Source organism: Quercus lobata, chromosome 5 (assembly GCF_001633185.2).
Source record: "Quercus lobata isolate SW786 chromosome 5, ValleyOak3.0 Primary Assembly, whole genome shotgun sequence".
NCBI lineage: Eukaryota > Viridiplantae > Streptophyta > Magnoliopsida > Fagales > Fagaceae > Quercus > Quercus lobata.
Genome location: NC_044908.1, coordinates 38,854,641 through 38,926,729, shown reverse-complemented (window position 1 = coordinate 38,926,729; position 72,089 = coordinate 38,854,641). Strand labels below are relative to the sequence as shown.

General features: G+C 38.2%; 1 protein-coding gene across 4 annotated transcripts; it reads right to left on the bottom strand.

Annotated features, from left to right (window-relative positions):
* Nucleotides 1–35,584: 35,584 nt before the first annotated feature.
* LOC115992128 (COP1-interacting protein 7) lies at nucleotides 35,585–41,931 on the bottom strand. 4 transcript variants are annotated; one of them, XM_031116199.1, is made up of 10 exons: nucleotides 41,660–41,931; nucleotides 41,364–41,540; nucleotides 40,581–40,714; nucleotides 40,172–40,298; nucleotides 39,995–40,055; nucleotides 39,850–39,902; nucleotides 39,584–39,736; nucleotides 38,600–38,880; nucleotides 36,225–37,900; nucleotides 35,585–36,131 (listed from the first exon to the last, which is right to left on the bottom strand). In XM_031116199.1, the coding sequence occupies exons 1-10, from the start codon at nucleotides 41,716–41,718 to the stop codon at nucleotides 35,913–35,915; spliced, it is 2,940 nt and encodes a 979-aa protein (XP_030972059.1). In that variant the 5' UTR covers nucleotides 41,719–41,931; the 3' UTR covers nucleotides 35,585–35,912. The 4 variants fall into 4 exon arrangements, with proteins under 4 accessions (XP_030972059.1, XP_030972060.1, XP_030972061.1 ...); XM_031116200.1 differs by lacking the exon at nucleotides 40,172–40,298 and having other exon boundaries at nucleotides 39,995–40,047; nucleotides 41,660–41,930; XM_031116201.1 differs by lacking the exons at nucleotides 40,581–40,714; nucleotides 41,364–41,540; nucleotides 41,660–41,931 and having other exon boundaries at nucleotides 39,584–39,752; nucleotides 39,995–40,047; nucleotides 40,172–40,190.
* Nucleotides 41,932–72,089: the final 30,158 nt, after the last annotated feature.

Genomic DNA, 72,089 nt, shown 5'->3' with positions numbered 1-72,089 from the left:
ATATGGAGATTGATGGTGGAGGCATGGATTATATGGATGAAGACCCCTTGGTACTAATGCTAAGGAAAGAAGGAACTCGTTGGGAGCCACCCACCATTGTTAAAGCCACAACCAAGCTGAAGAATTGGGCATGGGAGGGAGCCGCCCACCCCATGGAAGACTCTTCCATGAAGATCAAGATCGTCAAGCCAATCACTCCTATCAAGAAGATCAAGACCATCGAGCCAGTCACTTCTACCAAAAATATTGTTTCTATTCCTATTGAGTCTGTTTCTGCTAATATTATTGTTCCTGTTGAGTCTGTTTGTGATCGTAGTCCTATAGAGTTTGTTTCTATTGAGTTTGTTGAGTCTGTTGAGAACTATTTTCCTTATAATATAATTTCTGATTATGCTTATTTATTGGCTTTGAATGTACAACCTATAAAAGAAGAAACCCAACCTATTAACTTGGGAACTGATGATGAATCCAAAATGATACAAGTAGGCAATACCCTAACCACCTCTGAGAAAGATGCATTAATGGCACTACTGACAGAATTCAAAGAGGTATTTGCGTGGTCATACAAAGACATGCCTGGGATTGATATAGATATAGTACAACATCATATTCTAATAGATCCAATCATGAAACCGGTCAAGTAGAAGTTAAGAAGAATGAAGCTAGAGTGGACTCTCAAGATCAAGGAAGAGGTTGAGAAACAGTACAATGCAGGATTTCTAAGGGTGGTCAACTACCTGAAATGGTTAGCTAATGTGGTTCCTGTACCAAAGAAGGACGTGAAAGTGAGAATGTGTGTAAATTTCCAAAATCTAAATAAGGCTAGCCCAAAAGATGATTTTCCCTTGCCTCACATTGACATCTTGGTTGATAATACAGCAGGACATGCCTTGCTGTCATTCATGGATGGTTTTTCAGGATATAATCCGATAAAGATGGCTCCAGAAGATATGGAGAAAACCTTCTTCATTACACCATGGGAGACTTATTACTACAAGGTCATGCCATTTGGCCTTAAAAATGCTGGTGCTACTTACCAACATGTAGCCACTACTCTATTGCATGATTTGATCTACAAAGAAATAGAAGTCTATGTTTATGACATGATAGTGAAGTACAAAGATTGTGAGGGGCACATACCAGCCTTACAGAAGTTCTTTGAAAAAATCCAATTCTATAAGCTGCAGTTGAATCCCAAGAAATGCACTTTTGGTGTAACATCCGGAAAACCATTGGCATTTATGGTAAGTCAAAGGGGAATTGAAGTCGATCCAGAAAAAATCAAAGCCATTATAGAGATGAAGACTCCTAGGACTAAGAAGGAGAGAAGAGGGTTTCTAGGAAGGATACAATACATCAGCAGATTCATAGCTCAGCTCGCCATGACATGTAAGCCACTTTCTAACTGCTTAAAAAGGAAGTTCCCACGGTATGGAATGAACAATGTCAAGAAGCTTTTGAAAAGATTAAGAATTATCTAATGAAGCCACCAATATTGTTCCATCGGTACCTAAAAAGCCATTATTGTTGTATCTCACAACTACGGATACAACAATAGGGGCTTTGCTTGCTCAATACCTAGAGGAGTCTAAGAAAGAGAATACGATCTACTATATCAGCAAGAAGATGTTGGCCTATGAAGAAAAGCATTCACCGCTTGAGAAGACATGTGTAGAACTTGTGTGGGCGATCCACAAACTCAGACATTACATGCTTGCTTTCAAAGTCTTATTGATTGCAAGAATAGACCCTTTGAAATATCTAATGGAAAAGCCTATGCAAGATGGGAAGATAGCTAAATGGGTTCTGCTTTTATCAGAATTTGATATTAAATATGTGACTTAGAAGTTTGTGAAAGGAAGGGCAATTGCTAATCACTTAGCCCATTGTTCACTAGAAGAAGCTGAAGAAATCCAAGGACACTTTCTAGATGAGGATATCATGGGAATCGAGGTAGAATCATGGAAGATGTATTTTTATGGAGCAACTAATCAAAATGGAAGTGGCATTGGAGTTCTTTTAATTTCTCCAAAAAGCGACACACATCCCATTTTCTAGTAGGCTCAATTTTCTTGCCACTAACAATGCCACTAAATATAAAGGTTGCATTATGGGGTTGCGTGCAACCCTAGGTCTTGGAGTAAAAGAGTTGGAAGCATATGGTGATTCAGCCTTGTTAATTTCTCAAATTTAGGATAGATGGAAGATCAAAGAAGAAAGGCTAATGCCTTATCATGAATGTCTCTAGAAGTGGGCCTCGAAATTCAGTAGGATCCAGTACCAATATGTGCCAAGAATGCAGAATCAAATTGCAGATGTTTTAGCAACAATGGCCTCCATGATGGATGGACCTAAGGAAGATGAAGCTAAACCAATATTGCTAGAACAAAAAGAAGAGCCAGCCTATTGCTTGTCAATAAAAGAAGATGAGGGAAAGAACGGGGAAGGTGAATGATATTTAGACATCCTATAGTACCTCAAGGATGGGACATACCTAAAGTCTAGGGATAAGAATGACCAATTGACCATCAGAAGGTTGTCTACTAATTATATTATTTGTGGAGAAAGGCTTTATAGAAGATCATATGACGAAATTCATCCCTTTTGTGTGACTGCCAAGGAAGCATAGCAAATAATTGAAGAGGTTCATGAGTCAAGTTATGGGCCACACATGAATGCACACATGCTGTCACGGAAGATAATGAGGCAAGGGTATTACTGGACTACTATGGAAGTAAGTTACATAGCTCATGTTTGCAGGTGCCATATATGCCAAGTACATGGAGATCTAAAGCACATGTCACCTATGCCATTACACACCATGACTTCACCCTAGCCATTCTCTACATGGGGAAAAGATATTATTGGGAAAACTCACCTAACAGCATATAATGGCCATGAATTCATACTTGTTGCTATTGATTATTTTACTAAATGGGTAAAGACTTCCTCATACAAGGTTTTGAACTCAAAGAAAGTTGCTCAGTTTATTCAGACCAATATCATTTGTAGATATGGGGTACCACACGAAATTATTTCTGACAATGGGTTGCATTTCAAGGGAGAAACAGAGAAACTACTCCGATAGTTCAATATTCAACACCATAAATCTTAGACTAATGGGGTAGTTGAGGCTGCTAAAAAGAATATAGGGCAAATCTTGAAGAAGAGTATGAAGAATTACAAGGATTGGCACCTATAATTACCCTATACACTTTAGGGGTATAGGACATCGATTCGAACTTCCACAGGAGCCACTCCTTATTCATTGGTGTATGGGATGGAAGCAGTCCTTCCCATTGAAATGGGTATCCGATCATTGAGAACAATACTAGAGAGTGAAATCCCAAAAGTAGATTGGTTACAAAGCAGATACGACTAATTATACATGATGGATAAGAAAAGACTCAAGGCCTTGTATCACATTCAAGGTTATCAAAGGAGGCTTAGGACAGCTTTTGACAAGAAAGTAAGAGCTAGAGATTTGAAGTTGGGAGATTTAGCGCTGAAAGAGATTTGAACCCTAGTTTAAGATACAAACGGGAAGTTCAAGCAAAATTGGGTAAGTCCATATATTATTAAGCAGATATACTCTGTGGAGTAGTAAGGTTGATGGACTTAGATGCAAACCCTTTCAATTAGCCAACCAACAAGGATCAATTGAAGAAAGTGGTTGTAAATCATGTTATTTCCCTTCTTAGGTTTGTCAAAAAAATAAAAAATAAATAATAAATAAAAAGTGTGAAAGAGCCTGCTAGGTTGAAAACCCGTAAGGGTGGCCTAGGAAAAAATTAAGGCAAATAAAAAATGAACTACGTGATGACTTGATCCTTCTGTCAAGGAGGTACATAGGAAACCATAAATTGGTCCGGTCACAACTTTCCCTGATCCATTATTTACCCATTAAGCCAAAAAAAAAAAAAAAGTTTTCGAAACCTAACCATTCCATTAAATCATGCCATTATACAAAAATCAAAAACCCAAACCATAGATCAAGCCATAATAAAACCAAACCCTAAAATCCCAAACCTTAAACCAAGCCATAAAAAACCAAACCCCAAAAACCTAAACCCTAAACAGAGCCATTAACTTGAAAATCCTAAATAATTCCTAAACCTAAGACTTTCACATCAACTTTTAAAATAAACATGTTCAAAGCCAAAAAAATAAGAAGATCATTTTGTCTTCAGTCTTTTCTCTTTTAGTTGTTCGTTGATTCCATCTATGCTAGGTACTTTGTCATCATTGTCCCTCCTTTTAAACTCATAGTTGTCAGGCTCATGTCTTTCTCAGTTGTCTCTAAGAAATTGTTTTCTCATAGCAACCATGTCAGCCGCCTTGTCCACAGCTTTATTCACCAACTAGTTAGAGTATTCTGTGATCATCTTGTGAAAGTGAACTTTGACAAAAAGATTGGTCCACTTGATCAGCCATCTTTAAACCTAACAACATTTTCCTTATAGAAGTAGGATTTGTGTCCACGGGAGTGAAAGGTTTTCTTCCTTTTCCACTAGGCATTCCTTGCTCATATTGGAACTGCCTTAAGAGTCTATTCACCTTATAGAAAGTTGCCCTCCTTAATCCAATTATGAAGATGTGATTTGATCCTAGAGACCACAACAGAAGGGGTAGACACTTCCACCAATAACAATTCCATTGAATTAGGGCACTAGATTTCTTGTTTAGAAATTTCACCCAGTCGCTTTTAGTTTGACAATCAATTTTGAGGACAGTCCTATTGAGGAAACTACTAGGACCATAATTAGCAACAGTAGGCCTGGCAATCATGTCCAATCTTTCCATCAACCATATCTGCAAAGTCAAGGGACTCCTAAGAAAGTTTTGTGACTCTCCACCATGAAATACAAAGTCCAATCCTAAAAGATTGGAGTCACAACGCTTATGGCTCGAGCATCCACAAAACCGGGCTTTCTAGAGCAAAGCCAAAGTTTCCCTACGAAGCAGAGAGCTAAGTCAAAAAAATTTTACATGTTGTCAGTCACTCCATAAGTGCGTTTGTTAATCAGCCTTGAAAGAACTACACGAAGATTCACCATGTGTCCTTCAATCATGCTACCAGTAATTGAAGTAGGAAGTCCTAAAGCATCGAACAAAATCTCCCTATGAGTGGGATCACAAGAAACTGCTATGGATTTTTTGTTAGGATCATAACCCAGAATAGCTGAAAATTCTTCAATTATGGGCCAAAGTTCAACATTTTTAAACTGAAATACGTGATCTTCAGGATCCTAGAACTTTATAGTAGCACGGAGGAAATCCCACTTGATCTTGATATTCCTCAAAGCCTTGATTCCCTCAAGCTTGTAGGCCGCAAAATTGGTCTTGGTACTAAAATCAAAGCTACAAACCCATCTATTGATATCATGAGTGGTTAAATGAGAAAAAATTTGATTATTAGCCATGGATAACTCTTGCTTATGATTATTGTGTATTGATAAACTTGATGCGGAGATTTGTTTGCAGGAAAGATGCTAAAATAAGCTACCTCAGTCCTTAATCAGGTTTAAATAAGTTTCAAGAGTTTGTAGCTGACTAGGAAAGTGTTTTATGGTCACAAATGGATAAAATATTTTTCAAAAAACCCAAAAACATAAGAAATGCATTGGAAAAGTGCAAGGAGTCGGCCCAAAATTGGGTGTGCCAGTCGGCACTCTCCAAGTGCCGATCAGCACTCTCCAAGTGCCGATCAGCACTCCAAGAGTGCCGATTAGCACCCAGTTTAACCGAGCCCCAATCGTCTCTATTTAGTGTTTTTTTGGACGCTTCTTGGGTCTGTTATAATTCCATTTTTCACTAAAAAAAATTGATTGTGCAATAAAAGTTTTCAAAAATTTTCATGAAGTGTCAAACTAGGGCATTCAAGCATGCCTTGTCCATTTGTTTCAAAAAAGGGGGGGGGGGGTCACCTGCATCACTACTTTCAAAAAATTTGATCAAATTGAGAGTTTTTTTTTTCAAAATCATGCTTTCGTTTCTTAAACTAGGGGAATTCGGCTATGCCTTATCCCCTCTTTCTAAAAAAATCACTCATTCCTTTTCAAAAAGGAAAGAGAGATAAATTCTTTTCAAAAAAATGAAGGGTTATCAAGCATAAAAGTTTCTAAACTAGGGGTATTCGTCCGTGCCTCATTCAAGTAAGTGCAAGTCCCATAAGAAGTGGTCTGATAAATTCAAATTGTTCATTATAAGACTCTAACAGATAAATTTTAAACTTGTCTTATTTGAGTTGCAACAAGATCAAAAGCAATCTAAAGGTGAAGAGCTAAAAGTTGAAATTAATACAAATTGTCTAAGAAGTACTTTATTGTTTTTGCAAGAAAATTGAAATACAAGTCAAGCATCATTCGAACTCCAGGTTGTCCTACAGGAAGATCTCCTTGACCCACCTTTAGAGGAGCCACCCTTAATGTCTCCTTCCTAACTTGCATAAAACCGAGATTCTTGCTACTAGTTCTGAAGTTCAAGATTTTTGAACCTCTCCTCCAAAGATCTTGTGTTGGCATCGACCAATGCCATCGGGTATTCTAAAAAATCAACAAAGAACAATGTTAAATCAAATATCATGTAAGCTCAAAAAAAAAACAAAAAAACAAAAAAACAAAAAACAAAACACTCAGAAAGCATTATCTTATACATAGTTCACTTCATTGATCACATATTAGGAAGACTAAGTGCGTGCTACCGATTGTAAACCTTCAATCATCCACATGCTTTTCCTCCACAAGATTAGTCCCGACCTGAAACACAAATGCACCAGTTCATGAACAGTTTAGTGAGCCAAAAAGAAATGAGAACAAGAAACTAAAAGATTCAGGAACGCACTGGGTCACTCCAAGGAACATTTGGGGTATGCTCTAGCCTATCTAAAGTCATGGAGCTATATGGCCCATCAGGATTCATAACTTCATACTACCATGCGGGAAAATGAGGATAGGTCTCCATGAAAAAGCTAGAAGAGCAGCTAGCATGGCTAGGAGGGGGATTCTCTTCTTCCTCTTCCTCTTCTTAAGAAAATGAAGCCTCAAAGTGCAACATACAGATGTTGTCACCAAGCTAAAATATGGGAAATGAGCATACAAGATGAAATGCAACTTGACTTCAAGAGGAAAGAGAGATACCGAGGTTATGGGAATGCCAGCTAGGCAACCCTATAATTTAGTTTGAACAAATTCAAAATAATCCCTTAGTGTCCCTGAAACAACATGGCCGACTAGAGCAAGAGCAATTTCTTCATTGGCTAGAAGGTCAACCAGCCGGATGGAGGGACAAAGAGGAACCAGAATTTTCGCAGGAGGGTACATATGCTGAACTTGAGGCAACACTTAGTCACCAAGATACCAATACCTCCCATGGCCATACTCAAATAGTACTTGACGGCCATTCAGCTCCTAAGCCCATTCACACTTAGTATACTCCTCACACCCATGCCAAGGATCCAAAGATATCTGAAAATCGTGAAGAACCCATAACGAAAAGAAGACCAAACCACAATCAAACACAAAAACACTTAACTAAACACAAAATTCCACACACATAAAAAAAATAACTCACATCAGCAACAATTAAGTTGTCAATCACCATACGCCAAACTTCCAAAGAACGCTTAGAAGGTGTTGACAAATGGTATTTGGGCAACCAATGAAGAAACCTCGGATACATGCCATCAACATCTTCCCAAACTTGAGGACCAACCCCAAAATATTCATACATCCATACCTTAAAAAAACCAACATACATCATTATGACATAGCCAAAATGACTTTCCAAAACCCACACATAGCCAAAAATTCCAAACCTCACCTGCCAAACAAACGGTGCACCTCCTAAGCTTAAGAAACTAGGCCTAGAAAGTTGAGTTATGAAATGCAAGAGGGTTACATAAGCCATGCCACCCCAATCATAATTTTTAATCTAGCCAATATCCCTCAGACTCCACAAATAGCACAAGCTCACAATACTACCCAAGTCTGGACATAAGAAAGTTCCAATGAAGAGAAGCATAAACATGCATGTGCTAGTTGCTATAGTCTTACAGTTCTCAATATTCTCATACAACCACATCAAGGAGACATTTTTGCTCTTCAATTTTGAAGGCATCACACCCAAAAGACTTTTAATCTCTTTTGAAGTGAGGAAGTCATAAGGTGTCAACATCACTTCACCAATGCTTGGAAAATGGAAAGTGCACGTAATGTCCAAAACCGCTCTGACAAAGCAAGGAGTAACTAGAGATCCTTGTACTCATGAGTATCCTAATTCAGTAAAGCATGGAAAAAATTCTGGAAGCCTCTTTATGAATGATGTTCTTAATCTCTGGAGACAATATCTCCTATATGCCTTTCAACATTTGGAGGCTACCTCGATTCTTGAGGTTCTACAAAACAAAGTTGGCCAATCATCGAGATTCTCACAAAATACTCATTCCAAAATACTCCAAAAAAAAAAAAAAATCCCATGCCTAACAAAAATTTTTACCATGTCCCAAAATTTTATTCCAACCAAAATCTCATGTCCAACAAAAAATTCCATGTCAAAAAACATTTTTCCAATGACCAACGAAAATTTGTCTATGTCCGACACAAAAAATCCGTACCACCATAAATTTTTTTTCTCATACCCATGTCCATAAAAATGTCCATACTCATGAAATAAGACTTACACATTCCAACAAAATTTCCGCATTCATCAAAAATGAATTTGTTCAACCAAGCCTACACATTAAATTTTCATGACTTCAATGCCCAAAAAATTCAAGCCAAAATACATTCAAAAATACCACAAAATAAATACAATGCCAAATTTCATGAGTCATCAATATTGTCCAAGTTACACCATGCCAAATAGCTTAACAATTCAAAAATGCCCCAAGGCCAAGATTACAACATGATCAACCATACAGTGCAAAATTTCAACAAGAGCAACTAACCACCAATGAAAATGTCTCAACACCAAGCTTTTAATAAAACATGAAATCAAAAAATTTCCCAACAAAGAAATCAAGAAAAAGAAAAACTTACCTTGAAGTCCATTTTGGAATGTGGTGCATGGGTCTTGGGGTCTTGAAGGAGCCCTTCTTCATCATTCCATTCAAGAGATGTGAAAGGAAGGACCATTGGAAGATGCCATTGTCAATGCAAAGAAAAATGGAGGTTTGGAGATGGGCTTCAAAAATGGGTTTGTGGCAAAAATGGTCAAGAACACAAAGATCTAAAAAGATATTGAGGGAAATGAATGAAAGAAGGTTGAGAAGATTAGGAAAGTAATTTTTTAGAGAAGAAATGGTGTAATGAGGGAGAAAATGCAAGTTGGTGAAGTGTGTGAATAGTAACAATGGAGGAAGAGAGAAGAAAAAAGAGGGAAGAGCAAAAAAGAAAAACAAAACAAAAGAGATAAGAGACAAAAATTCCCCCCCCCCCCTTGCCCCCCTTTTTACCACTTGAGTTGCTGAGTCAACAGAAGTTTGACTGAGTTGACTCAATCAACTCTCCCCAAAAAAAAAAAAAACCTATTCAAAATTTTCAAAGGCAGGTGACACCAATTTTAAAAAAAAATTTAGTGACTTCAAAGGGATAAATCTCCTGAACAAATATTTAAGGGATAAATCTTCATGAACAAATTTTCAAGAGATAAATCTCCTACACTTCAATCTTCGTGAACAAATCTTCAAAAGGAAAAATCTCCTGAAAAAATTTTCAAAGGACAAATCTCCATGAACAAATTTCAAAAAATAAAAGATGAAAATTTTCAAAGGACTACAAAAAGGGTGGCGTTCGTATATTGAAGAGTTCAGAGGTTCTGAAGCGGTAAAAGGTTTCTGCTGTGAGTTCATCTACGGGGATTGTAGAGTTTAGGGACAAAGATTTTGTACTATACCTGAAACTTCTCTTTTCTATAGTGGATTGCTTTTCGGGGAGGTTTCCCCCCAGGTTTTTTACTATGAAACTAGTTTGTTTCATTGGTTTTCCTGGGTCATCATATCTTGTCTTATTTATTCTTCTGCTGCATGATTTTGACATGATATTGATATTTTTTTGTTTTAACAAGTTTTATTCATAATAAATCTAATTAACAACTTGGGTTTAAAACTTGTTAATTCTATCAATCGGGGTCTAAATTTTCCAACACCTATGGTCTTTGTCATTGTCCATACACCAAGGCCTACATAAAAGAGTTTGGATCGCCCCTATTTGCATGTCTATGCTTACTTGCCTCTATGCTTTATGCTTGTGTTAGCCTTTCTAGTTCTAGGCTTTGCCACGCTTGACGCCCTTAGCGGGTTCGTGGTTGTGTGGTTACATTCAACGCCCATGAGGCCTTGTTTGGATGTAACGACTTGGGATGCATTACCATGATGTTGGTTGCTTCATGCATACTTTTTCCCTTTTCTGCTGCGTGCAATGTTATGCTTACCATGCTTGTTTGTGCCACCCGTTGGCTTTCTATGCATCTTTGCAAACTTGCTTACATGTTCATGCATGAGTCTTGCTTGCTAGTGTATCATCCATGCTTCAATACAATGAAATTATGGACATCTAATCCAAACCTACATTTGTCCCCTGTGGACACCACCTTTTGTTTGCTTTCTTACTTGTTTGCCTTCTCGCTTGTTTGCTTGCTTTCTTGTTTCTTTGTTTGCCATGTCTATCATGCTTATCTACTTTATGCCTCTTTCACATGCCCTATGCATCTCTTTCTTTCCATTGCTTGTCTGCTGGTTTCTTGTTCTTACCTTTGCATATACACATATGAAGTGAGGACACAAGGAGTTAGGGCACAGTCTCCTAGGCCCAAGCAAAAAGGGTGAGGATGCAAGCATGTAGATATAAGCTAAGCAGTAATGTTCAGTAGTTTTAGGGGTCTAGCCTCTCCCATTTGGTTATGTACTCTTTTAAAACCTCATCCTTCCTCCTTCCCTTCTCTCTTAGATGGTTTGTATTAGGTATATCATGTCATGTACCATTCGTCCTCATCTCTAGAGTATGGTGACCCCTGTTTACTTTCTTGCACCTATATTTTGGGCCATGCTCTAGGGATGTAGGCATTTACTTTCCTGATGTGTGCTTGCATTTTGCATGATGTATGTATATATATACCTGCTCGCCCCTTCCGGTGTGATTGTCACAATCCGTGTTTCCTAAGGCAAAGCGATACCTAATTTCCACCACAAAAGTAAGGTGACGTGCCGCCAGAATTTTGCTATGGAAATCTAGTACTTTTCCCGAATGCCTTAGGAAAGCATAGATTGGGACCACACCCATTCAAATGCCAAACCTCAGAGTCCCCCATGGATGCAAAGCTCCAAAAGCCATTGCCAAAATCATGTTTTTTACTGCCAATCTCCAAAAATTAAGGTTTCATCAAAACAAATGACTGTCCTTGGACAAGCGTTGTGGGGTGCCTAACACCTTCCCCACACGTAACCAAACTTTTGGACTCAAGAATTAAGATTTTTTACCATCCACATTAGATTAGGAAAAATGACCTTTTTTCTTAGCCTAGGATCGGTAATAAAATCAACTAGAAATAGGTGACCAATCACACCTTAGAAAAACCCAATGATTGGTGGCAACTTCACTTACCTTTGGTAATCCCTTAAAATTTGGCCAAGATTCTTGCCACACTACCAAAGGTAGACAAATACCTTCCTTCAATGAGAGAGAGAGCACTCGAAGCTCTGCGGGAAACACACTAAGTGCACCAACCAATCAAGAGGGGCCTTCAACAAGCCCTGCGCATGCGGGTGCATCACCATGGCAGGTGGTCGAACGAAGGCCCAACAACGGTGGTTTTCCAATCCGATCAAGGCCGAGTGTCGACAGACTTGCGGCTTCACTAGGGATCGATGAGAGTTTAGCCTTTAGGTCTTTGGACATTGGCTTTTAAAAACACGAAAATTGGCATTGGCCTCTAGGTCTTTCCTTTTGGAAAAGGCTTCTACTATATCCTAATAGACTATCTTCAAAAGAGCAAAAATGTTTTCCAAAAAGGGGTGTGAAGTATTTTCATGGGGCTTTGCAGCTTTTCTCACATGCTTTACCACTTTCCTCACATGCTTTACTGCTTTCCTCACATGCAAACATAGGGTAGCAAAACTTAATTTCCACTACACCTTTATTTGCTTTCATATATATATATATATATATATATATATATATATCTTTACTGTGTTTGGAAAAGCCTTTCCGCTTCATTAAGGATCTTATGACATATACACCCTTTTTAAGCTAAACTCGGGCTCCGCACTACTGGCGTAGTCACTTCTCTTTGGGGATTTCATCACCCTATCTGTAGATGCCCAGAAACAAACATCGACAATGTTGCCCATAGTTAGATTTGGGGCTGACTTTGTAAGGACTTCTGGGTCCATGGGTGGATAGGAGTAGCTGAAAAGGCCCCATCGATCCTTCCTACCCCACAACTTCCATGAAGGGAGGGGTACAGTGATTGAGTTCCCCTAGGATAGGAATAACCTACTAGTTAAGCCTTTGCATATAGTTGGCCTTGTTATGTCAAACCCGTGAGGACTAGATCAAGCCTAGAGCCCATGAGGACTAGGTAAAGCCCAAAGAGTGAACATCCAAGCCTAGGAAAGGATACCTTTATAGGACTAGTGGACAGGGGAAAGTGTCTTGTAACAAGTGCGAACTTTTTGCTTGTACAAAAGAAATTGTGCTCTACTCCAGGTTCTTTCTATCCTGCCTGCACAGCATCCATGATTAAATTCCTAGGAAAAGCAACCTCGTTGCTTATACATGCTAGATCATACCCTATCCCTAAGGGTTTACAAACCTACAAGGGCATTCATGCACACATTAAATGGTCCTGTCACCAAATTGTGCAAAGATAAAATCTGTGGCAAGTAACCAAAACTCCCCAGGAGGAAATGCTATCAAAACTGTCAAGAATTCCAAAGCATCAAGAGTTCAAGAGCTTTCCAAGAAAAGATCCAAAAAGATTGCCTAGAAGCTTACATCATCAAAGAGATCACAAGATGTTAAAATGGCTAAGAGGGTCCAAGATCCAAATTGCCAAGAGATCCAAATTCCTAAGATGTCAAGATTGCCAAAGGTCCAAGATGTCAAGAATCCAAGGGCTACCCCAAGAGATCCAAGTTACCAAGAGATCCAAGTGTCCAAGAGCCTCCTCGAGAAGTCCACGTTGTTAGAAGCTGAGCTTTTCCTCATAATTGCATTGTAAAAGGCCCACTGTTGGAGCCAATGAACCTAGTACTATAAAAGCAAATATTGTACGTGTAATCAAAAGAAGGGTCCTTCCCGCATTGTTGAGCATGTCATGAAAGTTTTGGTTACTTGCCAATTTAGTGCATTAATCCTGCTTCATTATAGAAACTCACCGTGATAAATACCCGATCAAGGGTGCAAAAGATGAATTTTTTTGAAAATGGTAGATGCATGTTAAATAACAAGGACATAAACTAACTTGATTTTGGTGTTGTGTTTCCACATTGTCAAGCTACCATCACATCGTGATCCCATCATCACTAGGTCTTATGCATGAGAGATGTCAACTAGTGGGCCTTCAACTCCTGAAGTGAGTCTTGTCGAGTTCGTTCAAATGAAAGAGCAAATGTCAAAATTCATGCGTATGATGCAACAATTGGTTATAGGAGGAGGACAGAACTCCTTTGGTCATAGTCAGGGTGGTCCCCGAACCAAGAATGAAAATCAATCCCCACCAGGATAGGATCAGCGCAACAATATACTGCCTCAGGGCAATGACCAAGAAACAGATCCTTCCAAGGATAATGACCCTGAATCTGCGTATGGCCAAGTTAAGAGACAAGTGGAAACTCTAGCTGAGAAGTTTCGTATCATAGAGGGCTCCAGCACCCATAGAAATGTTGATCTAAACAGTTTGACCAACTTCCCTCAGGACATTATGCCTCCCAAATTCAAGGCGCCAGAGTTCATCAAGTATGATGGTATAGGAGATCCTTGCGCCCTTGCACATATTTTGTAGGAAGATGGCTTCTTATGGGGATAATCACCCTCTATTTTGCTAGATTTTCCCTGATAGGTTAACCGACCTTATGGCCACTTGGTATGCAAGATTGGAAAAAACCTCTAGTTGGAGGGAAATGGCTAACTCTTTCCTGGAATACTACATGTTCAACATCGAGATAGCTCCTAACCGCGCTGTCCTTATGAGAAGGGAGAAGAAGAGTGGGGAGTCTTTCTGAGAATATGCCTAGAGTTAGCGTGAGCTAGCCGCACAAGTGCAACCCCCATGATGGAAAATGATATGATCAAATGGTTCATTGACAACCTTAAGCCTCCTTACTATGAGAAGATGATTAGCACCCAAGTCACTCATTTTGCTAGCATCATCCCTATTGGGGAGCGTATTGACAAAGGTATTAGGAGCAAGAAGATCATGGACCCTGATTTGAGTTCCATGGTTGAACAATAAGTCAGGAAAATGACCAACTGGAAGACTAAGGAAGCTGATGTGCATATGATTGACAATACATCAGAAAGGCCAATGGGTATTACTTCTACTTATGCCACCCCAACTGCTAGACATTATTAGCAATAGGTTCAATCTAATCAAGCACCTAACCGAACCTTTAATCAGAAAGGGAGGCTGGACCCATTTCTTCCCCTGAGGAGGGAAAACTGAAAGTACACTCCGTTATCCATGCCTATGGCAGATCTCTACACTTTCCTATTGGAAAAGAAGTTAGTAACCCTGATGTTTTCCAAGCCCAGAAAAGGCCCTTTATCACCTGGTTTTAATCCGTCCAAGAAGTGTGAACACCATTTTAGGGCCGAAGGGCATACTTTGGAAGAATGTTATCATTTGAGGGACTGTGTACAAGATCTCATAGACAACAAGTTGATATAGTTTGATAATGCGGCCGCTCCGAATATCATTATCAATCCTTTGCCTCCCCTTGAGGAAGGGAATGTGAATGCCATCATCACAATGGAAGAAAGGGTTCTAGATTTCTCCTCACTGTCATTCCCATGGAAGGCCATGCTCTAAGCCTTGGTCCAAGAGGGCCACCTTGATATTAAGGGTATGGGAACCCCAGGATTTGATTGGGGAATCTGCTTATTCTGTGACAGTGAAGATAGGCATGCCCTGTTTGATTATAAAGTGCTTCGAGCATAGGTTCAAAGTCTAGCCGACCATGGTATTATCTAGATTGAAAGGGAAATTGTGCAAAGAGATGATTGCATGGTAGCCAGCCTATTTCCTCTAGCTACCCAATCAGGAACCAGCTGCAATGTTATATCAGTTAGGTCAAGGAAGGATTGGGACAAATATCTACAGATATTCCTTGGTAAGGTTACTTCAGCGCCTCCCTCTTCAATAGTCATTGAGGAGATCATAGAATCACCTGCGGATTCAGAGTTATCAGATTTAGGAAAAGGGCAAGCCTCGCCAACCATTGAGGGATTCACTCCTCTGGTTCTTGCATTAACTACAATCGCATGACCGTTATTGTTCCCGCTATCCAAGGATTCGATCCTTTTATTCTGCTGAAGCTTGCCTCAAGAATCTTTGGGGTATCTAGCTCAAAAGCCCTTGAAGCCATTCTGCCAATTCCGGTGGTCATTAATCTGAAAATGTTCTCCTTAGCACGCAAATTTGCAAACTCAGGAGGGCGTTATCATTCGCATGCCAAAGCCATTCCCTTATGAAGATAGCCATCATGGCCTATGGAAATATGACGTGTCCTTGATCTTCACTCGAATCAAAAAAGAGGAGGCCTGCTCTAATATCTCTTCAGGTCTATCTAGGCTTACTAGGAGTGGCTATTGCTATACTCCCGAGGAGCTAGAAAAAAGACGAAAAGAGATTGGCAAGGGTATAGCCGAACTCGTCAGGAATAGGGTCACAACCAAAGAAGTTGAGGAATTCTTGAAAATTATCAGAAGCTCAAAGTACAGTGTGATTCAGCAGCTAAACAAGTCGCTAGCCCATATTTCCATCTTAGCACTATGGCTATCATCTGATGTCCACCATAAAGCTCTCTTGAAAGTCTTGAAAGAGACATGTGTCCCTACAGGCGTCACAGAATCTTCCTTTGAGGGTATGGTCTCGATAGTGTTAGCCACCAACCAGATTTCCTTTACAGATGAAGAGCTACCACTAGAAGGCAGAGAGCATACTTTGCCCATGCAACATTATGGTAAAGTGTGAAGATATGATCGTCTCTAGAGTACTAATTGGCAATGGATCTGCCTTGAATGTTTGCTTGATGTCTACCATAGAGCGTTTGAATGTGGATACCTCTCTTATCCGCCTCATAACCATGATCATTAGAGCCTTTGATGGCACTCTCCGGGAGATGCAAGGTGAGATTAAATTAGCAATTGGAATTGGCCCCATGATTTTCATGGTCAACTTACAAGTCATCAAAATGGATTCCCCATGTAATATGCTCCTAGGGAGGCCCTGGCTACACACCGCAGGTGCCGTTGCTTCTACTCTTCATCGGAGGCTCAAGTTCCCATCCGAGGATCTGTTGATCACTATTATGGTCGAAAAACCCCTGACTATCTTCAAGGAGACTTCTATCCCCTACATTGGTGCTAATGCCTTTCCAGAGGCAACTTTTCACAGTTTCAAGCTAGTCTCCAGGATTTCCAGAGCTTTAGAACTCGAGTCAGCATGGCCCTCCGCTACTTTAATGGTTGCCAAGGAGATGCTCAAATTTGGCTATCAGTTAGGCCAAGGCCTCAGTGCTGTAGGACACGGGAAGGCTACTTTAGTTGAACTCCCAGACAACAAAGGAGGTTTCGGTCTGGGATACAACCCCTCCAATGAAGAACTTTTTCAGGCTTCCAGAAGAAAGAAAAGGAAGGGCATTGGCCAAGGGGTGTCCATTCCCCACATCGAGGTCACTTTTCTAGCTTTGACCGAGGTCATCAAATCAGAAATGGCACAAGAATCATGTGATGAGGAATCAGACCTAGCTTGTCTCGTCTGCTTGTGCCCTGAAGAATTCTAAGTGAATGTCATCATATCCCGAGGGGATGATCTGACTTCTACTATCTGGCCTTGTGTGCTAGGTGAGACAGTAGGCCATTGGACCATCGAGCCCTACTTAGTGGTTGCACTAGCTGAGTAAGGAGTGTTCCATCATCATGTGGTTGGGTCCTCCAATTGCCTAAAAGAGTTGGAATAGCATATCTAGTTTGTTTTGCATGTTTATTTCCTATTTTCTACATTCCTTATTTGCATTTCCCCAATTAATTTTACCCAAAATAAAAAGTGTTTCCCTTTTTATCATTATCAGGCATGAACTTTGTCATCTCCCTGTCTATAACCTATTAATGAAAATTATCCAACATATTATTAAGGAAATCCTTGCATTTATCTCTTTATTTTCTTTTCTATGAATATGTGTGTGCAAATTATCTTATGTTTCCTTATATATATTCCGTTTTATAGGATCTATTCTGATTCCCAAGCAGATACACCATATTGTTGCCATAACGAGGATATTGATGACGTGAATGAGACAATAGATTTAGAGCATGATATCGAAGGATTAAAGGAAATTCTAAATTTGCCTCGTGATATTTTGGAAGCTCTAAACAAAAAGTGCGAAGGGTCTAAGCCTAACATAGAAAAGACAGAAGTGGTTAACCTTGTCGATGAAGACGAGAATGAAAAACCTGTCAAGATTGGGGTAAACTTTCCTAAGGACTTGAAACATGAGCTTATAGCGCTACTCATGGAATTCAGAGAGATTTTCGCTTGGTCCTACCAAGATATGCCAGGGTTGGATACTGAGATTGTTGTGCACAAAATTTTGGTTAAGCCAGAATGCCCTCTAGTGCAGCAAGCCCTTAAAAGGATGAAATCTAAGATCATTTTGAAGATCAAGGAGGCAGTAGAAAAGCAGTTGAAAGCTGGTTTCCTTACCATGATAGCCTACTCAAATTGGGTTGCCAACATTGTTCTTGTGCCTAGAAAAGATGGGAAAGTACGCATGTGCATCAACTACAGGGATTTGAACTGGGCCAACCCCAAGGATAACTTTCCTTTGCCACATATCAATACCTTGATTGATAATACCACTACCAACAGGTTCTTCCCCTTCATGGATGAATTCTCAGGCTATAATCAGATCAAAATGGTCGAGGAAGACAAAGCTAAGACGACATTCACCACTCATTAGGGAACCTATGCATTTGGCTTAAAGAATGCTGGTGCTACTTATCAATGAGCCCTGGTAACCTTGTTCCATGATATGATGCACAAAGAGATCGAAGTCTACGTGGACGACATGATTGCCAAATCCCACACTGTCAAGGATCATTTGGTAGATTTGAGAAAGTTGTTTAAGTACCTTATCAAGTACAGGTTAAGATTAAACCATAACAAGTGTGTCTTTAGAGCTAGTTCAGGGAAATTACTTGGCTTCATAGTTAGCCAAAGAGGAATCGAAGAGGACCTAGCAAAAGTCCAAGCCATCCGATACATGCCGACATCGCAAACTGAGAAACAAATTCATAACTTCTTAGGTAAAGTCAATTACATAGCTTGCTTCATAGTGCAATTAACCACCATATGTGATCCACTGTTCAAGCTCTTGAAGAAATACACAAAGATAGAATGGACAGATGAATGCCAAGTGGCCTTTGACAAGATTAAGTAGTATTTGTTGAATACTCATATTTTGGTTCCCCCGATGCCAAGATATCTGTTAATCCTCTACCTAGCGGTACAAGAAATCTCCATGGGCTGCATGTTAGGCCAAGTGGTTGAACCCGACCAAAGAGAAAGGGAAATTTACTACTTAAGCAAGAAGTTCTCCAGTTGTGAGATCAACTACATCGCCATTGAAAAGACATGCTGCGCCCTAGCATGGGCATCACGCAAGTTGCAACAGTATATGCTTTATTACACCACGAGGCTCATTTCTCGCATGGATCCCATTAAGTACATCTTTGAAAATCCAACTCTTACAATGAAGATTTCCCATTGGCAAATGTTACTCTTCGAATTTGACATTGTGTTTGTGACAAGAAAGGCCATAAAGGGCCAAGCCATAGCCAATTACCTAGCAGACCAGCTGCTAAATGATCCAGAGCTTTCAGAATCCCTCTTCCTCAGTGAGGATGTCATGGCACTAAAGCCAGAACCAGATAGTGTGGAACCATGGCATTAGAAGCTTTATTTCAATGGAGCTGCCAATTCTACAAGAAATGGAGTGGGAGAAGTCTTAGTTTCCCTCAAGGGCCAACAAATCCTTGTTTCAGTCAAGCTAAATTTTGATTGCACCAACAATGACACAGAGTTCAATGCCTTCATCTCCCAAATTGAAGGAAAATGGCAAGCCTGAGACACCAAGTTGATTCTGTATTAGAAATGTGTCAATTGCTTCATTCCGAAATTCTGAGACATCACATTTGCCTATTTGCCCTAAACACAGAATCAGTTTGCAGACACCTTGGTTACCTTGGCTAGCATGGTCAAGTTATCAGAAGGAGATGATATGCGGCAATTGCACATAGAAGTCTGTGGCATTCCAGCCTATTGCATGAACATCGAAGAATGAATGAGTGTTGAAGTTGAAGCCGACAAAAAGCCATAGTACCATGATATCAAGGCTTATATCAAGAATAGTGAATACCTAAATGGGGAAGTCTTGTACAAAAGGAACCACGATTCTACCTTGCTTCAATGCGTCGAAGCCCTCGAGGCTAATTATTTGATAGAAGAGATGCATGAAGGCTTAATTGGAGCTCATGCTAGTGGACCCTTGTTGGCCCGTAAGATTATGAGAGCCAATTACTACTGGCTCACCATGGAAAGTGATTGCATTAAACATGTGAGGACATGCCACCGTTGCCAAGCCTATCAAGATAGGAAGAACACTCCTCCTTAGCCTTTGCACTCTTTAGCAGCTCCATGGCCCTTCTCAGCCTGGGGTATGGATGTCATCAAACCCGTGATTCTGAAAGCTTTAAATGGTCATGAGTACATCTTAGTGGCCATTGATTATTTTACAAAGTGGGTGGAAGCCGCTTCGTACAAAAGTTTCACTCAAGCAGTGGTACCCCGGTTCCTGAAACATAACATTATTTACCGCTATGAAGTGCCAAGAGAGCTTATTACAAATAATAGGGCGAACCTAAACGGCAAAATGATCCAACAACTTTGCCAATAGTTCAAGATTGAGCACAAAAATTTGGTTCGTTATCGCCCTTAGATGAATGGTGCAGTGGAAGCCGCTAACAAGAACATAAAGAAAATCTTGGTGAAGATGACAAACAAATATAAAGATTGGCAAGAGTACTTGCCGTTTTCCTTGTGTGCGCACTTCTGTTCGTATTTCCACTGGTGCAACCCCGTATTCATTAGTATATGTCATGGAGGTCGTCCTCCCCATACAGGTAGAGATCCCGTCTCTTAGGATTTTGTCTCAAACAAAGCTCTCAGAAGCTGAATGGGCCTGTTCCCAATATGAACAACTGAACATGATAGATGAAAAGAGCATGACTGCAATGTGCCATGGACAGTTGCACCAACACCGCCTCAAGCGAGCAGTCAACAAGAAAGTTAGACCCAGGGTCTTCGAAGAAGGCGATCTAGTCTTGAAGAAACGCAACTAGGCCATGTCTGATCACAAAGGAAATTTTCCTCTAACCTACGAGGGCCCATATGTGGTAAAGAAGGCCTTTTCTGGAGGAGCCTTGATTCTAGCCGACATGGACAGGCATGACTTCAATATGCCCACCAATTCTGATGCCATCATACGGTACTTTGTATGAAGGAGCCTCTTAGTGCACCTCATTTCTATGTTTCTAAGTCAACCAAAAAAAAATGTAAAAAGGTAGATCGAAAACCCAAAAGGACAGTTTACGCAAAAGGAGAACCAAAAGAAAGAGAGTGAGAAAAAATACAAAAGGTAGATTGAAAACCTGAAAGGGAGGTATATGCAAAAGGAGAGTAAAAGAAAGAGTGTGAGAGAGCCTGCTAGATTGAAAACCCGAAAGGGCGGTCTAGGCAAAAATTAAGGCAATCAAAAAGTCAGTTGAACTACGTGATGACCTAATCCTTCCTGTTGAAGGTACGTAGGTAGCCATCTTGGTTCGGTCACATCTAAAAATAAAAATCAATCAGCTTGGCTTGCTTGAATTTCTGCTTAAGATCAAAAAATTAGGTGGATCTAGCATCCAAGACAAGATATGAAGACACCTCCGAGATTGCTCTCTATCTACAATATTGCCATGACCTAGTGGTTTGCTTAAAATGTTTTGGCTCATGCCAATGGGAAATGTACCTCAATGGGAAAAGGAAAAGATCCATCTAGAACAGGATGTATCCTTGGAAAAATAAGATATTGATATGCATGGATTTTACATTTATCACTTATTTGTATAATCTTGCATTTTCAAGGCATTTGCCTGCATATTCATTAACATGCCTGTATTGTGCCATTCAGTTTCTTTTATGCATTCTGATATCAAAACATGAAAACTCATCTCATAAATATATCTCATGAATATCATCATAAACATCTCTTCGCACCATCTCTCAGTTTCTAAGAATGCCTAACAGACTAGACTATGCTTTAAGAACTTAAACAAAAAGAGGAAGGCCTTACGCAATTGCCTAGCAATTTACGAAGGACCTTCCATACATGGTGGGATACTAACTACATAGCTTATATGTAGAAACAGAATAAGAAAAAAAGAACACCAGCAAGTCAAACGTGGCCCAAGCGATCAGACACGACCTGGCACAATCTCCCAAAACCAGTATAGAGAATCAGGTCATCATGAGCATGAGTGCGAAGTAACCCGACTGCATCAAAGCCCAGGTCTCTAGCAACCGCTTTGAGTCTATCATTTGAATGTCAAAGACGGACCAGCTCCCTCTCCATTGTGGAATCAAAAGTAGAGCTTTGTCTCTAAGTCTCTAGTAAAGCCCGCAAGGTGCCCGCCTTTGTAGAAGCAACTCTCAAAGCCTCCTCCCTCTCAACCAGCTCAGTCTAAAGGTGATGGAAGGCCAACTATGGCTCACTAGGCTCATCGCCTTTTCACCCATACTCCATGCTCAAAGTGGAATGAATGTAGGCCCTCACCTGTACTAGCTCCAATGCTAAACTATCGGCTCTGCTGCTAGCCTCAGCCCAACCGGCCTTTAATGTGGCCCTCTCCTCATCCCAAGCATGATCTATGACAGCCAATCTCTGAGGTTTTTTTTACTGCCTTGGAGCAAATATTCCTCTAATTTAGCACCCACCGTAGTGCGCAATTGGCCTAGCAACGAGGTAGATTGTCAAAAACTCTCTCTCGTGCATTCGAGACCGCACAAATCCTACACTGGGGCATTTTATCTTTGTGCATCTCGTTCAACACTTCTAGACATCTTGAACCTCATTTTCTAAAGCCCAGTTCAAAGGACAGTTCAGCCCTGGTAATCATATTTCACAACAGAAAGACACTGGAGCCCGTTCTTAGCCATGCGGCAGCTTTTTCAGCTTATTTTGAGGACCAAGGGAGCCATTTCCCATAAGGTCACCCCAAGAAGCCTGCCTTTGAATCATAAAGCCTGCCTAGGTAATACCAGGAGCAATTAGTGCATACCACCTCATGGCGTGTCTAAGAAGATCTCGTTCAGAATATCCACATTCGTTACCAACATTTGGTAAGGTTTATGAAGTCGGGCCATTTTCAGCCCGTCTACAAGCTTGGAACCCCTTAAAACCCTAAACTGGGGTAGTTTATTTTGCGCAGTTCTTTCTCCCTTGCCCAATATACAAGAATGGGTCCATCCCACTGAGGATGTCTCTCTCATGTCAAGATTCGCATGAAACCCTAAACTGGGGCAGTTTATTTTATGCGATCTCTCCATTCTCTTTCCCTCCAGTGGGATGATCATTGCCAAAATCTACTAATACGCCCGTGAAACTGCGGTGCAACACAAACAAGTGTAACCCAAGCTGGTTCAAAACCATCATCCACGATGAAAATGCGATAGTGCATCCATATATCAATAGCCCTCTCAAAAGCACTTTTTCTTAAAGTCATACATCACCCCTCTCAAAGGTGATATCCTAGAGCTATGCATGTAAGTCCTAATCAGAGGCATTGTTTTTCACAAATATTAGTAGCCCTCCCAAAGGCATTTTTCCCAAAAGTCATACATCAGCCCTCTCAAAGACGATTTCCTAGAACTATACATGTAAGTCCTAATCAGAAGCATTGTTTTTCACATATATCAGTAGCCCACTCAAAGGCACTTTTCCCTAAGCCATACACTAGCAACCCTCTCAAAGGCAATTTCCTAGAACCATGAATGTAAGTCCTAATTAGAGGCATTGTTTTTCACATATATCAGTAGCCCTCTCAAAGGCATTTTCTAGAATCATACATGTAAGTCCTAACAAGAGGCATTGTTTCATACATACACCATGAAGCTACAAAGAGATGATATCATACATTAAGGCCCATTGTGGGGCAATATAATACACACATATCTAGGCTTATCAAGAGGCGATACATAATATACATACATAAGTGGCTCACCATGGGGCAATGTCTACAAGATACATAAAGAATACATACATGCCCATGCAAGGGCTACATCAAGCTAAAACAAAAGGCTAACCCTACTGAGAATCATCATCCCTAAAATACTGGTCACCATCATCATCAATATCATTATCACCATCGCTTGTAAGAGAATCGGTGGAAGGACCTGCACCACTTGAAGTGCTTGGAGTATACCCTGGGTCCTGAGAAGGCCCTTGAGTCTAAGCAAAAAAGCCCCAACTGCCTGGCAAACTTGGAGAAGCTGGCGTATACACAGGCTCATATAGAGGAACAATGGGCCTCCAACCTGGAATGTAAGGCGAAGGCAGAATAAGAATACGAGCCGCCCGTAACTCTCCTATCAAAACCATGGTATAGCCATGAAATATGGCTAGCTTACTCTGAAGCTAGCTCCTCTGTCTCTCTGTGATAGTAGCTCAGGCCTCTCTATCCCTCTGCCAAAGCTCCCCCTCCCGAGTAGTCTCCTCTTGCATATGCACCTCCCTAGTAGCAACAGTAGCCTCAAGCTCAGTCACCCTGGTTAGCAAAGCCTCTACATGCGATCTCTACTCAGATCCATAGGCCACCTGAGCATGAGCAATGCCTTCCAGCACTTTACCACCACTTAAAAGAACATCTCTAATGATAGGCCCTATGGAGGGCTCCACGAACCAAATGGCATAATCCTGGCGAGTATCCATGTAGGCATCAAAAGAACTTATCGCATAAGTCAGGTTTTCCACGACAATGGACTTAAATGACAAGTCGAGGGGAGGTGGATCAATAGGTACCCCGAAAACCAGCATGACCTGGTGGAAGGTCCTTTCTCCCAAAAAGGACTCCTAGCTCGGCAAGGCCCAAAACCATCGCCGTATCCTTGACTAGCCCATGGAAATAGTAAGCTCAGGCCTCCCTAACAATGAGCCATCATAGGGACGAACCACAAGTCCATCCCAGATGACACAATCTAAGGCTGCGGAGATAGTGACCGGCTGCACCAAGACAACCCTGGTGATCGTACAAAGAGATCAAGCATATGCCCGAGGATACACTATCACTGACAAACCCAAAAACCGTGGTTGCAAAGCTGGGATGAACTCATACACCCACCATGTCAAAATCTGCCAACAACCCTCCAGGCTCTTGAAGTCTCGCTATGAAGCTCACCTCAGGAAAGAGATGAAAAAGCCATAAGTGACGGACCTCCAATCATATCTCCCAATGTCTGAGACCAGTCTCGTGGCCCACAACAGCTGGCAGGATAATACCGATAGGTTGTTGCCAAAGAAGCAACTACTGTGAAAACACATGAAGAACCATTGAAAATGAATGTCAGTAGGTGTCATCCACTCAGTGCGGATCTATGGGCCCAAAATATCCTCTTGTGTCCGTAGTCAATGGGAGAAGGATGCCCAAGAGCTCGCGGGCTAGCTCAAAGCTCATATCACTAGTTGGAATCGGGAACCTGCCAAATCTAATGCCCAAGATGGCCGTCCAATCAAGAGGGAGGATCGACATGAAATCGCTGCACCATAGCCTCCCCAATCCCGTGCCTCATGGTATACGGAGGGATCAAAAAATCCTTGAATCCCTGCTCTCTTAGGAAATCTGCATAGCGCCGGTAGGTCCCAAGAGCAAATAGCCGCCGAAGTACGGTGGACCAAGCACCCTGACCACGGATCTTGTTAGGTCCCTACATTCAGAATCAAAAGCTATCCGTTAACATATGCATATAATAGGAATCAAAATGACAAAAGAAGAAAGACAGTATACGTCTTCCTTTCGCACCTGGGTGGAAGGATGATCCTTTAACCCGCACTGAAGGTGAGTGTCTCTGATACTGTCGTCTACCACTCCAGTATGACCATTGACCCTGCCCTGATATGGCTGAAATCTCAACCTCAAACTGCGCACTCAGGCACCTGGGTAGACCTCCTCCCCAAACAAGTCAACCTCTATGTAAAAAATGAGATCCTCAGCTAGCATCTCTCCTCTAAAGGTCCCTCTCCCTGTAGCTGGCCTACATTGTAAGGAAACCCCATTGGAAATAGTGCAAGACTCAAAGGAAACACTAACTATCACGGTTGAGTGCCATTTCCTAGATCGAGTCTCCATAGGGATCCTGTCGACGGGCCTAGCATCATCACCCTCGTGGTCAAAATGGCTCTGCAGAACTCAAGTCGCCTGCTCACTAGCCGAAGCAGTCTCATCATCAGAAGAATCATCCCTATGGGTCGTAGTGTAAATGGGGGTCTTCCCCCGGTCTCCCCTGGAACTAGCCTTCCGAGATATAATCCACAAAACAACCAAAAATTCAAACACAAGTGGTAAGCCCATGAAATGAATGGCAATACAGATGAACTAACACTTTTCCTAAACATGTTATGCAGGTTCATGTCAAGCATATGTTCTCACAAGAAAGCAGACTCTTGCACATCCTATAGTGGGTAAACTAGCGATCACGCCCTAGGCTCACATTCTATAGTGGGTAAACTAGCGGCTGTGCCTTGGGCTCATATTCTATAGTGGGAAAACCAGTAACTACGTCCTAGGCTCACATTCTACAGTGGGTAAACTAGCAACCGTGCCCTAGGCTCACATTCTACAGTGGGTAAACTAGCGATCATGTCCTAGGCTCACATTCTACAGTAGGTAAACCAGCGGCCGTGTCCTAGGCTCACATTCTACAATGGGTAAGCTAGTGACTGCATCCTAGGCTCACATTCTACAGTGGGTAAACTAGCAACCGTGCCCTAGGCTCACATTCTACAGTGGGTAAACTAGCGATCATGTCCTAGGCTCACATTCTACAGTAGGTAAACCAGCGGCCGTGTCCTAGGCTCACATTCTACAATGGGTAAGCTAGTGACTGCATCCTAGGCTCACATTCTACAATGGGTAAGCTAGTGACCGCATCCTAGGCTCACATTCTATAGTGGGTAAACTAGCGGCCATGCCCTAAGCTCACATTCCATCTTGAGGTTAAGAAAGTAGCCACACCGTACACCTCGCCATCACACAACTACCAAGTCGCTCAAAAGTTAAAGTTCTTGATCTACAGTGTGTAAACTAGCGGTCGCGCCCTAGGTTCACATTCCATCTTAAGGTGAAGAAAGTGGCCATGCCATATGCCTCGCCATCATATAGCTACCAAGTCACTCAAAATTTCAAGTTCTAGATTTACAGTGAGTAAGCTAGCGACCGCGTCCTAGGCTCACATTCCATATTGAGGTTAAGAAAGCGGCCGCACCATACACCTCGCCATCACACAGCTACCAAGTCACTCAAAAGATTTCAAGTTCCTGATCTACAATGGGTAAACTAGCGGTCGCGCCCTAAGCTCACCTTCCATCTTGAAGTTAAGAAAGCGACTACACCGTACCCCTCACCATCACACAGCTACCAAGTCACTCAAAAGTTTTCGAGTTCCTGATATACAGTGGGTAAACTAGTGGCCACACCCTAGGCTCACATTCCATCTTAAGGTTAAGAAAGTGGCTGCGCCATACGCCTCGCCATCACACAACTACCAAGTCACTCAAAAGGTTTCAAGTTCTTGATCTATAGTGAGTAAACTAGTGGCCACGCCCTGGCTCACATTCCATCTTGAGGTTAAGAAAGCAGTCCCGCCATTCACCTCGCCATCACACGGCTACCAAATCACTCAAAAGTTTTCAAGTTCCTAATTTACAGTAAGTAAACTAGCGACCGCGCCCTAGGCTCACATTTCCACTATTCCCAACTACCAAGTCCTCTTCCCTATATCTACATTTTATTTTCAGCATTTAAATTCCCACATATTTACACATCCACATAACACAGACAAAAAGAAACAAAAAAAAAAAAAAGTATGTGCATTTTCCCAAGATAGCATGGCATAAATCATGGCAAAAAATATATGCTTATGAAAATTCCAAAAATAAAATAAGCAATAGCATTCATCCCTAGTTGTATTGCTACTAACATCTTGCAGGAAAAAAAAAATTAGACATTGACCTCAAGTGCAGAAAAGACTAAAACAGCAGATTAAAGTTAAAAAGACGAACCAACTAAGCTCATAATCACTCCAGAGAATATTTTTTAGAAGTGGGAAGTCAAAGGAAAGTGAGAAATGAGTTCAAAATGAGCCAAAAGGGGCCTTTTATAGGCCTCTGGGTGGTCTGGCTACCTAGCGCACCTTGTAAGGCCATCGGTCAACATTGACCAAGTCAACGTTGACTCATCAAACTCTAAAAAAAAAAAAAAGAAAAAAAAAAAAAAAAGGAAGACCTTTTCCTTCCCTAGAGCTCAGAGACAAGCCCATAAAATAGTTTAGAAGCAGCTACAGCAGATCTGTCCAGTCAAGTAAGATCCGGTCTCGATCCATGAATAGTCTCCACACGCAAATTCGAAGACAACAAAATTCAAAATCCCATTCTTTATCCGACACCTCTCATTACACTCGCGATACTAGATAAAGAAGGGGCAGCTGTTGATACCGTATTTTTTCTGCCCTTGATTTGTATGCCGGATCCTGAAAAACCCAAAAATATCATTTTCTCTCCATGGGGTCATGAGAACATATATAATGGCGTGGCACGACCTGTTCGGACACCAGAGTGCTCAAAATGCCTTTTTCAACCAAAATGACCAAAGTTCCCCTAGTCAACCTTTGGTTAACCGAAGGTCAAACAATGTCAAAATCCTCACAAAACAACATTTTTCATGGTTTTATATCAAACCTAAGCTTTTTGGAGATTTTTAGCAACTTTGACCAAGTTTGACCTAGAATTGACTCTTGGTGGGCCCCAAAAACCCTAATTTTGATCCAACTGTCAGAACCAATTGAGACCTATGTCATTATGAAGATTTTGAAATTCTCATTCCAGCGACTATTCATGGTTCGAAATCGGAGTCAGAACGGCCGAGATATCATGAAAACTAGGTTAATGCACTGATCGATGCACCACTAACTTCCGAGAGCCATAACTTTTGATCTGACCATTGGATTTTCAAGTTCCATACCTTTTTAGAAACAAGAAGTCAAGATCTTTCAGGGGTGTCAAGATCAACCCAATCCATAACATTTTAAAGGTGGCGACCACCTCGAAAAGCATACCGGAGCTATAAAAGGCCCTAAGCACCCTTCAGACCAAAAAAAAAAAAGAGAATCCCTTGGTTTTGTGCTCTGCTTGGACAATTTCTACACATTTTTCTTCTCATCCAAACACAAAAAACACATCAAAGCCTCTTGATTCTTCCTTCTTCACCAAAAATACAAGATAAAGTTCTTATACCTAATCTTCTTTTCCTTGGTTCTACACTTTGGATTTGGGGTTTAGGGGTGTGGATGTAGCTTTTTAGCTACTATCCACACCCCAAACCTTCTAAATCTTTTTTCTAGGATTTATCTTACTCTTTTTGCTTGAATGACATGATTTATTGCTTTCTTAGCATGTTGCTTGCTTTATTTGTGCTTCTAACCTAAATCTCCTTGCTTTTTTATGCCTTATGCCATGTTTCATGCTTATATCTACATCCTTACATGCTTATATGTATAGATCTACATGCTTATGCTATATGCCATGTTTTCCTATGCTTTGTTCCTCTTTTTTTTCTAGGATGATGTTAAGGTTACATGCTCACATGCTTGTATGATGTTGTTGGCCAGGCCTTGCTTGGATCTATGTATCTATGTGTTTATTTCCATGCTCTATGGTTAGATCCTTGTCTTTACATGCTTATATGCTTGGATCCATGTTCTTCCATGTCTATGTGCTAGGCTTTTACATGCCTACATGCATATTTCCATGCTTATATGTGTAGATTGGTGTGTTTACATGTTCTCTACATGCTTTACGCCATCATCTATGTGCTTGTGTGCTTCACGCCTTGTTTATGTGCTTAGGCCTAGACCTTTTTTGTCATGCCATGTGCTATTGTAGCCTTTTTTTTCTTTTCTTTTTTTTCCTTTTTATCACATTTTCTTGTGTTTTGGCCTAATGGTTAGGACCCGATCTAGACCCTATGGTCTTTGTCAACGTCCATACACCAAGGCCGACATAAAAGGGTTTAGATCACCCCTATTTGCATGTCTATGCTTGCTTGCCTCTATGCTTTATGCTTGTGTTAGCCTCTTTAGTCCTAGGCTTTGCCACGCTTGATGCCCTTAGCGGGTTCGTGGTTGTGTGGTTACATCCGACTCCCATGAGGCCTTGTTTGGATGTAACCACTTGGGATGCATCACCATGATGCCAATTGCTTCGTGCATACTTTTCCTCTTTTCCGCTCTATGCAATGTTATGCTTACTATGCTTGTTTGTTCCACCCGTTGGCTTTCTATGCATCTTTGCACACTTGCTTACATGTTCATGCATGAGTCTTGCTTGCTAGTGTGTCGTCCATGCTTCAACATATTGAAGTTATGGACATTTGATCCAAACCTACATTTGTCCCCCGTGGACACCACCTTTTGTTTGCTTTCTTGCTTGTTTGCCTTCTCACTTGTTTGCTTGCTTTCTTGTTTCTTTGTTTGCCATGTCTATCATACTTATCTGGTTTATGCCTCTTTCACATGCCCTACGCATCTCTTTCTTTCTATTGCTTGTTTGCTGGTTTCTTGTTATTGCCTTTGCATGTACACACATGGAGCGGGGACACATGGAACTAGGGCACTGTCTCCCAAGCGCAAGCAAAAAGGGCGAGGATGCAAACATGTAGGTATAAGCCAAGAAGCAATGTTTAGTAGTTTTAGGGGTCTAGCCTCTCCCATTTGGTTATGTACTTTTTTAAAACCTCTTCCTTCCTCCTTACCTTCTCTCTTAGATGGTTTGTATTAGGTATATTATGCCATGTACCATTTGTCCTCATCTCTAGAGTATGGCAACCCCTGTTTACTTTCCTGCACCTATATTTTGGGCCATGCTCTAGGGATGTAGGCATTTACTTTCCTGCTCTATATGCTTGCATTGTGCATGATGTATGTATATATATACCTGCTCACCCCTTCTGGTGTGATTGTCACAATCCGTGTTACCTAAGGCAAAACAATGCCTAATTTCTGCCGTGAAAGTAAGGTGATGTGTCATCGGATTTTCACCGTGGAAGTCTGGTACTTTGCCCGAATGCCTTAGGAAAGCATAGATTGGGACCACACCCATTCAAAGCTAAACCTCAAAGCCCCCTATGCATGCAAAGCCCCGAAAGCCAATGCCAAAATTTGGCCAAGATTCCTACCACACTGTTAAAGGTAGACAAATACCTTCCGAGAGAGAGAGCACCCGAGGCTCCGCATGAACCACACCAAGCGCACCAACCAATCGAGAGGGGCCTCCAACGGGCCCCGCATGCACTAGAGCGTCGCCACGGCGGGTGGTTGAATGAAGGCCTGACGACGGTAGTTTTTCACTCCGATCGAGGCCAGGCATCGACAAAAAGGAATACATAAAATGATATAAAACTCTACATCATCAATATCTTTGCGTTTCTCACATAAACAAATCTCAAATTCATCATCCATTGGACCTTTCGATGGAGAAAAGTGAAGGTAGGTAATAACTTAAGGGCTAACAAAGCACACTACTACTAAGTTAGGGTTTAGGGTTGGGGATCCATAGGTGTATTCTATATTACCATACACTAAAGTAATATATTTAGAGAGTTGGATGTGCCTATTTACTGTCCATTAATTGGGATAGGATTTTGTGGAGGGGGAGTTTTAATTGATTTTGATTAAGGTTTCGTTGTCTTATGAAGACCCATTCTCACCTCAAGAATTATTACTTCGGGAAGCCCACATTTTGTTGTTGTTGTTGTTGTTGTTGTTAAACTTATTTTACAATCTCTAAATTGGGAAACTTGAGGTTGCCATCCTGCTTCTCATTTTATCAATCACAATTAGAACTAAAAGGTCAAACCCATTTTTATAGTTTTTGTCAATATTTATCTGATGGTATAAATTAGTTTTCAAAATGTTGTTGTATATGTGTATATTGTTCCTAATATGGGACAAAATTGCCTTATGCCCTTTTCACCCAAATTATATAGCCTTATGCCCTCCTTCCTAAACTAATTAGGAAAATGCCCCTCTTTTGAAACTCGACTTTCTCAAAATCGAGTTAAACCCTATAGTGACGTTTTTAAGGACCTATAGTGATGTTTTTAAAGACCTATAATAGCGTTTTATAACTTGATCTCCATGAAATCGAGTTATAGGCAATAAAATTGCCTATAACTCGATTTTATAGAGATCGAGTTACAAAACATCACTATAGGTCCTTAAAAACATCACTATAGGGCTCTAGAAATTTTTTTTTTTTTTTTAACTCGATTTTGAGAAAATCGAGTTACAAAAGAGGGGTATTTCCCTAATTAGTTTGGGAAGTGGGGCATAAGGCTATATAATTTGGGTGAAAATGGCATAAGGCCATTTTGTCCTCCTAATATGTGTCGTTCACAATAATAATATCTGGATGATAGTGTCATGGCATGCAATTGTGTCATTGTGACCATTTTTTCACATGATTTTGGACTTTTAACCATTTAATTTAATTTTTTTTATAGCATAGTTTGTACTTTTAAATTTTAGAAGGCATATGAAGGTTTTGTGTGATTGGAATTATGGAAACCAGGATTAATTCTCCAACCATATAAAAGTGCAAAAAAGAGACCTTAATTGGCCTTCCTATGCTATTTGTTTGTCTTACTATATATGTATATCTTGAATATGTGTGTGTGTTTGTGCGTTTAATTGTATCCGTGCATTTGCATTGGTTCTAAGCTAGTTTATACTTTATACTAAGAGGATGAGAATAAGAAGAAACAAAATAAGTGAAGATAAAAATTAAAAAAATAAAATAAAATAAAAATAAAAAAGAAGAAGAAGAGGAAGAGTGATTTTAAGGTAGAGGGTAGTGGGGAGATGAAAGGTAAAGGGAACGAGAAAGGTTGGAGAAAGTATAAATGTTGAAAAAAATTGAGTACAATTTTTTATGAGGTCAATTTTATTTATTTAAATTTAAAGTAAAATATTATATGTTTAATTTTTGAAAATAAAAAGGAGAGAAAATATAGATAATTTAATGATAAGAAGGATATGACTGAATTTAAATGTTGAATAAAATAAGATGAGAAGAAAAATAATAAAAGATAAAAGATACTCCATATACAATTATCCAAATTAGGATATATAATTTAATAATATTATATTCTTATATACTATCTTTAATCATTTATAATGCAATAGGGTAATATTTAATAATCAAAGAAAAAAAAAACTTAAAACACAAAGCTAAATCACACCAACCCAAAGTAGAGTTCTAAAGAACACAAAAATTTATCAAACAAAAGTAAATATGCAAGAAAAATAAAAAATAAAAATCCACTCAAAAAATTAAGAGAGAGAGAGATATTTATTTTGTGATAGAAAACTATGCATAGAATGAAAGATAGAATGACAAATTTATAGTAAGAGGGTGTGAATAACAAGTGACAAAATAAATAAAGATGAAGGGAAATAAAAAGAGTGATATTAAGGTAGAGGGTAGTGAGGAGATGAGAGGGGAATGGAGGGAGAATTGTCGGAGAAAGTATAAATATCTAAAAATTTGATTTAATGTAAAACCAAATATAGGAAAATTGGAAATAAAAAGAATAATGATGTGGATGCTGATATGGCTCAACTGGAGCTATCATGCCCCAAACCCAACTATAAATATAGGCACGTGACAATGGCCGCACGCTTATAAAGTAAGCGCCTTACAAGTGTGCAAGGCCTTTAGCAACTAAAATTTAATCTCAAAATTACATCAAATAAATCCAAAATACCTCAACAATTTATTTATGAATAGATCTCCAATAATTCGAAAGGAACAAAATCCAAACCTCATTTACACAATGCCAATTCGCCAATAGATATAAGATTATTACAAGACCATCTAATCCCAAAATCACTAAGATTCTTACCCTGCTCACAACACAACAACAAAACTCCCAAAACTTGTTATTCTTCGCCATCTAAAACTAAAGGAGAAAAGGGGGTGAGTTGACAACTCAATAAATAACCAAAGTCCTAATAAGTTCTATCAAGCAAATAGATCTGTAAAATAATAAGCTGTATATAGATCAAATATTTTAATCTTACAAATATATCATAGATGGATTAGAAAATAATCAGTTTTCCATATATCAAAAGTTGTAATTTACAATAGGTTCCAAAAACACATAAGTAGTTTCAAGGGTGCAAAATAGTTCAAATACTCAGACAAAGTTCACATTCTTAACAATCTTTTATGACTATGGCCACGCTATATCCCCATGATTAGGTATCAGATTTAGATGAAACTAGTTATGTGCTAATGTATATCCCCTATTAGCTAGGTCTAAAAACATGATAGGCTCGTGATGCCTCAGATAGAACTAATTTTGTTACCAATGAATAACCCCTATTGACTGGATATCAAAGTCAAAATATAAACAGATTGTCCAAAATCATATATATCAAATCATAATTCAAACAAAAATATATCTCAGTCAAATACATATATAAAATCATATATTCAATTATCAAATATATTTATGACAATTCTTTATTCTTTACTTTAAATCAATGTAGCTAAAAAAATTGAAATAAAATTGTAACATTTATGAACCAATATTCAGTAGCTAAATTACAGTGATATAAGCAAAAATAAAACCAATTATGAGAAATGTTACTTATCTCCAAAAGCCATACAAAACGGACACCAAAATTAGGAGTTCAACCTATTACAATCTAATACACAAATTAATTCATAGACTTAGAAAAAACTACTTAATCCAATTTAAGCCTATTTACCTAAACTTAATTTATTCCTCTCTAGAAACCTCAATTCAAGGAATACTCGAAATATATTCAATAGAGTAACTAATTTCACTAAGTAACCTAGAGTCCAACTAGTCTAGACCCTCTTCCCTTCACTGTAGTAATTTTTTATCCAATTTAGCCCAAACTCTTCTATTATCAAGTAATTCACTTGAACCATTCCCAATACTATACATGCTTGAACTCGTAGGCTTCTCAATCCAACAAATTGATCTAAAAATAACACAATATATCAAACCCCATAAAAATTAACATGTCATACTCCAAATTTATCCCCTCAAATGCATAAATAAAATTCGGTGTGTATATTAGTTAAGAAAGGCTTAGAATGGAAAAAGGCTTGGGTGATTACCTGGACTTAGGCAAACCAAGACTTTAGATGCTACCTTTCTCAATTCTAGCAGATTTTGATGGATCAAGTTGTTAGACCAAAAAGTAATTAGAGGTACTGGCTAAATACGAACAGCCCAAGGGGAGAGAGAGAGAGCAATGTCAAAACTTAAATGAGGGGGAGGGAGTTGTAACAGCTCCTCTTAGAAATCTTTAGGCATAAAAAGCAAAATCCTTAAGGTGGCTAGGGTTTACATGCTACAACTAGGATATAAATATTGCTAACCCCAATATCAGAATTATTAAGTTACCCTTAAAATAAATATATAATAATGATAATAATAAAACTCCTTTTTATTTATTTATCTTTTTGGAACGATTACAAGAGCCTAACAATAATAAATGCTATGCTTCAGTTTTTAGATATATATATATATATATATTCTTCTTTTTTCCTCTTCTTTTTCTTTTTCTTTTGAATATATTCCGTCCATCTTCCAAATGGTTTCCACATGTCAAAATTATTGTCCTCTAATATGTGGCAACCAAATTAAGTTCTATGATATGAGAAGCAGATTTAAAACGTTAGATGATCCTTTTATTCATTCTTTTGGTCCTTAACCATGAATTATCCCCTACTTGCTAAGTTCATCGTTTATGGAATTCCCTTGATGGGTTTGCACGCAATTCTCATTGTTCTCATAGCCAATTTTCTTTTGAAGTGCACTATTACAGAAGTTTTATATGTTTTGAAACACTGCATATTTGATATTTCAGAAATAAATTTTATTTATTTCCCTGGCAATCTAGGACAACGTTAGTCTTAAACTCCAAATGTGCCATGGAAGAACACCTGTGATTCAAGGAATAAAATTGAAGAAGTGACGTATATTTATAGCACAAGAAGTAACATGTACATATAAATTGTAAGTTTTAAGAATCCAGTAGGTACAAGCCAAATTCGGCTGCAGCAGTTGAATCAACAATAAGTGGAAAGAATAGTATGTAATATACAAACATCATGAACTAAGACTAAGAATAGTATCATCATTGGTTCTTTTCCATCACATTGATGGTGTAGTCCAACAATATATACCATTGGTTCAAATTTCAAAGAGGCACCAAGTAAGGCTTTATCATATTTAAGAGGGGTTTCTACGTCTCCACAACAAAATTCATGTCCAAGCTTGCATTTGTTAACTTGCCCTGATTTTGATGGGACCTATTCTGTTTGTCTCATGAGTTGTGGAATGAATGTTGTTCTTGTCGCTCTTGAAGGAACCTTTTACTCCTTTACTTTTGGATGGAGCTTTCTTGGATGTTGAGGGAGAAAAACCACTGGCTGCAGTTCTTTCAGCAATTCTTTTTTGGCGTTGAATCAACTGTTCTTCCATCTTCTTCCGAATTTCTTCTTCCTGTATACAAGCACTTATCATTTATGAGTACAAAAAAAATGATGGAAGGTAAACAAAGAAAAATTCAGGAAATAAAGAAGCATTTTTCACTACCTTCTCCAATTTGCTCTTTTGAACAATCAGCCTGCTCACAGAAAATGGTTTCTTGCTCTTGGGCACGATCTCAGATTTACTCATCCCAAGAGATCCAAACAAAGCTTTTGACCTTGCTTCTTTACCAGGATTTTTACTTTCAGTTGTTTCCTTGCTATTGGAATTGGAGCTTTTACAATTTGGATGAAGGGCCTTATCCAAATGATCACTTGCTTCAACAACAGAACCTCTTCTATTAGCTTCTGTAAATGAGATGTTTATTCCATAGTCCATAGTCCAAGAACCCTCAGCAGACTCCAATCTAGAATCTCGTTCAAGCACTACACAAAGATCATCTGGCTCATTGGTATTAGACATTTCATGCTTAACATGTGAAATATCTGAAATGCCATTTTCCGAGAAGGCAGACAAAGTTATATCAGTCTCCATGCTTATGTCTGTTTTCCACTGAGAATCATAATGATCAACTGCTGGTCGAGTCTGTATCATGAATGAATCATCAATAGGTTTCCCTATTATACTTTTCTTAGTGTGAGAGAAATCACCCTCCAATGATAAAATGCTAACACCATCAAGGAATGTTTTCTTGATGCTTAAATCATGGTTTTCTGACATTCCAGAGTGATTGACAGTGAACAAATCTTCCATTCTCCCAATTTTAATTATAGCCGATTCAGCGGAACAAGTAGATAAAGTATTCCCAAAATAAGTTCTTGGTTCTTCAATTCTCTGTGAAAACAGTAGTTCCTCATTTGCACAATCCCTCCTATTCATAAAAGGATGGGAATTCTCTCCATTTTCAAAGTCTTCCAACTCGGCTCTAGCATCATTTCCACCCATCCTCTCAGTTACAACAAAGGAATCGGCTGCAGCCATCAGTTTCTTTGGAGCTTTCTCAAACTCCATTCCCTCAGCAGGTCTGGCTGTGAATGAAGTTTCACCTTCAGAGCTTCTGAGTCTAAAATGTTCATCCTGAACATTTATGGGCTGAAGCTTCCCTACTTCTCTAATGTTCAGCTCATTATCTTTGTTGGTAGAATTATTTGTCTGGTTCAAATTGTAGCCACCCTTATCTAAACCTATTTTCTTGTAATCACATGAGTTAGGCTCATGAAACTTCTCTAGTGATCTAACTCCATTCTCTCCATTAATTAACTCCTCATCTGGAGTAGATTCATCAGAGACACTGCCCTTCTTCCCATCTCTCCCCTTAGGACTGATATAGTTGATATTAGGAATGACAACTGTTCTGGAGGATTTCTTCCTATGCATTTTTATTTTTGGATGCTCCCTTGAAGAATGTTGTCTGTCTTGCTGTAAGTATAAATGTGAATAACTCCCAGAATCAGAGTCACTGGATTCTGTACCTCTGTCTTCTGAATATTCAGGTTCGTTTTTATTGGGCTTCCTCCCTGCTGAAGTTGTCTTATTATTCCTGTAATTGGGTTGTCGAACTAGACCATTACTAGATTTATCCATATTAGGAGGCCATTGCATATTCTTTGGATAGTAAGGAGGAACAGACTGCATAAGAGGGAAAGGATGTCTTTGATACGGAGGTATTTGTTGGATAGGGATTTGAAAGTTGTACATATACTGAGGAATCTGGTTTTGCCATGGCATAGGCAATTGAACTTTTGCCGTAGTTGATGGTGTCTGATCTGACGCATTATTATCTGCACGTGATGTAACCTTGACATCAAATAACAGCCCTTTATCTGTAGGAACAGATGTCACTAGATAATTCCTATTTTATTATATGCATGCCATTGCAAAACATGATTACGGAAGTTCATAGTAGCTCTAAAATTTACAGAAGCACCATTTTACACTAAACTTTTGTTGTTCAGTTTCACATACTGAGAATAAGAGAGTACATTTACAGAACTTCAAGTTTTAATTGTATAAACAGAGGTGAGTGAAACTGTAAAAAAAAAAAAAGTGAATATTGTTAGACAATGATAACATCAACAACGTATTATGAACCATGAAGTAGTTCAAATACTTCAGTGTAAAATAAGTTAAATGTAATTGTTGTCTTTGACTCCTTGTTTCTTTTCCTATGACACTTATTATTGCACTTTTTGTGCATCATAACACAAAATTGATGGATCTATTAGATTTGCTTTGTTTTATTTGAAACTAGATTTGCTTTATTTTGCTTTGAGGAAACGTCTTACTCAAGATACTGGAAAAACATTGGTGTCTAAATATTGAATGTAGAACTATCTTTAGTTTATCTTCGGATTCTAAATTGTGGTTTATCTTTGGTGTATCCAGAAAGCATAAATATTGAATGTGGATCTATCATTCGAAACAGGAAAAAAAATTTCAATAGCAGGGCTGAAAGGCAATATAAGAAGAATTAGTAGTACCTCTTTTGCTGTCTAAACATGCATGACTTGTAGACAAGTGAGATTTTGGTGTATCCATAGACCCATTTGCCAAAAGATTACAGGTAGAGGCATCATCTTTAGATGAATCTGAGGTGGTTCTCTGATAATGGGTACTTATTTCATTTGTAAGTACAATTGCGGATGTTCCCATAAATGAAAGTTCTGATGGGGAGCATGCCTTCACGGCTGCTAATTCCTCCATCCAAAGACCATCTGCATGCTTTTTCTTGCATAATTCTTTGAAATTAACGCATGCTTCCCTGAATATAGTACACACTTGAATTTTAGGACTCAAGCAGGCCTAAAATACTTAACTGGATTCTATTCCTTAATGAGATGAGGAGAGAATATATAAATGCAATCTGCCAAAGGTAGTTCGGTATGAGTTTAAGTGACCTGATACATCTTAACTCATCTTGAAGCATTTAGGTACCTCTTTCTTAACTGAAAAAGGAAATCTTGTCTTCTAAAATTACTTCATAGGACATAATATTGCATAAAAATTAGCCAGCCAAATAGTGTCACTGGCAGGAATACATTATGGCCACAACCAATGAAGAAGGTAAAAACCATTGATAATGGCTGCCAAATGCAAAGAATCTTGATACAATTCTTTAAAATGAGTACATATGGAAGAAAAATAATTTCATCATAGATGAAATGACTTAGAAAGCATTTGTATTTCAGGTATATATATATAAATTTTTTTCTGTTCAATACACCCAAAAAAAAAAATATATATATATATATATATATGAAACTGGAATAATTCATAAAAGAGTGAGAGAATTCTTAAAGCTCTGATAAAAAAAATTTAAAAAAAAAAATTACAATCTTTGATGATTCCGATTCAAATTATGTTTGTTAACTTCATAGTATCTGTGTTTTAGTATTGACAGCTTTTATTTTACATCTCAAAAGATTTAGCCTCCAACAACTTATATAGACTGTACTAGTTTATACCTTAAACGCAAAGCTCCAAAGACATCTGCAAAGGAAATGAGGTCATCTACATTGTCCATTTCAAATCCAGCAACAATACCACGTGCATAAGCCATTGCCTGTTCTTTCCGGAGCAACTTTTTCCGGGTATCCAAAAGACGTTGGAGGTGAACCCTTGTCATTACAACAACTGAATATATCAATGACAAAATACTTGATGCACTATAATGAAGAAAAGCAATTGACATTTCACCAAGAGAAGGGAATTAAAATATAGGATGAGTTACTTGGAGTTTTCTTCTTTTGCACCATCATCCATGCCTCCTAGTTCACATTTTATCTAGATGGAAACACCAACAATTCTTTTAAACTAATTATATTCTGTGAAAAAATAACATCATTGTTCCACAGTTATCTTGAAAAATGACATACCTTAGATGAATCAGCTGACTTCTTTGTGCTACCATTAGCAGCTGAAAAACTTCCTAAAACACTGAAGTTAATCAGAAGACAGAATTATGACATTTGAGAAAGTAATGTCATTTTTTTTTACAAAAGTTTGTTTTCCAAGATGAACTAGTTCAGTGTGACTCAGGAAAAGCAAATCACCTCTTAGAGGAGTCTTTTGTTATTTTATCCCATTTTGGAGGAAAAACTATCGATTTTAATTGAAATGAAGTGTTTATGAAGTTAAGCTGAGTTGACATGGGCAAGATCACATGATTTATGGAACTTCCTGAAATGTCAAAGAGAAAATCTAAGAAAGTGCTTCACACATGATCCAATATTCAGGGCATATATATTGACAAAAATCAAACTTCAGGAGAAAAAGTTATTTTTAATATTAAATATACTATTTCAACGGGTGAAAATCATTATATGAAATCTCAGAAAGGAGTTTGCATTACTTATGCTTGAACGTGTTCCTCAAAAGATTAATTATGAGGTCTCAACTCAAGTAATGCAAATTCAACAGAAATGGAAAGGTTTCCTATTAGTATTTAAGTCTAGAGCACACCTTCCACTGATTGCCTAGATGCATGGATGATGTTGGATTCATTAACTTGAACTGAACTCTCAATCTGCAAGATCTCTTTTTCTATGCTGACAAACCTCTCAAGAACTGCTGGCGTGCTAACAAAGCGCACAAATCTGGCCAAAGCATATAAAAATAATTGATGTACATCATAGATCCAAGTCTCAATTTCCGAATAAGTATATGTAACAAAGATTCAATATCTATGAAGTTTTTTGTCTCAAAAAGCCCTCATTCTATTATACATATAACTTAGCCAAATTAAATACCATAAGAACCAAAATCCAAGAAATTTTTGGGACTGGATTAAATATAATTAACCTACGTTCAACAATTCCACAGAAAGAAAATTCAACATTTGGGAATTATTAGGCATAAAAATAACTTGGAATTCCAAAGATACTTGGAAAAATATCTGCAATGATGCAGGGATTTCCAAGAATCAATTTGCTAAGAGAGGTGAGTCACTATTCTACACTCAGTAGCAATAATTTGGCACCTGTGGACAGAATTACCCAATCATTCTCAATTTAAAAGATGATCCTGAATTAATTGGGTTCCAAAAATAAGGGGTGGGGAAGGGTTTATACATATTTGCCTCAAAAGTTAAAATTAGGATATTATTCACGTTAATCAGATAAGTTTAAATCATGCAATATAAGGAATTATCGCACATAACCTTCAATTGATTAAACTCAAAATTGAGAGAATCAATCATGTCATAATGTGTACAAGATATAATAAGAAAGAGTAAAAAATAGTTACCTCTGAAAAGTAGCTTTGGTGAACCAGGGTGCACCATGGTTGGGCGGACGAAGCTTAATTGAATACCCACCTTTGAAAATCTCATCTTTTGCAGATTTGAGGTGAGAAATGAAAGGTTCAAATAACCCAGAAGCTAGTTTCTCAGAAATGCCACCAGAAAATACCACCAGATCACATCTTTGCCAATACAATATTATTATTCACACATACAAAAAGAACATAGTACTTTTGTTATTATCAGTTTATCTTAAAAATAAATAATGAAACAAAAGAATTGTAAAGATAGTGAGTTGTACCTGGTTCTAGTTGGAGTGAGTTGGAAGAGAGCATAATCAAGACGAGCTTTTGAGTCCATAGTAGCAAAGAGAGAGAGAGAACAGAGGTGTATAGTCTCAATATCAGAATGTGTCTAAAAAAAAGGTTGTTGGAAATGTAAAATGTACGTAGTTGAACTGAACATCTATCTATGAGTGAAATATGATTTTTTTGAACGTGTGATGAACTGTATCTGTATCTGTATTATGATTTATGAGTAAGAGAGAGAGAGAGACAGAAAGCCAGCCAGCGGGAAGTGATGAAGCACTGCACATGCATGCTGCTTGGCCATTTCTTGACTTTTTGGCCCACAACCAAACCTGACAGCTGGATCTTTACAAACAACAAATATATATGTTATGCTTATCACTATACTTCTAAACCTGCTGGATCAATTTCATAACATTTTTCCCAATTAACAACTTATTATTGTGCACTACACAATAACAATAGAAGACTAAAACTAACGTTGGGGGTAATCACAATTCTTTTTTCCAATAAATTATGATATATGTGATCTCTATAAACTGTAATATTGTTGCTTATGTACCAATTCTTGAAAAGGACTGCACAATCTTTAAAAAAGAACTATTTTATCATAGCACAAAATTTCCGAATATCCGATTGTCAAATATTAGCATTGATACACGATATTGAATATGCTAGTATGTATACAGAAGCGGAAATATAAAGTATAGAACACAATAAAACACGAAGGTTACGTGGTTTAGCCTAACAGCTTAAGTCCACAGAGGAAATCCTAAAGGATTACATCAAAATATATTAGAGTGTAGTACAAATCCTATATTACAATGAAACATAATATGTGTTTGTATATATAGTAAGCTAAACCCTAGACTAGAAGGATTGAGTTTAGGCCTATTACATGAGGCTAACATATCTCTAACATAGATAATTTCGTAAATCACACAACTACTAATTAAGTGGTGTGATTCAAAATACATCACGTAACTACTAAATAGGTCACATGGTTGGAAATACATGTAGATAATCTTTTTAATTACTATTGTACATGTGAGGGATTTCACAATTCGCTCCAATACCAATGGGCTTGGTCTGTGATTGAATGCTATAAAAGATTTGTGCCCCCTCATTCTTCACCAATTGGTCATTGGATGGATCGTAAGGCACACGATCCGACAAGTGGTATTAGAGCCCAGTCATAGATTCAAGTCATTAGAGCCACATTGTGAGGGAGGGATAGTGAGGGATTTCACAATTCACTCCAATACCAATGGGCTTGGTCTGCGATCGAATACTATAAAAGATTTGTGCCCCCTTATCCTTCACCAATTGGTCGTTGGATGGATCGGTAAGGCACACGACCCAATAGTATGGATAGAGAATAGTAGGTCGACCCCTAAATTGCTAGGGCCATCCATTGGAATAGTCTCAGCCCAGTTCAATCCATATAGCTGATTTGTGTGGAGTTAGCCAAGCATATAAGGAAGTACCCAAGACATGCCGAGAATAAGAAATAATGCATTGGGGGAATCCACCCACCAAGCAATAACCAATGTCAAGTATGAGTTATTAGAGGGTTAGTCAATAGCAGGAGTCTGACTAGTGATATGATACGGAGGGACCCGCTGACATGTGAAATATCCTCTTATTATGACAACCCCACTGAGAGAAGGATGTAAATAAGGGAGGAGAGGAAGGAAGCAAGGGTTGGAAAAATTGGGGAGAAAGACTAGAGAGAAGTGAGGAGAGTTATATTTCGGGGAGAAGGAAATTCTATACGGATTTCAGACAGTGATCTCAGCTTCCTGGTAGCCTTCATGGATGAGCTAAGATTATGGTAGTTTAAATCCAAACTAAAGCTAGGATTCCATCGGTTACACAACCAAACACTCTTTTGGACCTCCCATTGTGGGATAAGCCTAACCTTGAGTATAAATAAATTAGGGTCCCATGCCTAACAGCCCAAGGTGAATGGGAATGGATCACCACAATTGCCGTCGTCTATGGGGAAATCCTACTACGCTAAAGGTCTAGAGGTGTTGGAGGCAGCAACCGGATAGAAGGGCAACATGTAGGTGAAGGGTCGGTGGCATCAAGTGGTAACCAATCTAAGGGCTTATCTCAAGCCCTTAAGTTGGTGGAGCAAAAGTGTAGGAGGGAGCATCATGGCCATGATGGACAAGAGACTAAGGATGACTTGCATGCAGCGTTATCCCGAGGAGAAAGGATGGTCTTATACATGATGGAAGGTTCGTACCATAGTGACCAGGATCGCGAGTTGGAAAATTTGCAAAGGCAGGTTAGGGAGTTGAAGTTGGAGGTGAGGAGCGGGCGCCAAAGGAGGTCTCCCGAGGGGTTGTCCCATGACCATAACTCAATAAGCGCTCATATAGGGAGATCATCTCACCAAAGTCACTCATAGTTGTCAAGGGACAGGTCAAATGAGTTTAGAGATAGAAATTTGGTATCACCGAGGAGAGAAAGGGATGGGCGCCCAAATGTTGCCATGAACTCCATGGGCCAAGCACTAAGAAGGATAGCCCGATCACCTTTTTTGGAGGAAATAGAATGCACCGAGATGCCAAGACACTTCACTCACCAGCCGTTCACCTGTTACAACGGCAAGACGGACCCAATGGTGCACGTAAGTCATTTCACCCAACTTATGGCTCTTCATTCTTGGAATGATGGGCTTTTATGCAAGGTGTTCCCTTCTAGTCTCGACCCCACGGCGATGAAATGGTTCAACAGTCTAAAGAAGGGATCCATCCACAGCTTTTTCGAGCTCAACCAAGCCTTTAGAGCCAAGTTTGTGACTTGTAGCCGAGAATAGCAGCCTATTGAAGCACTATTATTGATGGCCATAGGGAGTATGGAGACCTTTGGTCCTACTTGAATACGTATTGGAAGCTGTATAATGAGATTGGGGGAGACAACAAACATGTGGTTGCAAGCACTTTCAAATTGGAGCTACCCCTTTATTCCGAACTAATAGACTCCTTAACCATGTAGCCTCCTGAGAACATGCACCAATTGATAAGGCGCATAGAAGAACACAAGAGACCGGAGGACGATAGGCTGCAAAATAAAGGGAAGGCCCCTGCTACATTTCAGTACCAGAAGGAGTCCCGAATTGTGGGCTTTCAACAAAGGCCCAGAAGGAAGGTTGGTGCGCAAAACCCCATTAGCAGAGCAGAAGGGGTGAACATTGCTTTTTAAAGAGACTGTGCATAAAATCCTAGAGAAGATTATGCATGAGCCTTATTTTCGCTGGCCCGATAAAATAAGTGGAGATTCAGCTAAAAGGAACCAAAATTTGTACTGCACTTATCACCAAGAAAATGGGCATACCGCTATGCAATGTAGAATGTTCAATGATTATTTTGGAACAGTTGGTCTAAGAGGGGCATTTAAGGGAGTACATGTTTAGTCAAGGGGGAAGTGCTATAGGACAAGTGTTAGGAAGCTGAGGAGGAACAATGCCACCTCCCCTTGGCATGATCAAAGCCATACATGCCGCATCAATTGGAGTTAGTACTAGCTACCAAAGGGGGATACTTAGCGTAACTCCTCAGTAGGAACTGGAGGTAGTTGACCGTCTCGGGAAAAGGTAGCTTTTCATAACGACGATCATGAGGGAACAACTCAACCGCATGACGACACACTGGTTATAACTCTTAGGATTGGAAGGTTCCTCGTGAAGAGGGTTATAATTGACCAAGGGAGTAGGGCAGAGATCATGTACCCTAATTTGTATAAGGAAATGGATTTAAGGGATGAAAACCTCACCAAGTATGACACCGTATTAGTGGGATTCAATGGGAAGTTGGTTATGCTCGTAGGATAGATCAAGCTCCTTGTAGTGATAAAAGGGAAGGAGGTAATGGTGAATTTTATAGTGGTTCATGCATTCTCACTGTACACAGAAATCTTGGCATGACCATGGATCCATGCGGTGGAGGCCATGCCGTCTATGCTGTACTTGAACGTGAGGTTCTTGACCAAATAAGGAATAGTAATGGTAAGGGCAGACTAGATTGTAGCTCTACAATGCTTGGTGGCCACAATCAATCACGAGATCAAGCAGAAGGAGAAGGTAGAATTAAACCCCTTATAGCAATCATAGAGCCTTGAGCATTCCAATGAGGCTGACAGTGCATAGGAGATGGATGAAGTCCGCATTTTATCTTATGAAGATAGGTACTTTTAGGTAGGTAAGAGCTTTCCAACTGAGGATCAGGTGAAAGTGCTGTTGTCACTGGTCCAAAACTAAGATGTCTTTGCATGGAGCCCATACGAGGTGCCTGACGTAGACCAGAAGTTTATAGTGCATAGGCTAAACGTGGACCCCTTGTATCACCCAAAGAAGGAAAAGCCGAGGAGGTCAGCTAAACCTCACATGGAAGCTGTGAAAGAGGAAGTAGAGAAGTTGAAGCAAGCTAGGGCCATAAGAGAAGTATTCTTCCCACACTGGTTGGCCAACACGATGGTGGTAAAAAAGAAGAATGGGAAGTGGAGGGTCTGCATCGATTTTACAAATCTGAACACAGCATGTCCCAAGGACCCCTTCCCTATCTCCAAGATTGACCAATTGGTGGATGCCATGTACAGCTATCCAAGGATGAGTTTTCTAGACGCCTTCCAAAGATATCACCAAATCGCCCTAGCTCCCAAAGACTAGGAGAAGACGTCCTTCATCTCTCTATATGGTAATTACCACTACATGGTTATGCCTTTTGGTATGAAGAATGCCAGGGCAACTAACTAGTGAATGGTTACACAGATGTTTAGGTCTTAGATCGATAAAATAGTGGAAGTGTATATTGACTACATGGTAGTCAAGAGTAAGAAGTCGGAAGAGCACGTGTTAGATTTGAATGAGGTATTTGAGATATTGAGGCACCACAAATTGCGCCTCAATGTTTCTAAGTGTGTGTTTAGGGTAAGATCTGGGAAGTTCCTTGGTTACATGATAACATGTCGAGGAATCGAGGTCAACCCCGACTAGATCAGCACAGTCCAACAACTCAATCTGCCGAGGAACTTGAAGGAAGTACAAAAGCTCACAGGAATGATAGCAGCCCTAAATTGGTTTGTATTCCAGCCCTTAGCCTTTCTCACTATAGGGGCTAGATATCATAGGCCCTTTTTTTTCCAAGGTTATGGGGAAGAGGAGATTTGTAATAGTGGCGATTAGGGCTGTCCACGGGTCGGTCCGAGTCGGGTTTGTGCCCAACCCGGAACCAACCCGTTGGAATTGGGTGAGAAAAAAATGCATCCGCCGCCAACCCGCCAGAGTAATTGGGTCGGACGGTTCAAACCATCAACAGGTGGTGGGCGGGTCGGTTGAAGCCATAGATCTGACAAGACAGCGGGAAAACGGTGAAAAAACATAGATCCGGCGAATAAACGCAGATTCCGGCGATAGTTTTCCAAATTCCGGCGAGATTTCCCTTAAATCTGACAAAAATCTCACCGGATTTAATGAGATTTCTCCAGATCCGATCAAAATCTCACTGGATCTAAGGAAAATATCGCCGGAATCTGGGTTTCTTCGCCGGATTCTGGAAAATTATCGCCGAATTCTGGAAATTTTGGCCAGGATCTAGAAATTTTTGCCGGAATCTGGAAATCTTTCGGTCGATTCGGGTTTTTCGAGTTTTTGAGGAGGAAAACCAAAACCGACCCGTCGGAATCAGTTTCTGGTGGTGAAGACCCGCCACCGACCCGCCGGAGCAGTCGGGTCGGGTCTGGCCGGTTCTTCGGGTGGGTCAGGTTACCGAATCAATCTAGACAGCCCTAGTGGCGATTGACTACTTTTCTAGGTGGGTAGAGGCTGAGGCCTTAGTGAATATCCGTGATGTCGACATGAAGAAATTTGTTTAGAAGAACATTGTGACTCGGTTTGGAGTACTAGAGATGCTGATATCGGATAACGGACTACAGTTTGATAGTAAGGCCTATAGAAAGTACTATGGTACCTCGGGATTAAGAACAGGTATTCTATGCCGGCTTATCCCCAAAGCAACAGTCAAGTCGAGGCCACTAACAAGACTACTTTAAATGGGCTAAAAAAGAGGCTAGAGAGTACTAAGGGGAGATGGGCCAAGGAACTCCCCAACATGCTATGGGCCTACCAAACTTCTCCTAGAAGATCCACAAGCAAAACTCCTTTTTCCATGACTTATGGGATCACTGAGGCAGTGATACCAATAGAGATTGGCTTACCAAGTATGAGAACCACAAGCTTCTATTTGAACAAGAATGAACTGCTTATGGCCGAGCAATTGGACCTTGTAGAAGAAAACAGGGAAATAGTGTTCATCCGATTGGCTAACTACCAACATAAGCTATCTAGAGGGTATGATAGAAATGTAAAGCCATGAGAGTTCATTGCTAGAGATCTAGTCTTGCGAAAAGAGTACTTAGGAGCATGAAGGAGTTGAGTATAGGAAAACTAGCCTCAATTTGGGAAGGCCCATACCACGTAACCGACATGGCTAGGATTAGGGCCTATTACTTGGAAAATCTGGAAGAAAGGCCAATTCCTCGGTTGTGGAATGTAAGAAACCTTAAGATGTATTTATCCATCTATGTAAATTTCTTAAAGTTGGATTATTCATGTTTTACCTTGTATGAGCGTACTATTAGTAGATCGGGAGATGTGAGATGAGTTCAGTATAAGAAGAAAAATGATAAAAGATCACAAGGACAAAAACCTAGCCTCGGCCTAACCCCAGCCATTGACTAGATGGAAACCTAGCTTAGGACAAAAGTATGACCTTGGCCTGATTTCAAACACCAATTGGAAGAAAATATAAGTAAACAAAGGGGGGGAGGGGCGAGGGAAGCGCCGTGTAAGCATTCAAGGGCCGAGTGCTGTGCTAACATCCTTCATTTCATTTTTTATCAACAATTGACATGCTTTCAGGTTAAAAAGCAAGTAAATGATTCTATGTATCAAACAGAAATTCAACCATACGAAATCAAAGGACATGTAAATAAATCAAAAGGAAAATTATTCAATTAAATAATTCCAAGAAGTACAAGAGAAGTAATAATAATGATAAAAATGAAAAATATAATCAGCCCCACTTAAGCATTGGGGCTCTGCTTGGTTATAGGGAGAGCAGGATTAGGGGTGTTTTCTGTGACTACTAACCCAACTAGAGCCATGGGGGGTTGAATGGTTCCTAAAGGGTTCGGATTGTCCACACCAATAAAATCTACGGTGGAAGTATGAGACTCAATCTTCTCCAAAAGTTCATGAAAACTGGGATTGTCTTCTTCTACCCTAACTTGCCCTCTTTGAGGGACCTCTTCAATTGGTGGGTCCTCAGGTAAGGGAACCTGGGGCAGGTCCCTGAACGAGGAGGTCAGAGGGAGGTTTATAGCATCAAGAGCAGCCACCCATCCCTCCAAGTACCCCGCCCGCTGAGCCTCCCTTATAACCTTGTTGGTGGAGCACTTGGTGTCATTAAAGTCGAGGTCATAGTTGTCCTGCTTTGCCTGTTGCAAACCCTCCTTCACGGTCGTGAGCTCTATGTCTCTAGCCGTGATAACACTCAAGGCCTGAGTGAGTTTGGTATCAGACTTCTCCACCTTCACTTGCAAAACCTCCACCTTTTAATCAATGGAAGCCTGTGCCCTCTTAGCAGTGGCTAGCTTTTTCTTGGCCTAGGCCACCCCCCAGTTCTTCTCTTAGATGTTAGACTCCAAGACTTGCCATAAGGCCTTCTTTGTTAGCCTTTTTTAGCCAATCTTCAAGTAGATGCACCCCCTGCGTGGCCTACAATCTAAGAAAAGACATGTTAATGCCAGGGTTATAAACATAAATATATACTGAGTTATTGGGAACTAGCTGAAGAAAACCCTTATTGATATGGAGTTCCACTTAAGTGTGAGGGTGATGTCCTCATCTACAACATCCTCCTAGAAATGCATGTCCTCGGGCATCGGTAAGGCCTTCCCAAGGCTATCAAGCACACACCCATCTTTGCCTTTCCTCCACATCCGAACAAATGATGTGGTAAGAAGGGGCCCTTCACCCAATGTGAAGGAATGGTGGTAACCTAAGGGTGGAAGAGTAGAGGATGAGGCCCCTTCTACCCCAACGGTTGGTGAGGGCCGACCAGCCCCTTAGTAGGTACTCTCGGCTAGAAGGTTGGTGGGTCAGCCGCAACACTTGTGGTGGAAGGATCACGCCCTGCAAGTGGAGTATTGGTCTGACCCTTCTAGCTGTTAGCAACCCTTGGCCTTTTTTGTCCACGGGTAGGGGCCACCGCTATGGGCCGAGGAGGAAGTGTTTTTCTCGTGAGAACTTAGGCTCCAAGGAAGTAGTCTGACAGTTGGATGTCTTTCCCCTATGTTAGGACATATGTGTTTCACTTGTTAGGAACATATGTCAGTACTTTATGTAATTGGCTTATCCTTTGACAAAATGCACTTTACTTGTATTTGGGTAGATTTAGGATGTGTTTAAATACTTCAAGAAACCATGTTTCAAGATCAAGTGTTAAAGCCTTCAAATATGTCCAAGAAAACAAGTTAATAGTGCAAATTCATTAAAGCTCGATAGTTGGCTCGACAGCTGCATCTATCGAGCTTAAGAAAGCTGTTCAAAGACTGGTGTGCTCGACACCTGCTAGACACCTACTAGACAACTGCTCGACACCTCCTATCTGTCGAGGTTTAAGAATTTCAGAATTCAAATCTAATTTTCTTGAGATCCGTGAATATGTCTTTAGGCTTTCTTTTCTCCTAACCCTAGACATATAAAAGGATTATTTTAAGGGCTATCAAACAATTCACAAGTTGCACAAACATTGAGCAAATTCTGTTCAAGCAAATTATGACCGGAGATGAAGTTCTTGCCCAAGTTCATCTCTTTCTCTTGAAGAAGTTGCTGTGTATGTGCACCGTAGGGTTTTATGACCAAGCATCTTCTTGATCTTCATCGTGTGGATGAACTGAAGAACTTTGCAATCAACAACCTTCTTAGTTAGTGATTGAATTCACGTACTGGGATCCGCGCAATTGGTTAGTCACGTACTTGGGAGTCGTGCATCAGAAAGGGGAACTATCACTACAGAATAAGTCCAATTGGGTATTGGGGTAAGGGTTCAACTATAGGTTGGTAAGGTACTCGGGATTCCTTTACTTGTAACCGCTTGTTGTGATAATAGTGGAGTTTCAGGAGTGGTGACCTGAAAATCACCCGGTGGGGTTTTTGCCGTTAGGTTTTCCCCATTCGTAAACAAATCACCGTATTATTTATTTTCCATTGCATAATTAGTCTATTGGTGATTTGTTTGTGCTACCACGCGTTTGCATGATAAATTGATTAATTAATAACTTGACTAATTAATTAATTAATTTTTATCACAAGGGGTCATTCAGTTTGTGGCCTATCACCCTAGACCATTGCCTCGGTGACTTAGACCTCCTCAAGCTTGTTAACAGGAGTATGTCAAGATTCTACTCAGAAAACTAGGTCCTCTAAACCATCATTGAATGGCTTCAGGGATTTATCCCTGTTAGTATTGTTTAGACCCCTGTACACTTAGATTGTTTAACCTAATTAATTAACCAAGTTAATACTTTGGTTTAATATGAGATCTAGGTTAAACACATACAATTATATTAAAGCCTGCTGGTTCTTTTCTAGCATTAGAACATTGATCCACAAGAGTGACAGGTCTTTCCCAACTGGTTTCCACAGACAATCAAACTCTCTCATCTAGAGATTTCAAGAAGGCTTTCATCCTTACCTTCCAATAGGCATAGTTATTCCCATCCAAGTGAGGGATCACAAGAGAGTGATTGTATTCCATGCCAGCAGGGGTCAAGGATTAACTCAAGGTAAAACTACCTAATCAAGAGCTAACCCACTCTAATACTACTTGTTTGTATTGTTTAGATCCCTGTACACTTAGATTGTTTAACCTAATTAATTGACCAAGTTGATACTTTGGTTTATTATGAGATCTAGGTTAAACACATACAATCATATTACTTAGTGTGGAAAAGTAAAGAAGGCAACCAATATAATGATCCAGGAAAACCAATGAAACCGTCCAGTTTTAAGGTAAAAACTTGAGGAGGATTTTACCTAACTATCCTCAAGGTAAAAAAATTCACTATGATAAAATGAAAGTTTTACAATAGATTTTCTCCATAAAATCTAAAGTTACCTCTTGTAGTACTTACTCACACAACCACGTGCAGCTCTAACTCTACAAACTCTTTTATCTAAATTTGCTACACTGAAGTCGCCACCAATCATTGGGTTTTTTCTAAGATGTAATTGGTTACCTAACTCTACTTGATTTTATTACCAATCCTAGGCTAAGAGAAAGGGCATTTTTCCTAATCTAATATGGATAGGTAAAAAATCTTGATTCTTGAGTTTGGAAGTCTGGTTACGTGTGGGAAAGTGTTAGGCACCCCACAATGCTTGTTCATAAACATGATGGAAATATAAGTGTATGCACTAGAAAAAATAAAATAACGAATCTACTTCATTTGCAATCTATAACATGTATTATGTAAGTTTCAAAATTCAAGAATTAGATAGTGTACCTTGGTGTGGTGAATTTCAAAACTGAAGATCAGAAGTTCTTGAGAATACTTTCAATCTTTACTTCAATTCCACTTATGCCCAAGAAGTGTGGTCACTCAATCAGTTTGTTCTAGGGAGAATGAGAATAGTGTCTAACCCAATATACAAACCTTTTCATATCATATATAAATTTTGTATGTTTCTCTCCTTAAAACTGATTATCTAATTGGACTAGCCTTTTGGGCCTTTCCAATTAGGCTTTAGTATGTGACTTGAAGTGGGACCAAAATGAAACAAATAAGACACTAGCTCTAATGGGCCTTGGACTTTTCTGTCAACTCTTAACAAGTCTAAAGTTACCATTAATTATATTTAATACCACTATATAAATATAATTGCACTCTAGGCCTTACTAATAAATTGTAACCCCTTCATAAAATATTCGTAGTAATTCAAAGTCATGAATATAAACTGCCACTTTGTGAATTACTACATCTTAATACTTGAGTACCCGGTTTAATCCTTTAAGTTATTCATCATATATTTATGAAATCCAATTTCATAAATATATACTTTAATAACTATTTATTAAAGTAGTTAGGCCTAACATTCTGAATAATAAACCCATTAAACTTATCTCAAGGGAATATTTTGTATCTCCTTTAAGAGACTATGAATTCCATCTTAAGAATAAATGTTCCATCAACACTAAATGTGGCTGCCCAACATACTGAGGTTTTGATCGTCATGATCTTGATATAGCAAAGCAACCTACACTTCATGATCTAGTCCATTATTCTCTCAGAATTAAGAGTTCATGTAAATATAAGTCATGAGATTTATTATTCAATTGACAGTCATTAGGAGAATAATAAATCTCACAGCGGTTCAGTTCAATATGTTTTAACTCTTAAAACATATCAACATATTAACTAGAAGTCAACACTTCCATGATCAAGACAAATCATCTTAGTTAATATGTTATAGTTTTCGCAGATGAAATGCCCAATTTCATCATCGACTACGAACTAAATTCTGAGTTTACAAAGAACTTGTGATTTATATTTTCTGTGACTTTTCACATAAATCACATACTATGCATCTCATGGACTATATGATAATGTGCGAATATTCATGTTACCATTATTTCAGATGATAATAAAACAACTTTATTAATTACAATATCAAGTCATACATCATGTCATACATAATGTCATACATAATATCATACATAGCATCATACAATAGGATTTAAGGGCACTAATCCTAACAAGACAATCATTTGTTTTGGTAAACTCTTAATTTAAGGATATTGGCAATTAAAAATGAGCTATTGGCATTAGCTTTCAAGGCTTTAAATGAATTCGGCTTTGAGATTTGATTTTGGAAAGGGTGTGGTCTTGATCGATGCTTCCTTAGTGTGTTTGGGATCGGTGCCAAATTTCCACAATGAAAATCTAGTAGAATTTCGCCTTATTTTTATGGCGGAAATCCGGTAGCACTTCGCCTCGGGTGTGTCATAGCTCACAAAACGCTATTCTCACCAAGCTTTCGCTATGAGAATACAGCAATGGAGGTGCCCCATTTGCACGATGAAAATCCGGCAGAGTTTCACAACCAGCAGGGTTTCATGCCTATGTATACGGCGCATGCCAACATGCTCGTGCTAGGATGAGCCGAAGCACTTCAAAGCATCAAGCATTAATGCATGACGCATACACCAGGAAACTGATGTCACTCAGATGACATGGATCAAGACAATCACACCACAATAATCATGCACACAATATAGCATGAGCATGCACCTACAGCAATTGCCTTAAGCATCTCCACACTACAAGATCAAAAGTACTCATGACTAGAGAAGGTCACTCACATAGCCATGAGAGTCCATCATACAAAGTGCATGATCACCCACATAGAGGCATATATATATATATATATATATACATACATACATCATGCACAATGCTATCACACAAAGCAGGAAAGTAAAGTAGACATTGCCAATGTTCCAAGGGTATGGCCCAACAAGATACAGGAAATATAAAATAAACATTGACATACCCACAGAACGTGGCCTAAGCAAAGTGTAGGAAAGATAAAGTATACATGGAGAGGGAACCCTAATACATGATTCTAGGGAAAGGCTAAGAGAGAGGGAGAGAAAAAACCAATCAAGGAGGCTAGGCCTCCTAATCTACTAAAGATTGTCCTTTTTGGGCTTGCGTCTTCTTGCTTGCATCCTTACCCTTGTTGCTCACGCCTAGGAAGTTGCACCCTCTCTCCAAGCATGTATACGCAACAAACAAAGAAAGCAGCTAGCAGACAAGCAAAGGCGAGCATGCAAAGAGGCACGCTAGCAAAGAGGGCTAAACAGGGGCCAACAAACATGTTAAGCACATGAAGGGGCAAACAAACATGTTATCAGAAAAAAAGGGAGTGTCCTAGGAGTACAAATATAGGTTTGGATCAAGTGTCCATAGTTCCATAAGATTGGAGTATGGACGACACACATGCCATCAAAGAAAATTCCTAAAAGGGACTCGGGTCTTGTGTATCAAAGACGGGTGTGAACTCACACGAGATAGTAGGAATTAGGATTGATGACACAAGCAAGTAAGGACTCATGCATGAATATGTAGGCAAGCATGCAAAAATGCAAAGAAGCAAAGAAAGCCAAACGAGTGGTACAAAGCAAGCAAGGCAGGCAGAACGTCACACAAAGCAAAGAAAGGGTATGCATAAAGAAAACCAACATCACGAGGATGTTTTCTTACGAGTGGTTACACCCAAACAAGCCATAAATAGGATGGATAAAACCACACACAAGAAAATGGCCCCAAAGACCAACAAGCACAAGCCCACGAAGGGCACCAAGCATAGCAAAACCTAGATCTAGGTAGCCAAACATGGATATAAAGTGTAGAAGCAAGAAAGCACACACATGCATAAAGGAAATTATCCAAACCTTTTAATACAGGCCTTGATATATGGATTCAAGCCTAGACCACAAGATCTAGATCTACACCCTACTTAAAGGGCCGAAACATAAGAAAGAGATATAACAAGAGACAGAAAGGGCTACAGAAGCACTTGGCATAGCAACTAACATGTAGATTTAGACACATAAACATGGCAAGGAGCACACCAACATATAGATCTAAGCACAAGCATGGTAAAAAGCACATAAACATATAGATCTAAGCATAGACATGGCAAAAAGCGCCTAGGCATAGGGATCTAAGCACAAACATAGTATTTAGACATATCCTAGCCCAAGAAGGCTAGGCCAACATCATCAAAATGATAAAACATGGCAAAAAGTAAGGAGACGTGCTAGGAAAGCCATATAACATGCTAGGAAGTAAGATAAAGCAAGAGATATACTAAGGAAAGCAATAAAACATGTTATAAAGCAAGATAAAGCAAAGGGTCTAGATAGTAACTAAAAAGCTACATCTACACTCTTAAAACCACAAATCCAAGATCGTAAGACCAAGGAGAAGAAAAAGAGTGTAAGAACACTACCTCTTGATTGTTAAGAAAAGAGAGAAATCAAAGGTTTTTGGATGTGTTTGGGAGAGAATTTAGAAAGGAAAAGAGAGAGAATCTACCTAGAAAAGTGCTCCAAATTGCCCAAAATCCTTTTTTTTTTTTTTTTATCAGAGGGGGATCTAGGGATATTTATAGACATTTATTGACTGTTCGGCTTCCCGCAGCCACTTAATGGCCGTCGAGTTTGATGCTGACATCAACAATCTCGACTTCTTCCTAGGTTTGACTTCAGATGCATATTTAAAGGTCTTCCCAAACTCTAATTAAGCTGATCTTGGTATCCCTAGAAAGAAATGGATATCTAGTTTCCGAAACATTAAAGATATTGATATTCCAATAGTAGAATCAAAGGTTATGGCATCGAGAAGCGAGCTAATGCGCTTTGCACGGTTTTTAGGATATCTCAACCGTTTTAACTCCAATTTCGACCCATGAATAGTCGTTGGAAAATGAATTCAATTATCTTTGCAATGACGCTAGCCCAATCTGTTCTGACAGTCGGATCAAAAATAGAGTTTTTGGGACCTTGGGAGTCAAATTTAGATCAAACTTGGTCAAAGTAGACGAAAATCACCGAGTAGCTTGGGTTTGATGTAGAAACAAGAAAAATGTTGTGTTTGGGATGTTTTTGACCAACTTTTACTTTCGATCAAGGTTGACCAAGGGCATTTTGGTCAATTTGACCTAAAATGGCACTTGAGTGCCCCATTGCCTGAACAGGTTGCGCCACTTAAAGCTAGATATTTCCAGGGCCAAATGAAAGAAAGTTAATATTTTTGAAATTTTCAGGATTCGGCACACAAATTGAGGGCAGACAAAATATGGTATCTACATAACTAAAAATAGTTCTTCAAAAAAATAAAAAATAAAAACCAAATACGTAAGAGAATTAAAGGATTCAATTGAAGGAAATTCTTTCCTGTTTTCGTTTAGGGGTTCATGTGTGTTCTGATCTCACTTCAGGCAAGGTAGATAAAAAAAATTATGAAATTGAAGGGCCAAATTAAAGGAAAAAAATTATATATAATTATAAATTAAATTGTTATATACATTATAGATACATGTTTTGGGGTCATCCACATATTTTACGTAAAGAAAGGTCATTGGATGTAAAGAAAAATTTATAGAATTTCAAAAAGTTTAAGGAGCCATGGCCAAATGGCCCTCCTGGGTTCCTATTAAAAAAAAAAAAGTAAAAATAAAATTAACATGAAAATGGTCAGTCTTATAGTTCCTTGGTATTATTTGCTCTCCTTTATAAGTAAATCAAGAAATATTTGGGCTCAAATCCTCCTCTTTTATTGTTGTAACTATCAAATTATACACACACAAAAATGCCACTCATTATCTCTATACAAGTATTTTTCCTATCCAAAAAAGTATTAATTATTTGGTTGAGAATTGGGCTTGCTATGAGGCAGAAATAAAATAAAATAAAATAAAATAAAATAAAAGAAGAAGAGGAGTATCAAGGCCTGTTCAAGGTGCAATGTGGGTTGACCCACATCTGAAAGCAAGCGCGTTAAGTCCAACCCATTTTGTGCCAACTTTGCTCCAGAAAGGACGATTTCATTTTGATATATATGCCCAGAGAAATTTTGACTAGTTTTTGGAAAATGACATGACTACAATATTTTTACAATAAATTTTATGTGACAAATTGTTATAGATTGTTATTGATAGGATAAAAAAGTGATTTCAGTGGTAAGTTCAAATTAGAGTAAAAAACAACTAATCACGTACGATTTGTTGTGAAAATATTATGGACATAACATATTTATTTCACATCATGGATTTTGAATGATACGCTCAATGCATATTGAACGTGGACTGAATCTAAACTCGTTTCTCTTTACAACATATATAAAATAAACTTAAAATTTTTTATGACTAGAGACCGGAAGATTTTGGTTTCTATGCATTTCTTTTTTGGTATAACAAATTTGTTTTTGTTCAACCATACTCAAATTTTTGCGCTTTATATATTATATTTTAATTGTAATACTTTGATGTCATCTGCATAGAGATATCTCACGTGGCACATCAAGATTTTTGATTTTTTTCTCAATATTTTTTTTAACAAATATAAAAAAATTCTAGTAACACATTTTAAAAAAAAACTTTTGCAACAATGGTCTAAATGAAAAATTGTAAGTGATGAAGAAAAAATAAATGTAAGCCCATGTGAATGTAATAAACAACTATTCATAATCTGTCATATAAAATTCTTCTTAAAAAGTGATGCTAAAACCCTAGAATAAGTGAATAACCATTTTGCTTGTGGCTTGATGCTATTGGAGTGTAGAGAGAGACAGAGAGAGATTCTTTTAACATATTCAAACCTGGTGAGATTGGGGCATCTTGAAAATGGCAGCTAATATCTATAATACTAATTTTATAACATTTAACACATCCCTTCACTTTATCTTATCAAAAAATAAAAAAATAAAACACATCCCTTTACACTTTATCTTATCAAAAAATAAAAAAATAAAACACATCCCTTTACAATATTCTCCGCATCAAAACTTTTATTTTTTTTTTTACCAATTCATTTAAATATTTTTTCTTTATTATTTTTTATTCTTCCTCTCTCTCTCCCTCTGGCTCCCTCTCTTTCTCAACCCACCACCCATACCACAACCACCACAAAACTACCACCCATGCCACAACCAACAACAACCCACCGTCGGCTCCACTCACCACCACAAACCACAGCAAAAAAAAATTCCACCATCACCTCCACCGTGTCCCTCTTTCTCTAAGGCAACCCCACCACTTCTCAATCCAAGCAGACCCACAACCACACCCACCCCTAGCCACTGCCAAGCCAACCACCCAAAACAAAAACAAAAACAACCAGCCAGCAGCCACCACAACTACAACAACTACCACTAACACCACCACCCACAACCACAACCCCCAACCACCAAAATCACAACCAAATCACAATCCCACAACCTCATCACCACCAACAACCGGAAAAAGAAAAAGAAAAACAACCCACTATCTGTGCTTCTCTTCTCTGAAGCAACCCAACCAACAAACTCACCTATTTCTTCTCAACCCAGAAAAACCCACATCCACACACCCACCACTAGCCACCAACAACCACTACCATCGAAAAAAAAAAAAAAACCCAACCACCACAACCCACTAACCACAAAACCCACTCAACCACCACCATAGCCACAACAACCACTGCCATTATCACCACCGCCCATAACCTCAACCCCCAACCACCAAAATCACAACCAAATCTCAAACCCAAACCCACAACCGCATCACTAATAACAATCGGAAAAAGAAAAACAGAAACAAAAGCCAATCAGAGATCAAACCACCGTTGAAAATCAAAGAGAGAGATGTGGGTCGATTTGGGTTTCTAGATCCTGTCGATTAGGTTTCTAGATTCGACAATCTCACCATATGTGGGCGGGTTGATGGAAGTGGTGACTTGATGGAGTTTGTGGTTAAGAAAAAGTGGCTGAGAGAGAGAGAGATGTGGGTCAAGTTTTGAAGGAGAGATGTGGCTAACAGGGAGAGAGTGACGGAGAGAAATTTGAGAGAGAGAAAAGAGTGTGAGATCTGAGAGGAGAGAGAGTGAGAGAGAGAGAGAGAGAAGGGGAATAAAAAATAATAAAAAAGGAATAGCAGGTTGCTACAGTTAAGGTGTTAGTAGTAGCATCTTACTTAGCAAGGTGCTAACAAATTTTAAGTTTAGCATCATTTAGGGACTTTTTTAGTGGTTTTATTGTTAAAAATAGTTTTTAGCATTTATCACACTTTTGGTGTGAATGCTCTAAGGAACCTGATGAATTTATAGCAGTATAATGTCTTTTTTTTTTTTCTTTTTAGGGTTTGGTTTACCTCCTATATTTTTTTTAACTAAACATCTCATTCTATTTTAAATAACAATGGCAAGTAGTAGTAGGTTTTAATCTCTATATTTTATTTAGTTAGCGAGTGATATGGTAGTTTCTCATTAAAACAAAAGGAGACTCCAATTAAAAAAGTACTAGAAGTAAGTCAAACTCTTTTTTTTAAATACCTATATTTATTTAAGTGTAAATATTAACTATAGTTCCTCTGGATTCTTCACTTTAGGGATAAGCACAATATTGGTATAATTTAAATCAGGTAACATAACTCCATCATTCAAAAAATCTAACACAGCATTCACTACATCACCACTCACCACCCATAATATGCCATAATTTTGATAAAATAAGGCATTCATACCATCAGGTCCAAGTGCCTTTGTCGGTCCCATCTGGAATATAGCTTCCTTGATTTCATCAACAGTAAAATCCTTAGAAAGCATATCCTACATGTCTGGAGTTACTTTGGCTAAGATTGTGCTTAAGCATTCCTCCATTTGATTGCATGAACCTACATAAAATAGATTATCAAAATAATCAACTGCAACTCTGGCTATATCCTCCACCTCTTCCACCCGATGCTCCTGTGGATTCATGATTCTATTAATATAATTTTGTCTTCACCTTTATGATGCTTTTGAATGGAAAAATTTAGTATTTCTATCCCCATGTTTCAACCATGCAACCCTAGATCGTTATGCTCAATAAATCTCCTATTTTAACAAAAGATCATCCAACTTTTTACTGATCTCCAAATAGTCCACCTTACTCTCATCAGTAATGTTAGCTTTATTAATTCTATCAAGCTGGTTCTGAAGAGATTTAATCTCTTCCTCCTCGGGTTTAGTCCTTGTGTCTTCCCACACCTTCAAATCATCACCACAAGCCCTTATTTTTGCATGCACAACTGCCAAACCCACTTCCTTACTGCCTGCCAAGCTCCATGCTTGTTGAATCTATGCCTCACATTCATCCCATAAAAGCCAACTCTCTTCAAACTTGAAACCCCGATCAACTTTTGAACCTGGATAGCAATAGGAATTTGATCCGAAGCATGAGAAAAAAGATGCACTACATTGCTAACCTGAAAGTTTTCAATCCACCCTTTCATTGCGACAGCTCTATCAAGTCTCAACTTAGTATTTGCATCATCGGGTCTCTTGTTAGTCCAAGTAAAAGATTATCCTTTGTAACCTAGATCTTCCAATTGACAACTCTTCAAAGCCTCCCTAAATGCATTAATCTGAGCAAAATGTGGCTGTCTTGTGCTTTGCTTTTCCAAGGAATGGAGAATAGCATTAAAATCTCTGAAACATAACCATGGACCCTCCACATAAGTCTTCAAATGTTCCAACAGCTTCCAAGACTTGAATTTTCGTTGTGTCTCCAGCCAACCATAGAAACCTGTCATGAACCATGCAAGGCCAACTTCTTCTGTTACCTTCACTAAGACATGATTTGCAGTATAGTTAATTACCTCTAACTTTATATCATTCTTCCATAAAAAAGCTAACCCTCCACCAGGTCCGGGTGTTTAACAATTATTTAATTCTGGAAAGGTAAATTCCCATAAAGATTATTAAAACCCTCTGTATCCAACCGTGTCTCCATAAGAAAACACACCATAGGAGTTTGCTCCCTCACTAATTTATGAAGGCTACGTCCTATCCAAGGGTTCCTAAGTCCTTAACAGTTCCAACTTAGGATCCTCATTGCTCTCGGCAAGGGTGGCTCTCCACCTCCACCGATATAATATTTTCAACATCATCTCCATCCCCCACCTTTCCACGCTTAGCCTCCCTAATATCAATATTCTCACGCTACTCTTCCTCCAAATTAGACTCAATGCTTCTTTTCCCACAGGTTGGCAACAACAAAGCCTTGGACAGCCCTCCAAGCCCAAAATCTATTCAGTTAATCCTGGTCCAAGTGGATTTGAGCTTTAAATTACTAGACAGAGCCTTATTCGCTCCTTGATCCATTCTATTACACTCAAACCCAAGCACCCCTTCAGCAGGCTTACCCTTTGCCCCATCATTTAATTCCAATCCAGATGGCTGCACAATCATCTCTCTTGTCTGCTCCACATCAACACCCTTAAAATCCGAACCTATTACCATCCTCGGAGAATTTCCTTCCTATACGTAAGATTTTCCTTCCTTGTCCACATTATCACCTTCTTGGAATATAGGCAAATCCCCTAGAATCTTGGAACCAACTTCAATCGGCTTACTAGGGTTTGTACTCTCCAACCCCGCTACCGGTGATGTCTTCTACATAGGACTGTAATTGGTAGACTCCCCTAACGTTTGCTCCCTCACAGCACCAGCACTTTCATTTGTGTTTCTTGGTGAAAAAGAGCATGGACGCCCTCCTATAGCTCTTAAAGAATCCCCATATTGATAATCAACCTCACCTCCATTTTGAATAATAGCAAAATGTGATGCACAGTGCTTCACATCATGCCTTAACAGACCACAATAATGGCAGAACAAAGGTAAACTTTCATACTTAAATGACACCCAAGTACGAACACCATCTGAACCAGCAATAAAACCTCCTCTTCATAAGGGCTTCACAATTGGCAAAGCAACTTTAACTCGCATAAAAAGTTAAGATCATCTTGCCTTCACTTCCATTCTACTTCCTCAACTTTACCAAGTCGATTACCAACTTCCTTTGCTACTTGAGGGGAAACCATATCAAATGGTGCACCCCATATTTGAATCCAGAGAGAAGCATGCTCCAATTTTATGTTCCCCACAATCATCCATTTTTGCCACCTTTGAAGCAACAACAACTGATTATCAAAAGACCACGGGCCATCTTGTAGAATTCAAGCCATATCAAACTCTGATTGAAATTGTAATTGGAAAAGATTCTGACCCACCTCAATAATCTGCAAACTATTTTCCAATCCCCATGCCCTTTTCAAAGTATTCTTTGCCACTCATTTGTTAAACGGTTTACATGTTAAGAATTTCCCAATAAGACTCAAACTACAACTCTCCAAGGCCTCCGGTTTACATGTTAACTTCATATTACCCAATCCATTTGTAACATCATCAGCCATAGTGTCAAGAGCAAGAAATAATGAAAGGAAAAAAAATACCCTTAGACCTAGGTCAAGGGAGGGAGATACTCGTGTAGCACGAGAGAGAGAGCTCCACGATAGGGAGAGAACCTTTTTATTTTTGGCTAAACTGTGACTTAACTCAAGTTAATTTCAAATTAATATAGCTCCTTAAATAATCATATCTTTTTTTTTTAAGAGAAAAATATTGTATCATGTTTCTTAATTGAATTCAATTATATAAATGATACGCCACAACAATAAAAACAAATCCCAATGCAAAATTAATTGTTTTACATGAAATTTTGAGATTATCATGTTATTTTATTAAGTAACTTTTATTTATTGACGTGAAGTATCATGTTAACCATACTTCAGAGTTATTAATAATTACTTCTTCACAAAATGGCATTTTATTTTATTATGAGAAATGCTAACGAGTGCTCTTGGGGCACTGGTTAAGAATTCTTTTTTTATATATCTGATAGATGGCAGCACTTTTACTCCTCCATGGGTTAATATCATTAAAAAACTCATATCAATATTTTAGGAAACCTTATGTATGCCCCAGTTAAATTGTGTTGTTCATTCAGCAATTAATTGTGTTGTAACGATGAAAGACCCCACGTTCAATGCTTCACCTAACCTAGAGTCAACTGGAAAATGGGCTACGATTACCTTTGTTATACCATGTTATGTTGCAAAATTTCAATATTATTTTGAATCTTGTTCGACCACTCAATGATCAAACATAGAGAAAATAAGTATACATTAAACAGTAAACACAGCACAAATTTTATTCATTCTCTTTATTTTCACCATATTAGGGCTGGCCCTAGATCTAAATCACTTAGGCCATGGCCTAGGCCCCTTATTAGAGAAAAACTTTCAAATTAAGGTTCCATATTTAACCGAAACCCGCTAAACCGACAAATTTGATTAGGCCTGAACTAAGATTCGATTGACCTACTCGATGCGATGGTTGGTGGCGGTTGACTCTGAAAAAAATCTGACAGCTTCCAGGTTGAGTGACAAATCATTCCAAGAAAACTCGATTCTAACTAATCCGATCGATCTCTCTCATTACATGTGATTTCGGTCAAATCTAGCAAGATGCCGGCAAATTCAGCTAGATCTACTCTCTTGTTGTTATACCAACATCCACCAATTGTAGAGACTTGATGAAAGGTTCTCCCCACTCGAAGTGATTGAGTCAAGTCCAAGTTGAGCACATACCCGACTCAGACCAACCGATACGTATGAGGGCAATAAGTGATTTTTATTTTTTTATTTTTGCAAAAAAATGTGATTTATTATTTACAAATTTATATGTGAGTTGTGCATTTTTTTTGTCCACTTCTAAGATAACCCAAAATATTATGGATTAATAGGAATCCACCTCAATCATTATTAAGAGAATTAGTCAATTAGAAAATAAGAATGATTAATGAATTTTAAATAATAAAAAAAGTTTATAATATACCACATTAACTAACTATTATTTAAGTAATATTTATATATGAAAAAAAAATTATTTAAAATTGTGGCTTAGGACTTATACTGTATTGAGCAGACCATACACTATATAAAGAGATCATTAGATTATAAGTATATTTGTATTCTATACAAATCTCCATGGGGTACCCGGGTGGTAGGCACGTTGATATGAGAAGTTTCAAGTTCAATCCGTTGTACTATTGGTCTATGAGATTTCTAGAGTGTCTCATTGGCAAGGAGTAGAATATAGTATATCAAAAAACAATTAAAAAAATAAAAACCTACACTCCTATTTAAGTTTTCCTTGTGGCATATTGCATGAGGGTGTAAGTACGTGAGCATGATTATAGATCATACCTAGGGATGGAGCCAAAACTTTGAATTAGGGGGAGCAGTTTTACTGTTGGTTGTGTGCAGCAGTTTCACTCTCTGATTTTGCTACCTAGTTGCTAAGGATTTTTTTTTTTTTTTTTTTTTTGTGGGTAAGAACAAAATTATTTTTGTTTAGAACTTTTTAAAGGGCAGGGTTATTTATTTTGGATAAAATTAGTTAATTGAGTTTAGTTTTTTTTTTTTTTTTTTAATTTTACTGGTAATTTTTGTTGTTGAGCGTCTTTTTTTTTTTTTTGGGCTTGTATATTTTGTTTTAGATTTTAGATTTATAAATTTTTTTATGGTCACTAAAATGAGGAAAATGTTAGAGTTTTAAGTTTTTTATAAATTACTGATGTGATAAGTGGTTACTAGTAAGTAAAAAAAAAATGTGATTAGTGTGCCTATATGCAAGCTAATAAGAATTTGCTACCAAAATAGTTTGTAAAAATGTTATAAAAAAGTTTGTGAGTATAGCATTACTTTTAAAGAATCAATGATATTGTTAAAGAGAAATAAAATGTAATTTTATAGAACAAAATTGCTAAAATTAGAGTGCATATATAAATAATTTTTTTATTTATTTTTAATTTAGTGGGGTCATTGCCCCTAGTCCAAGGGTAGTTCCCTCCTTGACCATACCTTTTCTATATTTATCGTAAACAGTTAAAAACAATGCTTAAATTTCATTGCAATTGAAACGAAATTAACGCGTACTTAGCCAACACTCGTCTTATATTTTTCATAGTTGGCCAGGCCGACAAAAAAAATACAAACGAAATAACGAAGAAAAGTGACCTCAAAATTGTCCCCTGATGGAAGAACGCATGAATATATTGATAGTGTGAAAATAAAGCAGTCCCCACCATAGGCTACTAGTTTCAAAAAAAAAAAAAAAAAAAAGCAGTCCCCACCATAGGCTACTATTTAGATGTTTAATTTCCAGGTCAAAAGCACGTTTCCGTTGACGATCTTGCCTGGAATTCATACTTCATTTATAATTTTATACTATCTCACAATAAAATAATATATTAAAAAAAAAAAAAACAATTTAGTAGGCGATGATGGAAAAGCATTAATTACAAGTAATCTTTACTTTTAAATAAACTATAGCTACTACAATCTTTAGGATTTGCAGATCCTCCATGCTGCATTATAAATAGGAACTCCTTTTCTTTTCGCCGGAAAACCAAACCTCGTTCATATATCTAATTACCATTATTGCTATCACTATCAAACAGTTACTTTGATCACTTAAGTGGTATTTATTACAGCCCATTGTATATATAGGTTTCTTTGCTTGTTTTCTTTTCTTGATTCCACAATTAACCGGATTTCAAATTTAACCCCCTTTTTTTAAATGAATAATAATAATAATAATAATAATAATAATTGTCATTAAGGGAGTAATAAGTACATGTCCAACAAACTAGTCAAAGCTTCTAATGTAACTAAACAAACAGCTCACCAAAACTATAGTTAACTCAATCCGGCCAATAGTATTGTAGCTTAACCTTCTTTATGAGGAGAATAGGTGATTAAATCCCTCTCTCCTATTTATTTAAAAAAAAAATGAAAAAAAAAAAACCTCGTAGTCCAACCATGCTTAAAGCCCAAATACAACTATCTTATAACCACCGAGTTTAAATCTTCTTTCTTACTTTTCCTATCCTATTATATGCTTCTCAAATAAAAAATTGCTAAGTGTACACCCACTTAATTAAATACTAATTTTCTTCGTCTTTTATTTCAGTTTCCTAAAATAAATAAAATAAAAACCAACACATCCCCACTAGCCACCACCACTAGTCCACCACCACCAACTAGCACCGTTGCCACTTCATCAACGACCATCCACCACCAGTTATGTTCATGTTCCGATATGCCGTACAATTTTCCAAATATGTTGGATGTCTATTCAACCAAAGTATTCTCAAGGGGTCGATGTTTGTTTTGTTATGAAATTCTTCTTAAAATCGAACCAAATGGACTCATGCGTACTACCATATCATGAATCAGTCCCCTTCTATTTCAAAAGAAAATGCAAGATCCTAAATTCCTAAGATAATAATATCAAAATATATACCCAACGCAATTTATGTTAAATACCAAATGAAAATCACAGCCACAGAGCCACTTGATATAAGTTTTTTTGTTTTCTAATATGCTTTATCAATCTACCAAAATAGACCATTGGTTGGTGGATTCGATGAATAGATGCTAGTTGATGAAAGGACAACGCAATTTCTCTATACCTGTACCTAGTCATGGATTTGAAAACAACTGAGGCATTGATAGATGGTTGTTGTAGACTTGTATTGGCATCGACGCTAGTTGGTGGTGGTGGACCAGTGGCAGTAACCGGTGGGAATGTCTTGGTTTTTATTTTAAAAAACTGAAATAAGAGAAGACAGAAAATTAGCATTTAATTAAGTAGGTAGACACTTGGCAATTTTTTATTTGTGAAGCATAGAGTGGGATAGGAAAAATGAGATAGAAAATTTGAACTCATAACCACCACCATGTCCAAAACTCATTGGAAACCATATTGAATCCATTCCCCAAACCTCTTCCAATCAACCAAAATCCGTATGTGAAACCCATTGTGCCCTTTGGCCTCGACTTGAATCTTATAAATTTGGTTGAAACTATATATTGTGGTTGAGAGAGAAGTTACTATGGTCCCACTTGGTGGTGCTTCAAATTAAAGGATTACATCATCAAATACCTAACTTAGAGGTGGTATAGGTAGCAGGTCAAGAATCAAGATCAAGGGCACAAGCAGAGGGTAGAGTAATCACGATAGGCTCAATTTGATCTAAAAACCTCACATTTGTTAGTTTAGCTAATCCATTATTCATGAGCAATCAAATCAATTTCAATACTCTATTAATTTTATTTAAATATTTTTTTTTCTCATTCCAAATATATATATAATATTTCACTCAATTAATCCTTCCCCAATTTCACATTTTCCCTAATGAACCACCACAGCTAGAGACCAAGAATACCCACACATTACAATCAAAGAACACTACCAAAAGAACACCACCAAATTTATGAACAAAAGAAAAGAAAAAATATTCTTATTTATTAATAATGTAATATTTTTGAAATTATTTAATAAGCCCATTTACATTTTAATATGCAATCTCTCTTTCCAAATTATTTTGTGACTTAAGCATGTCTATTTGTATTTTTTTACACTCTTGTATGATACAAGTGTATGTACTTTGCAGCCTTCATGTGATACTCTTTAATTCCAATTGCCAAATTTGTGGGTTAGATTTCAAGTTATAGAAAATATGGATAATATCAAAACAAGCTACTATCTTAGGATAGGTATCGTAGGGTATCTAACATCTTCCCTACACATAATAAAACTCTCGAGTCCGTCTCTTTGGTTCAAGACATTTGCCTATCATTTTTAGCTCAAGAAACCTTAGGGTATCGTTTAGTTAATTAAGAAAAAAATAAATTTGGCATAAGTGATTAATCACACCTTAAAAACCAATGGTTAGTGATGACTCCTAAAAAATTGGAGAAATAATAAAATTATTTAATAACGCACACACATTACCTAAGTGTCCACGAGTCACATACATCACATGTGTCTCACCATAAAAACCTTCAAATGTTTGTTAGGAGGGTTGACCGTCAAAATCCAGCATTGACAAGAATCTAAAAATATTAAAGAAAAAAAAAAGAAAAGAATAATTAAATGAAATAGAGAAAAAATAAATGGTTTGTTAAAATGTGTACTAGAAAAATAGTTAGTTGAAAGAGAAAGGTGACTTTTTAGTTGAAATTTGGGTGAAATTTGGGCTCAATTGCTTGAAATGGTCTAAATTCATCATTCCTAATCAATTTTAAAAAATTAGACAAATGACAATTTTTTCAACTCTTGCTTCCTTTATCACAACTCATAAGCCATAGAGTTCAGGTGTAACATACATAACAATTGGCACTACAAAAAACTGGGGCTATAGTAGTGTTTTTGCCCTAGAAAGGTAACTATTTAATACAGATAAATTAAATAGTCCTCAATTCGGGAAAGGAAAAAAAAAAAAAAAAAAAAAAAAAAAAAAAAAAAAAAAACTCCACAAGCGGCATATTTCTGAATGAGATTCCTCTGATGATTCATGATTAATTTTGCATAGTAGGAGAATGGTCACTCGCATCATCACCAACCTAAATATTTAACAACAAAGTTACTAAATAACACAATAAGACTAATCCATTGCCAATTGAATACATTATATACATATTCTAATAACAACATCACATGAAAGATGACTCTGATACCAAATGTAAGAATAAATTTAGAGTTGCGGAAGAAAATAAAAATACCTCCAGCTATAGTTGTTTAAGTGTTTTAGAAAAAAAGAATACTTAATATTAGATAGTGTATAGATAAACCTTAAAGTTACATATGTTAGCATTAATTAACAACTATGAATGCAACCCATAACCTCATATAAAAATTATCACAACCAAAAGTCAAGTAATCCAATCTCATAACTCATAGAGGTAATTTACCAAACACTTGGCATGCAACAAGCATTCAAGGGAAGTAGGACAAGAGAAAATACCTGAAATTTTTCACTTGTTTGTCTCTTATGAGCTCCACAACTTCCTCAATACCATGCCTCAATTCTTGGTAAAAAATGACCAAAGTACACACTCATGTTAAAATGAATTTATGGAAAACTTCATCGCCAAAATTCAAAAGAATTTTCAGGATGATTCTTCTGCTACAAGAACAAGACATAATTTGAAAAGATCAAAACTACATTCATTAAGGATAAAAAATTACACAATCTCAAACTAAGTCTACACAAAGTAGGTCTACAAACTAAGTCTACACAATAATAATCATCAATGAAACTCAACCTATTTTATCCAAATATACACAAAACACAATACACAAGCAACACTCCCAAAATCAATGTACACCACCTTATTGCAAGCCACCTGCTTGCTCCAAATAAACAGTCCACCACAGTAGAAATTTTAAGCATTCATTATAGAATAGTATGATATTATGAAGCATAATTTACTTACCATTTAGAACTTTACTGGCCGCCTATAGGAACCCCTAACTTACCACAAGTTGATGCTGCTTATCCTTCAAAAGCTAAGCATAATTTACAAAGAATTTATCAAGCCAACTCAATAATAATCATCAATGAAACTTAACCTATTTTATCCAAATATACACAAGTCACAATACACAATATATTACAGTTGACATTTTACTTATGTTGCCAAAATAATAATAATAATAATAATAACAATTAACAAATAAAACCCACAACTGCAAGTAAGATTTTATTGATCAATATTTAGGGGAGATTAAATTCTCCTGCAAATTGAAAATCTCATAGACTTTTAGGAATTGATCATTTGCTTTCTATTGATAGCTGTTGCTATAGTATTCTCTTTAATAGTTAACGTAGTATAATTCTCATCAATAGATAAAAAGTTATCTTGATTAAGGCATCACCAAACAAAGAAATCAATGCCTAAGATTTCTCATCAATATAACATTCATATCAATAAGGCAAAATAAAAATCATATCAAACCCTTTTTCGTAATAAGTTTCCTTTACCCCTCGGTCTACTTTCAAGGTGGTCCATTCATTATCAACCATGACCTAAATAATTTAAGGTTGTCTAACTTATAGGAGCATCAAACAAAAAGAGTTCATGATGACCATTTTTTTATTTTATTTTATTTTATTTTTTGTTGTGTAAATTTAAATTATTTAAGAACATGAAAAAGCAAATTACAGAAAGAAGGGATCAAACCCTTCTTTTTCCAAGTTCCCATAATGCAAAAATATTGGAGGAAAGAAATGGGAAATATTTCCTCAAGATCACACAAAAGAGCCCATTTGGTTAAATTATAAGCCCCAAAATTCATCTTCTTATGGGTGTGATTTACAAAATATATATTCTAAGTTTTTTTTTATAGGGAACTCATACCTTTAATTATTAGTTATGTTTTAATACAGGTTAAGCACATAATATATATATACCATAAAGGGGGGAAGGGGACGCACTGCTGAAGAGGATGAGACGGAAGCACAGTAATATTGTAAATGGAAATAATGTAAAGAACTTGAAAATAAATAGCTTGAAAGTAAGTAACTTGAATGTAAGAACAATAATAAGGCGGTAGAACCAGCCAAGCAATATATATCAAAATAATTCAAAGTAAATAAGAACAATAGTTCAAAATAAATGAAAGCAATTTAGAACCATCCGGTATGGTGGTAATCCGTCCAAGGTGGTGGTAGCAACAAGTAAAGTAATGAACATAGAACTGAAAATACTTCTTATTGAAAGTAGGATAAACACTTACAGTAGTAGTAGTGAATACAAGATCTCAACAGTTACAGATTAACAGTTACAAAGCTTGAACTAGTCCTAGTCACAAGGTTTGTAGGATTACAAGGCTTGTAGTGAACAAGGATGAACAAGGTAGTAAACAAGGTAGTAGTAGTAGTAGAAGCAAGTGGCTTCTCTCTCTAAGAAGGCTAGTTCTAAGGGAAGAGAAATCAGAACTAAAACTTTGCTTCTAACTTTGCTTGAGAAAAGCCCCCCAAACATAAGGGACAACCCCCCTTAAATAGGCAAAATTCGGAGTGAACAGTGTCATGAACAGTAACGGATGAACAGTGACAGTGAATAGTGATAGATGAATAGTGACAGGTGAATAGTGACTGAATAGTAAAATAGAATTTTTCTTCTCTTTTTGACCTAGGATTGTGGAGAATCTTCAAAATTGCATGAATCCACCGTAGAGCTCAGCAATAGACTTACAAGTTTAGGGACATGTCCTCATTATTGGTGTCCTTTAGTGACAAAAGAAACCAATAGGAAAGAAACCAATAAAAAGGACTAACAAGCATGCCTTTCAATTGTCTTCATATGAACACTAGTCTTTGGGAACCTTTGAAAGCATCATATTGGTGGGAAACAAGCTTCCAACAGTAGTAAATACTGAATCATTGGCCATTGTGCAGGCCAGACAAATATAGGAATCAAAATCTTCCGCAAAATCCGGAGTATCTTGGAACAGTTCCAGATTTTCATATCCATCATGGACAATGAAATATTTTGGCTTTTGTGCAAGCCAAACAAATAAAGTAGTATCAGTCTTGTAACAGTAGTGACCTCAGGAATAAACTCATTAATCAGTGGAAGTAGCATTTGATGGGTAGTCATCGTAAAGTTCCCATGGAGGATCATCATTACATTCATGCTCATGATAGAAAACATATTGGTTACAAAATCCACAGTATAGAAGTGGCTCAAACTCTAGAGTTTTTCCTGGAGTGAGAAAACTTCTTGGATCACAGTGATCTGCTATCCGCAAATGAGGAATGACATTAGCATAAGGTTTCGGACCAAAAACAGAAATTCTGCCTGAATTCCCCATAAAGTGATAATTCTTCCATAAATTTTGAGCAACCTCA

What these genes read in the sequence shown, in the direction of transcription:
- LOC115992128 (XM_031116199.1), bottom strand. Translation starts at nt 41,718, where the DNA reads ATGGACTCAAAAGCTCGTCTTGATTATGCTCTCTTCCAACTCACTCCA. An exon ending in CTCACTCCAACTAGAACCAG is followed by an intron (nt 41,541 to 41,659) that starts GTACAACTCACT and finishes GTATTGGCAAAG; the next exon opens with ATGTGATCTGGTGGTATTTT. An exon ending in GCAAAAGAAGAAAACTCCAA is followed by an intron (nt 39,737 to 39,849) that starts GTAACTCATCCT and finishes TGTAATGACAAG; the next exon opens with GGTTCACCTCCAACGTCTTT.